Here is a 72,089-nt window from a genome sequence, read left to right as displayed (position 1 = left end):
ATTGGAATTGGGTATGTTGTGAGAAATTTACTGATTGTTAATGATCATCTTTCCAAATCCCTGCCACAAGTGAGCAGAAATATACTAACTTACCACTCCTGTAAGAATTTTTCCGTATTCTTGTTTGATGATTGAGTATGGCCCTTGACTCATATTGTTTTCAGTCATTAAGGAAGGTATAATTTGGTTATTGAAGAATAAAATCCATTCTATTTTTCAAATTTATTACCCCTCTTAAATTCATTTGGAGACCACAAGGCTGTTTTGATTTGACCTTGACAGCTGATGTGATTGACCTATTCTAGATTATCTTACAGAGAAAGAATAAGGGTCTTGAGATTTTAGATCCTTGACCTAGAGTCTGATATTTCAACCTCAGATATCTTACTAATGTAAAGTTTCTAACAACTACCTAACATATACAGAAAGAAGCCTTGGAAATCTCATCTTCTGCTGAGCAATACTGCATTTGTAAAGATACTATTAATGCAAAATTTTAATGCTCTGTGGATCATTATCTGGCAGTAGACCAACAGTAGGGCATAAAACATTAACAACAAAAAGCAGGTCAGAGTCCTTGGAGTTTCTAATTGTTGTTCATTACAAAATGCCACCAAAATCATCCTGAGCCCATTCATGGAGAATTAAATAGATTTGGTTTAATAAAATCTTCAGGTCTCTGAATAAATTATGAATGCATCTTGACTGTTAGAAGGATACATTGACATTAGGAAATGGGAATGAACAGATATTCAAGAGAAGGGGAAAAAACCTTTCTGCTGATTGTCCCATTTGAAACCAATTAAAAGCTGATGAAAGTTTTTTCATGGATAGATATGCGACAAGTCATGAGTTGTGGACTTTAATAATATATTTTCTTCACAAGCAATAACACAGCAATTAGGATATGCTCATTGAGGTAGAAATAATGGTAACTGCTGTGCAGATTAGGTTTGCTGAAGGGAGCTCTCAGACTACACTAAAACAACATATTCCAGTTTCTTGTTGGTGTGTAATTTCTACTTTATTTACTTATCATCCCAGCTAAAGAGGACTCTCGGCAGTAATGAGGCTACACAGAATAGTTTAAGATGCTACAAATTATATAAAAGATAAATCTAATGATTACCTATTCTAATGACAGTGCAATCTTGTCATTCCTCGTGGGGGAATTGGATGGTTGTGAGAAGCTGGGGAGGATGCCATGGTACAAATGTATTCATTATTTTTCTGTCTGCTTTGCTTCTGCATGGCTGTTCATGAAAGCTGGGTAATTCATTCGAGCAGGAACCACTTACCAAATGGTTCACAAACCTTTCACTGATGCCGCAGTGCCTGTAAGCAACCTGGCAAATATATTAAAATAATATGCTGGAAAACAGAATAGAAAATTTTTCAGCCAGGGGAGAATGACCTACAGAGGTGTTACCAAAATAAGGGGAAGGAGGGTCGGGAGAAAATAGCGTATTGCCACCTCATTTCTATTGACTATAATTGCCTTAAAAGTAAATACTCATGAAAGACACATAATGAAAGCTCAGAGCAGACTGTATTTCTGTGGATGTCTGTATTCACTGGCGGGAGAAAGCTGGAGTAAACAGCAGACTTGAGCAGAGTTTTGAGATGGGCAGTTTGTTTGAGTAATAAATCCAAGTTTCAGAAAGCATAAAGATCATTTGTTTTTCTTTTTCTTAATTGTATCTTGTTCCAGGTCAAATGGATTTCTTTCCCCATGAGAATCTCCCTTCCCATATTTTCCCAACTAAATGCAGAAAAGCTGAAGAACGTAAATAATAATAGTAATGAGGTAGTAGTAATAACAAGCCCTCCCACTTTTGAGGGAAGATGGTTGAGAAAAATCTCTATGTGACAAATAAGTGGCTTGGGTGAGCTGTGTGTCTTGAAATGTACTTTGTTATTTTCCATTAAAGAAAAATGTAGCCGAACTTCTGGTATGAAGCCTAGTATGTATTATGTGGCAAAATTCAGTTTGTGTGGTCTTACATTTTTTATTTTATTTTTTAATCCCTCGAGTTAAAGCCTCCCCCCTGCTTCTTCCCCCCTCCCCTCCGTGCCAAATCATTTGAAATTCGTGTTTAGGATATGCTTCCACTTGTGTTAATTAGTAGCAGCATCTCTGACTGCGTGGCTCAGATTAAAAGCTGTTTCTTTCATATCCTTAAGGTAGAAAATGCTTTCTCATCACTCAGGTGTCTCTCAGAGGTGTGGATGGCAAAACCCACTCCACACTGCTGAGCCCGTGATAGTAGTTGCTAATTGGCACGCCACTGCTTCCTTTGGAGCCTGGAGGTGGCCTCAGAAGCTTTGTCAGCCCAGCACTTCGGTCAGCCACTGACCACTGTCAGAATAGGCACGTGACATGAAACCCACTTGCTACTCCTACTCTAAGTGGGAGCCAGTGTGATGGCCTGAGCTCTGAACTCTGCTCTTAGTTCATTATTTCTTTTTATCTCTGGCCACTTTGTCCAGTTCAGGAAGGGGAGCAGCTATAGATACTGAGTAAAAACACCCATGTTCAGCTATTGTGTTAGAATGAATAAATTTCTGTTAAAACCCCCAAACCCTAGTGGTATTAAATAAAAATTATAGGAGGCCATTGTTTTGGATTAAGTTCCTGCATTAGGCCCCAAAAGACCAGAGTTAAAAATCAAAATGGAGTCACCTCTGCTAAGTTCCATGTCACCAAACCTAAACTATGTTGTGGTCTGACCTTTTGAGAAATAAGGAGAGAAGAGAGACAGCAAATTTCCCAAACAGGACAGTTTAAATCTTTAATCAGCATGATAGTGAAATTTCCTCTGCTTTAATCCTTGCACAAAAAGAATAGCCTGAAATAACCTGATGCTAAATAATCAGTTATTTTTCTATTGTTCCATCTCCCTGTCCTCACCCTACAAGGAAAACAACTTTGAAATGACCAATTACCTTTTTGTTCATTTCTGCTTTCTTCAGCCTTTTCTGTCTATAAAACCAAACTCTTCTGCTTGGCTCATTGGAACACTTATTCTATTTTATGGAATGATGGGTTGCCCAATTCTAGAATTGCAATAAAGCCAATTGAGATCTTTAACTAAATTTGTTGTAATTTTGTCTTTTGACAGTTCCTTGATACAATTAAGGTTTATTTTTCATCCTAGACAAGTGCTGTCTTGCTGCGGGGCTCTGCTCTAAGCCACTCTACAGTCTGCCATCTAGAGGCTCTGATTTTTCCTAAGGCCTTGGAATCCTCCACTGGGTTCCCTACATTCAGCCCCAGAGGAGGGAAAAAAGAGTTCCTGGTCTGTAAGAGAGGTTTTAGAGAAATGTAGTTTAGTTGTATGTCTAGGACAAGGATCAGAAAACTTTTTCTGTAAAGGGCCAGGTAGTAAATATTTTAGGCTTTTCAGGCCATAGAGTCTCTGTTTCAATTACTCAACTCTGCCGTTATAGTATGAAAGCAGTCCTGACAATATGTAAATGAATGGGTATGGCTGTGTTCCAACAAAACTTTATTTACAACAAAGGTGGCAGGCTGGATTCAGTTTGTGAGCCATAATTTGTCAACTTTTGGTCTAGGCGGAAAAGGAAATTGGTTGGGTGAGCACATAGCAGGGTCTCTTCCATGATGATCCTACTAGCTGTGTGATATTAGGCAAGTGACTTATCTTTTCTGAGCTTTAATTTTCTCATCACTTTTTTAAAAAAAGGATATATCATCTGTCTTTATATATTTCAGTGTTGTGAAAATCGAGTGGAATAATGGATCATTAGTACTTTGCAAACTATAAAATTGCATTCACATGCATTTGTGAGTGTACAGAAGCTCCCCTAAAGACAGCTGTGCCCCTCTGCTTCTTATATACACAAGACCCCACATAGATTGCAACAAAACAAAAGAAAAAACACCGTTGTTGTTTTAAGACACTTTGGTATTAGTTAAAATTATTTCTGAAAATCCAATGAGCTTATCTAATCCAATTCTTGGCTTATTCTTTGCATGAAAACCCCAGCTTGGATCTAATTTGAGGATTCAGTAAAGTCAGAAAAATAAATCAATGGTTAGTTACATGAGTCAACTTGGAAAAAACTTGCATTTAGAGGACTTGTTACAGATGTAACTGGAATATCTTTGGAAGGGATCTTTGTTATAATAATAATAATAATCAAATTTATCACTATATGCAAAGCATAAGTTTGCCATGGCTACTGTAACAAAGTACCACAGATTTAAACAGCTGAAATGGATTTTCTCAGAGTTCAGAATCCAACATAAAAGGTGTCAGCACTGTTGGTTTCTTCTAAGGATTTCTCCCTGTAGCTTGTTGATTGCTATTTTCTTCAGCTGTTTCTACATGGTCTTTTCTCTGCCTATGTCCCGATCTCCTGTTCTTATATGAACATCAGTCATATTGAATTAGGTGCCACCTATATGACCAATTTTCACCTTAATTACTTCTTTAAAGACCCTATTTCCAAACATAATCACATTTTGAGCTGCTGTGGTTAGGGCTTCAACATATGAATTGGAGTGTGGAGAGAGACATAATTCAGTCCATAACAAAAAGTTTCCACTTTCACTGTAAAGAGACAAGGATATCTCCTTAGGACCCTGAACCAGTTTAATTATTTTTCTCTTATAGATGTCTTTAAAGGTGCTTCTTACCCCTTACCTAATTAATTATTTTTTTGGCCACAAAACATGTCTTAATACATTTAAAAAGACCAAGATCGTAGAAAATATGTTTTCTGACCATAATAACAGAAGGAAAGTTAGAAAATTCACAAACATGGATACTCTTCTAAATAAACAATGGGTAAAAAGAAAAATCACAGGGAAATTAGGGGATACTTTGAGATAAAAATGAAAGCATAACATATTAAAATGTATAGGATGCAGGGCTCATGTAGTGCTTAGAGGAAAATTTATACTTGTAAACACCTATGTTAAAAATAAGAAAAATTTGAAATCACTAATGTAAACTTCTACTTTAAGAAAATAGAAAAAAGAAGAGAAAATTAAAGGAAAAGCAAATATAAGTAGGAAATAAAGATTACAACAGAAATATATGAAATAGATAATTAAAAAACAACAGAGAAAATCAAAAAAACCAAAAGTTGATTCTTTAAAATATCAAAAAATTTCAAACCTATATCTAGACTGCAACAAAAAAAAGAGGGAAGACAAATTTCTAAAAACAGAAATTGCCACCTTTGCCGCAACCAGGTAAGCAACAGAGCATGCCCAGGATGCTGAGGCAGGAGCCACACCCACTGCCCACAACAAGGCAAGGAGCAGAGCACACTGAAAACAACACTTCCACATGGGTGGGCCACCACAGCCACCACCATAGCATGGCTGCCACAAAAGTGGCTTAACACCACACCAGTAGCCACAGCCACCATGCAGGTGACCTGCCAGACAATTGACTGCATTGACACAAGGAGAGTCACCAGTGGAGACCAGAAAAAGAAGAGGACACTCTAATTTCTCAGGGATTTTTCTTTTTACACATTGTTTATTTAGGAGAGTGTTGTTTAATTTCCACATATTTGTGAATTTTCTAAATTTCCTTCTGTTATTGTGATTAGGGAACATATTTTCTATGATCTTAGTCTTTTTAAATGTATTAACACTTGCTTTATGGCTAATAATAATAATAATAATAATAATAATAATAAAGCAGGGGCATTATTACATTGCCATTTAGGTTTTTTGTGGTGGTAAGATTTAGTTTTATTCTCTTTCTTGTTTGCATTTTTGTTCTACCAGTGGGTTTTGTTCTTTCTTGTGTGTTTGTGGTTGTGATTATTGTTTTTTGGATTCCAGATGCAGGACTTCCTTGAGGATTTCTAGTAGGGCTGGTCATGTTGTGGTGAACTCCTGCAGTTTTTGTTTTTCTGTAAAATATACTATTTTTCCCTCATTTCTGAAGGATAGTTTTGCTGGGTATAGTATTCTTGGCTGGCAGTTATTTTTTCTTTTAGTATTTTGAATACGTCATCCTATTTTCTTCTGGCCTGTAGAATTTCTGTTGAGAAGTCTGCTGTTAGTCTGATAAGGTCTCCCTTATAGGTGACTTGATGCTTTTTTCTTGCTTCTTTTAAGATTCTGTCTTTGCCTTAGAGCTTTGCCAGTTTGACTATAATGTGTCTTGGAGAGGAACTTTTTGGGTTGAATCTGTTTGGGGACCTTTGAGCCTCCTGGATCTGAAGGCCCATATCTCTCCCTATACCTACAAAGTTTTACATTATTATTTCATTGAATAGGTTTTCCATGCCTTTTCCTTTCTACTCCCCTTCCAGAGCCCCTATGATTTGAATGCTTGTACGCTTAAGTTTGTCTGCTAGCTCTCTTAGATTTTTTTCATTATTTAAAATTCTTTTTTTTTTTGTCCATCTGGGTTATTTAGAAAAGCCTGTCTTCAAGATCAGAAATTCTTTCTTCTTGTTGTTCTAGCCTGCTGCTTAAGCCATTGGTTGTGTTTCTTATCTCATTGAGTATCCAGAATATATAAAGAACTCTTACAACTCAACAACAAAGAGACAAATAGCCCAGTTAAATAGGTAAAAGACTTGAATAGATGTTTATACAAAGAAGACATACAAATGGCCAATAAACATATGAAAAGATCTGAACATCATTAGTCATAAGGGAAATGCAAATCAAAACCACAATGGGATAGCACTTCACATCCACCAGGATGGCTGTAATAAAAAAAAAAAAAAAGGAAAATAAATGTTGAGTATATGGAAAAATTGGAACCTCATATATTATTGGTGAGAATGTAAAATGGTGCAACAGCTGTGGAAAATAGGTTAGTGGTCCCTGAAAAAGTTAAACACAGAATTGCCATATTACCCAGAAATTCCACTTCTAGGTATATACCCCAAAGAATTAAAAACAGATACTCAAATACCTGAACATAAATGTTCATATAAGGACTATTTACAATATCTAAGAGACGAAAACAACCCAAATGCCTATTAACTGATGAATGGATAAACAAAATGTGGTACATATATTCATATATTGGAATAGTATTCAGCCATAAAATATGATAAATGAAAGTAGTCAGGCAGAAAAGATCACATATTAAATTTCATTTATGTGAAATGTCTAGAATAGGTAAACCCATACAGATAGAAAGCAGATTGGTAGTCGCTAGGGGCTGCTTTCTTCTAAGGGTCTTCCTGTTCACTTGTTGATATCCTCTAGATGCCTTAAGCATCTTCAGTACAACGGCCATCTCTGTTTCGCTCAGCATTGGACCAGCTCCATAGTTATACAGCTTAAGGTATTTTATAGAAGTGTCTCCCTTCAGGAAAACTTTGAGAAAGTTTTACTGCATTTATTTACAATTGGGTTGTGTATCATTCTTTGGACATTAAATTCTAATCTGATTTCTAAACATTTTCCTAAATGGTCTTGGTAAAGCTGAGCTGGGGGATGGGAGGGGGGAGCCAAGAGTAATAGAGTACAGAGATGTGGTATTACACAAGGTCACTTACCTTAATTTCATTTTCAAGTCTATAAATATCCATATTCTGAGAACCTTCCAGGGTCTGAATCTTTGCATGAATACTTTTTTTTGTTTCCTTAAGTTGAGAATTGTATCTAATTTATGGATTATCCTCTATCTCTGGTGGCCACCATCCTTCTTAATAAGAATCTGCCTCCCCCCATAGCCTTGGTTGGCAGAATCCTATTGCTAGGTCATCCTGTCAATGTCTACAACTGATCATTGCCTCTATACCTAAAAAAATCTTCTTTTGAAAAATGGCATTTTTTATTGTCCCTATTAATAACTCATATAATTGTATCACCAGCATCTGCATCTCTACTCCAAGACTGATGTATGGAAAAAAGAAAGAAACTGCTTTCATGACAAGCCAAGAAACTATTTGAGACATTTGTGGTAACATTATTCTAGAGTAGTATTCAGTATATGTTGGGTCAATTTTGAGAAGAGTTACCCCTTCTGATTATTATTATATCAGAAGGATCTTTGTAATCAGGCGATTCCTCCTATAAGATGGTCTCCTGACTCTTCCCAGGACAATACCACACTCAATTTCTGAGAGGCTAAAGAGAAATCTGACTGCCTGCTAGTTTTTTATATGATTGGTCCCTTACCATAGAACTGTTGACTTCCTGTTGTGCACGATTTCAGTCTGCCGGAACTCAGGAAGTGAACTATTCAGGAAAGAAACATCAACATTCTTTTAGCTTCTTGCTGACTACAAATGATGGAAAGTAGCTTACAGTGGAGAGAAGGCTGTTGGTGTAGTATGAGTCATTCCTGCACAGATCTCCTGTGACTCATTTTCCTTCATTAAACTGAGCAGAGTCAATAGCCCTTTAGTTTTCTGAACAGTAGATATAACTGCACTAATGGCTGGTTGTTGAACAAGTTTAGCTATGTTCTAATTTATTTATTAAGCAACAGTAAAACAAGTATAAAGTACCCATCAATGGATAATGGGAGGACATTAGTGTTTCTGCTCATGTACTAGACCTAAAACACAGCTTCTTTTAGTTGAAAATGAATAAGGCTGGGCTAGCCTCTGTCAACATAGTAAAAAATTTAGTTTTCAAGGCTTTCTTTCCTCCGTTTTTAGACCTTGTTCCAAACTGGCAGTCACCTGAGAAGTCCCACTGCCTTGGGCCTCCTTTCCTTGGCCAATGTCCATGTGAATTCCATTCCACCCCACTATTTTGCTGCCTTGGTTCCACCTCTGCATATCTCCTTCTTTATGTGCCACTTTTATATCTCCATCTGAATACTTTGTCTATTGGTCCCCTTGCCCCTCATCCAGCATTCCACTAAAACGTACTGCTTTAGATCTTAAAAACTCAAGGCTCCAATGTGCTAGCCTTCAATCTGATTGACTTATTTCCAATAACATTTAAAAAAAATTTTAGAAATAATTTTTTTTGTAGTGACCCTGCATTTTATCATCTGCGACAAATGGTAATCTAATATTGGACTTTAGAGGATAATTTAAGAGCAGAGCTTTAGAGTTAGATCTTGTTTTGAATCCATTCCTTGCTAGATGAGTAACTTTGAGTAAGTTATTTAACTTTTTGAGGCCTCAAGTCTCCTTATTTGCCAAGTAGAGGTAATAATAATGACTTAGAGATTAATGAGGAAACGTATGTATAAGAATATTTTATTGAGATGAGTGATAAAAATTTTCTATCATAATTATGTGAAGTCTAAGTGTATTTGTTTTCTCATTGTCTAAAAGTATCTGGGGAGTTTCTTAACCACTACATAATCTTTGGTGGCTTTGAAATAAATGTACATCCATGTTGCTTAATTTTTTGCACAAAAGCCAGAAACCAGTTGGAATAAAAATTGAACTGGTTGCTATGAATGTGATTCATTTATATTCAATAATGGGTAAAGTGATGGGGCACTTATGTTACATATAACTTGCTTCCTTTAGATCTTGGAACTTAGTGCATTCTCAATTAATGGTTATAGTAACTATTATAAGGATAGCAGGTGGGAAGAAGCCTTTTTGGGGTAATTGAGTTTTAATTTCCTTTTCAAACCATGATTCTTTCAAGGGATATTTATTAGTATTATTAGTAAGTAATGTCTAGGGCTAGCCGGTTAGCTCAGTTGGTTAGAGCACAGTGTTGTAACACCAAGGCCAAAGGTTCAGATCCTTGTACCAGCCAGCAGCCAAGGGGGTGGGGGGTGGGGAGGAAGTAATGCCTTATTTTTGTTGTATAGTGTTTTATTATCTACACATGTGTTATTTTATGTAGTATTGAAAACAACCTGTTATATTCCTGTTTAATATTATTTCTTGTTTATAAGGAGCTAAAACTCAGAGATAAAGTGAACCATATAATTTCTTGTCCAAGCCAGGGTACCTTGAGAGTGAAAGGGGCACTAAGTTGGGATTATCCCAGGCAAACTGAGATGTTTGTTTACCTCATTGAGAGAGATTATGACTGCTCCAAAAGCCACCTATCTTGAAAAGTGACCAATTTGAGAGTAGAAGTCATGTTTTCTGATGACTCTATGTAAGACTCTGCTAGAATTTTTAGGTGATGGTAGGATGTAGCAAATTAGACCCTAGAGGTCTGTGTGGTTATTACCATGAAGAAGTACAGATAAAGCTGTCACATCGAATAGGTGCTAATCTGTTCTGCTAATGAGCTGGTCTGACCACAAGGACAAAGAATTGCAATTGTACAGTGAGATTCCCCACTCTTATTAATTGATTGATTCATTTATTCATTCATTTGGCAAACCTATATTGAACATTCACAGAATCATTTATCTATTGCTGCAATAACAAACCACCTCCAAAATCAATGGCTTAAAATAACAATAATTTTATCTACTAATGGTTCTGTGGGTCTGCAGTTTTGAGTGGGCTTAGCTGGGTGTTTCATCCGCTGGTCTCACCTGGGGTCATCAAGTGGCTGCAATCAGACATGGCAGCTCGGTGGTGTCTGGGTGGCCTCAGATAGCCTCACTCACATGTCTGGCAATTGGTTCTCACTGTCAAGTGGTTGAAAAGGATACTTAACTGGAATAGCTCTGCTCCATGTGGCCTCTCACCCCTAAAGAGGCCAGCCCAGGCTAATTCACAAGGTGGCAGCATCACTTCAAGAGAGTGAAAACAGACTCTTCATGGTCACTGGAGGCCTTAGGTGGGAACTGGCACACCATAATTCTGACTCATTCTATTGGTCAGGACAAGTTTTAAGGTCAGCCTTGATTCAAGGGTTAGGAAAAGAAACTCCACCTCCCAGTAGCAGGAGCAGCAAAGTACCCTTGCAAAGAGGAGGGTGGTACACTTGTCAACAGGAGGAATCTCTTGTTAGTTTTTGCAATTTGTCATAATCATTATACATCTGTTTCCGTCCCAGGCACTGAGGACATAAAAATTGATAATAAATACTCATGTGCTTGGGAGAGATAGACAAGAAGACAGCGATTGCAAAAAGTGCTTTGACAGAAGGGCACACATGGTGTTGTAGGAACAGAGGAGTAGAATTAGGAGCTAGCTTAAACTGGCAGCTTGCTACCAGAAAAGTGGTCCTCTGGGCCTGAGAGTGTTTATTTTCATCATGCTTATCATTTTGTCCAAGGCTCAGGGGTCCGATATGAAGGCCTGGAATGGTTTCTTTTACCTGGTCATTTCTTCCATCCACCACTTAGAGGTTTGGGGGTGAATTGGTAAGAAAATGACAAGAACACAAAGGATACCAGTGGCGGGGGAAGGAGTATTTTTAGATGTTCTTCACTCACTTTCAAATGGCTACATGGAATTGAAGGCATTAAATACGAATAAGGGGAGGGTCTTTTTTGCTGCCCTTGCTCTCAAATCTAACCTCTGCTTTGAAGGCTTGGGAATTCTGAATGCAGTTTATGTATATGACACTAGAATATTCAAAATATTCAAGAGTCTTTTCAAGAAAACCATATCTGGAAACAGCCAATCTTCTGGCAGTTCAGCTCTTGACCTGTATACCCTCAATTCAACATCAAAAAAGTGAGGTTGAATTAGGGATATTAGGTGAGTGGCTTTGGCTCTAGCTAGGAAGCATTAGATTGAAGGGGAAAAAAATAATCTTGCTAGGTAATAAAGCCAGTTCGATTTATTGTATATATGACAGGAGGGAATTCCTTTAATCACATATTCTCAAGTGCCTTTGGGAACTTGGACGATAATAAAGTGTACGCTGAGAGGAATCAGTGACAGTATTCTCCCAAAGGAGAAAAAAATGATACTGAAGCTCATCATCCCAGTGTCTCTTCAGGGGCTCAGAAGAGCAAATCTCACAGCTGCCTGCAATCTGGATATGTGAAGAGTTGGACTGGAAACGCCTTAGCAAAAGTGTTACGATACTGGTCTAGTCTGTTTTAGAGAAGTCAGTTTATTTAACCATGGAAGGCAGCACAAGGGACTTAGAGGAGAAAGTGGAATTGGATCTCTCCTCCTGAGTCAAGCATATCATTGCAAGCCACATCTTCACATCTATGGGTGACCTTGTGGTTTGTGTCTCCCGTCCTAGCTAATGGGAACCAGACTGATTTCAGAGAGTCCCAGATGGTTGGGTGCAAACTACACTACTAGCGGCTCAGATGGCTCTAGTAATCAAATTAAATGCTGGCTGGCAATCAGTGACCATATATTTAGCACCTATTATGTGCTGGGCATTGTGAGGATACATAGGATATGTAAGACCCAGTTTCTTCTCTCCTTCGAGTTTCGAATCTGCAGTCTAATTATGAGATATAAAAGCCTAAGAGGACAGAAAACAAACATCGATTTCTATATCCATTTCTGTGAAGATATGTAAAATCAAATGTGGGGAAAATGATGCATATGTTTATAAAAGTATTCCTTCAAAATCTTTCCTTTACATGTAGTACGTCAGAGAAGATGATCAAATGATTTCCACTGGTGAGCAGATGTAGTAGTGAGATCTGCAACATGAGCAGAAAAAAATTATTGCCACGAGGTCTTAGAATCTCAGTTGTTAGCCATGCTTCATTAATAATAGCCAACCATAATAAGCAACCTAAGTATATAAGCAGTATATACTGTGAACTCTTCTAAGTACTTTATATTCATTATCTCTTTTAATCTTGTTTCAACTCTCTGAGGCAGTTGCTATCACTGTTCTCAGGATCTAAGAACAAGCAGCATGCCCAAAGTCATAGAGTCAGGAAGTATCACAGGACCCCAGACTTGGACAATCAAGAGTTTGGATGACAATATCATAGACATTTGGCTCTGTTCTTGTACTAATCAGAGTTCTTGATTACAAAGAAAGGAAACTAACTCTACTTAACTGAAGCAGAAAAGGAATGTATTGGATGGATACTAGGGATTTCACAGAATGGCCAGGAAGTCTTAAGAACCAGGCTCAAAAAATCAGCAGAAGCCAAAGGATACTTGGCAGCAAATTCTACAGAAAAATGCAACAGAAATAGTTGACTTGGGAAACTACAACTGAAGCTACTGCCAGTGGCCACTCACCCCTGGGTCTCTGGTCTTTCTACCCACAACCACTGCTAGTAGTCACTGTTGGCACTTTTAGCTCCATGGCAAGCCGGGTCTCATGCCTGCAACCTAGTCTCTGGGAGGAGAGGAAGGGAATTATGTGTCTCCCGTTGGCCCTTATTTCCACCTCTTTTGGGATTACTCCAAAGAGAGAAAGTGTTTGCATGCTAAATGTCCATTTCAGGTCTCTCCAAGACATTACTGTATGATACTGGAATACATGGGCCAATTCTTTCCACAGTCCCTGATGCTGAAATTTCCTACTCCTCAGTGACTGTTGCTGTTTTCTGTCTTGGCATCACTCCTCACATAGCCATGCCTATGTCCTCGGCCTAACCCCCGGCCCCAGTAAGTTCCCCTGCTCCTGCTGTTGTTGCTGCAGCCATTTACAGACAAAAGAAAGCTTTCCTTCCTGGGAATTACGTATTCGTTCAATCAGCTTTAAATGGTTAGGCTTCCCGACTCCTTTGACCAAGGAACTGGAAGGACATTTGAGTGATAACTCGAATTCAAAAGTATTTCAAAAGTTTAAGAAATTCAGTTAAGTTCAGCAAATAATTATTGAGTACTTACTATGTGCCAGCACTATGTTAGTAACTTGGTATGTAGTTCCTGATGTCAGAGATTTCACAGTTGAGTTATGAGATATACACTTATAACATAGCCGTCTCTACTTAGCATTCTTATTGCCTCTCTAATCCCTCTTGGTTAAAAGGATCTTACCATAAAGCAAATATATTCTGGATAAAAACAATATTACATATTAATGAGTATTTACTATATGTCAGACAATTTTCTAAATGTTTTGCATTTATTAACTCATTAAAACAACAGCAATAATTAATTTTTTTTATTATGATCCCTGTCTCCCTGTGATGCTTGGCAGAGTGCTGGATATAGAATAGATGCTCAATAAAAGCTTTTTGAGCACTGATTACATATGCAGGAATATGCAGCTAATAAATCCTAGGAAGCCAGGTCTCTCCTCTGAACCTTTGGGGTTGGAACTTATGAGAGTTTCTAGGAAAGATGAAGTGAAGGAAGTGGCTTGAATGTGACATTTAGCAGCTGGATGACCCTCTTTTCCTGCTGGGTGTCTCATATTGGAAAAATAAAGACCACCCACAGGGGGTCTCTGGGCAAACACCCAAATTCCCAGTGGGATAGATTGACTTTGGAGGGAATTAATCTTATGTAAGCAGGACTACACTCATTAATCATTCACAATAAGCTCTTATTTATTAACTAATTTCAAATAGACATATTGAATCCATTTTCCTAAGCAAAAATGGAGTTGGGTAAATCATAAACAGCTAAATTATAGTTTTGGCACATACACATGGTTTTGTTTCATATTTAGAATTATTTGCCTCCTAGAGTAACCTAATACAATGGGAACACTCTGCAAAACACTATAGAAAGTGAGTGTTTATAGAGACTTACATCTGATTTACATTTAAGGAGCATAAAACTAATTGCAGAGAGACTGGGCTACTAAAACATTAAACTGAAGGGACAGCTATGTACAAATGCTTATAAGAATGCTGATATGACTGCTTGAAATTGAGACCTTCAAAATTAATTTCCACAACTAAAATAAGGTATCTTAAAATGTCCTCAGTGGATACAGACATATTATAAATGATTCCTGGACAAAGCAGCTGTTACATAAGAACATCTTTCTAATACAAGATTAAAATCTCAATTTCAAGTAGTAATAAATATATCCATCTATATTAGTGTGTAAAAGTGACAGTTGTAAGAGTCACAAACAGTTAGAAAGCTAATGGTCAGTTCCTGTGATTAATTGCCCTGTTGTTGTTGCAATCGCTTTTATTCTCACTGAATAGCCCAATTTTTATTTTTCCTATAACCATGTAGGTATATAAGGAAAAAATTCCCCTTGAAAGATATTATTTTTAAACAATTTAAAATAAAGTATCTAAAAAATACCCTTCCAAACTTCTGTTGTTAAAGTTAGCACATCTGGAAGTCTTTTCTGATGCAAAATTCTCTAACTTAGAAATTATATATTGCTTTAATATTTTCATTTTCAAACATTTTGGGGCCTTCTTTTAGTAGTAGTTTCATGTAGGAAAAGATACTCCAAAAAGTAATAAAAGTAATATTTTTATGCATTGAGAATGTTATATTATTCATTGACTCCTGTATATTGTACATAATCCTTTAAAATCATTTGCATCCATGTGTGTCTGCCTGTGTGTGTACAAACATACATAATGACCTATTTTCTCCGAACACTGTAGGTTTGCTATTTTGTTATGTCTTTGCTGTGGTGTTGTCTGTGAAGGTTTAAATGAAGTTTATAGCATGCATCATGTATTGTAAGTCTGTCTGTCATATAATAATCAACATGCAAAAAAAGCTACAAATTTGGACTGTATAAATCTAGTAAGTAATCATATACAAAACAATGCAAAAATGTGAACATTGTATGGCAATTAATAACATCTCTGCCAGTGTAAATACGTTTTTTTCCCCATAAATCATTTCCAGCTTGTCAAAATGGATCTGTGCTGGCAAAAAAACAAGGGTAATGTTTCAATTTTCTCCATCTGGCAAGAAATTTTCTGTTAGCTTTTCTCCTTCCCTTTTTCAGTTTCAGAATTTATATGAGCAACTACATAGAGTATGATTAAGAAAGGGTGCAGTGTGATAGGATAAAGAACAATGCTGAATATTAAGGACTTGACTCTGAATAACTGCCCCAAATTGTACATTCATGTCACACATGCATATAACAGAAAATATTTGGTTGTTGAAGCATAAAAATGATTCTCTTTGTAGCAAAACATTGCTCTCATTAAATAAAGCACAACTTTCTTTTAAAACATTTTCTTGTAAGGACTTGAATATATTTTAACTTGTTTGCAATAATTTCTTTTACTGATTGAGGATGCATTTAAATTTAAAAAAATTTATCCTGTCATTGTAGAAATTCCAGTAGCATGTAACAACACATAAATTTCCAGTATGGATCTAGGAAAGAATTTACCCTTTCATGACCCAATATTTAAAACAAAACTCAATAGAGCAAGCATGTTATATACACAGAATGTTTATAGATGTCTGGCGATAGCAAAGTGTTGGTGTTTTTAACTGCAAAAAATATCTATAATTTACCCTGATCATGGAGATATGAATCCATGCACAAGCACCAAAATCCACTTATTTTCATGTACACTGATGAATACTTTCCAATTTTTTTTTTTGTTTATATTAAAATGTTCTCAGAGCTCATACAATATGTTATCCTGCCTAGTTACTTGGCTGTCTACAATATGCAAGGGAGAAGGTATGATAAACGTGATGTATATTTGAGTACTTGTGTGTGTTTGTATGTGTCTTGTGGGAAACTAAGCACAGTGAAACCATGCAGAAAGCTACCTTTGTAGCATCCCTTTTCAGGTATTTTTGTACTTGGAAGGGCACAGATAATCCAGAAGTATAAAAAACTCATTTGTATCCAGTTTTGGACTACATTGTAAGATGCCTTGGGAAGTTTATTTTTCTCTCCAACTTTTTAAAAAAATGGTAGTTAACATGGATTAGTTCAGTAATTGCGCCCTAACAAGGGGGTGGTGGTGGTGCTGAATTCGGGTTTGGAAAATTCATAGGCAGATAATCAATGATTGTAGGCACAAGTCTCCAGATAATCTTGTGCAATGGGTGAACTGTGAGCATTTCCCCTCAGGAGGGTGGAGATCAGTGCAGCCCCTTTGGGTCACACAACTAAACCAGCTCGTGTGTTTTTTTGTGTGTGACTTTATTCATCATGTAGGTCATTGAAGAGATGTCTCCAGTGTATTGACATTAATCACTTAGAGCCAGGGTGTTTCACTTGTCACTTACCCTTGTTGCGGATAGTTTTAGATGCACATATGGAATGTTATTTGTCATGCACTCTTCTGAGACCCCTAGAATGTCAGGACACAACAGATGATTAAAGGATTGAGAGGCAACCTTCACTCTGAATATCTTTGTCTTAAATTGTCAGATCAGAGCTTCGATGCAATTTTTTGGATTAGTTTTCTTTCACTTAAGTTTTATGGGCATACACCAAAAATAATTTGTCCAAAACTTTACCCAAAGAAGTGGCTAAGAACAAAGGACTTGGAATTAAAATATAATCAAGTTTCTCCTTTTCCCGTCATTAACTTCCTCCCTCTTTTCATTTTCTTTTTTCCCCATCCATTGGAGAAACTATATTCAATCTAAGGCTCTTATCCACTTTTCTTTGGGATTAACTCATCACATTGAGGGAATTAGCCTCACTTCTCACTGATCTTGTTTAAATATAATTCCCTTCCTCTCTTGCTCCATTGCTCTATTATATTCAAAACACTCTATGTATGGAGTTGTGCAGGATTCTTCCACCTATGCAACAAATGAATTCCTAGAGCTATCTCTAAATCAATTCCTCTGAATCAAAATATAGTTTCCTATATTTAGTTAATTTGGGGGAACTGTATTTTATAGATATTCCTATACATCTTAAATATTTCTACAATAACATTTTAGTTCCCCCAAATTAATTAAATCATAATGAAAAATGGACCCAATATTTTAATATTGTAAATTTTAAAAAGAAAAAAAAAAGGAATAATATTGATACTGTATTTAAGCTAAATTGCAGAAATGTCTGAACTGAACCTGCAGGGAGTCTGTGGTGGCTGTGGTGAGAGGTGATGACCACATTGGGGAATGGAAGTTTGGCCCCAGGGTCATCGCTCTCACCCTGGGAAGAATCATTTTGCTGTTTCAGGCTGTTACCCAGAGAGGAGCAGGGGAGGGAGAAGGGACGCTTGGTCTGCCTTTGAGCATCTCAGTAAAGTTTTCTCTCTTTCTTTCCTTTCCCCATATTTGGACAATAACCCTGCAACATTTTCTATTCTTAAAAGATCAGATTCCCTCCCTTGCTTTGAGAGGTTTTGACACTCATTTACCAGAAGGCAGTCGTTTGGGCCCAATAGGTTCTCATGGTTCCTTTCTGCTCATAAGTACTGTTGCTTTTTAATCTTCCTTATCTGTCTTTATTTTCTGTAAACAGGAAATTATGATTTGTATGGGACTGTAAAGTCTTTGTCTTTTTCGTGACCGGCACTCAGCCAGTGAGTGCACCGGCCATTCCTATATAGGATCCGAACCCGCGGCGGCTGCGGGAGTGTCGCCGCGCTCCCAGCGCCGCACTCTCTTGAGTGCGCCGGGACTGTAAAGTCTTAATGAAAGATTCTTCCTCCATTCGGGTTAACTCTGTTAATCTTTTCTTACTCTTAGGTCCTTGCTTACGCTTGTTGGGAGTCAGGCCTGGATCCAGGATAAGATGAACCAACAGCTGATTTTCTTCCTGGTTTGGGGTTACTAACAAAAATTTATATGTAGTGGAACTCTGGGATTTATAATTACTTTGTTACAACGTTGTCGTCCCATCTGAATCATCAAGAGGTTATCATAGACAATGGGCTAGTTGTTGCAAGCTCATAAATTCAAGGGAATTAAGATGCATTTTCCCTTAAGAAAAGTAAGATCAAGTGAAAGGTCATGCCATGAACAAGTAGAGCATTTAATGAACTTGAACTTGGAAATCAAGGCTTGCTATGTCATTTTCATACATAGCTCTAGTATTTATTAGAACAGACTTGTCTAGGACTATTTATAGAAGATGGGGATCTGTTTTGTATTTTTATAAATTATAGGTTAACATTCACCAGGAGCAATTGAAAAGATAGAAGCTAGGAAATAACATGATTTAGTAAGATTTTAGCAATATGACTCTCTCCTCTAATGACATAATTATATTTTTTGCCACATTTCATCATAGCCTAAAGATATAACTTCTGGTCTTCCCAATCACCTAAGAGGTTAAAATCTTATAAGGTGGCCCTGTGAGATAAATCAATCTGTCTATTTTCACTTTTACTAGTAGGAAAACTGAGGCATGGAGTGATTATATGATTTGTCTGAAGTCAGTGTTTGAGACAGTCCTAGAATATAGCACTTAATAGGCAATAAAGCAAAATGTTTACAAGTCCAGGCTTCGAAGTCAAACAGACCCAGGTTCTGACTTTAGCACTTAGTTAACACCGTAAGTCTTAGTTCCCTCAACTACAACCTGGACAAATAACACTTGTCTTATAGGATATTTGTGTGCAGAAACAAAATACATATGCAGCTCTTAGCATAACAGTTGGTATATAACCACTAAATATAACTATATATGGTATACAGCTATATTTATTAATATAGTTTTTCCACTTAATGTCATTTCATTTAATCTGTGCTGCCTAATTTACTAGACTTGATTGATCTATTGATAGTATCTTTTCATTCTTAATAGTATTAATTAGAGTAGTAGAAGAAAAAAGAATGAAACTTAATTTCCCTTAGGTTCCTCAGGGATTTGTGTGGGTCAATTTATTAATGAAATGTGAAGAGCATTTGGCAAACCCACCAAATGAGACAAAGCTTTGTAAAGAGCCTTTAGAAAGAATTGGTATCTAATGTTAATGTCTGTGGAATGGAACTGTCATGGGATAATGGCCTTTTGATGGTACAGAAAATGCCAAGGCAGAGATAAGACATTTATTCTGAAAGCACTAGACAATCACCTTTGGATAGTGTCCTTCCACCAGGTCTTTATTTCTAATAGACCAATAATTGATATGGATGTAATTATTTTTCTTGATGGATTTGATATATTAGGCAATGGCCTTGCTCACTCTGTATAATCACTGAGTTGCTGCATCTTCACTGGTCACCAGGAAAAAGCTTTTATCCTATGTTCTCTCCAGTCATAATTCTGAGTATCTCTGGTTTTGTTTTTTATCTCTAAATACCAAGTGCAGTAGTTGCATGAATGAGGAGATTTTGGCAAGCTGAAACTCTGAGCCTAGTGGTCACCTTAGTGAAACAACCACCAGATTAGGTATCTTTAAATATCCGGGAAGCAAAAATCTACTTTTTTTGTGTGTATGAGAAGCAGTAAATATTTTCAGTGTGGGGAGTCAGATATGCTGATGACTGATCTTTTCTGTAAACTTAAAGTACAAAAACTCAAACTCTGTGAAACTTCTATGAAACTATTTTTGTTGCAGAAAATATTTGTTACAGGGTAATAATATCAATTATGGAGTCAATTCTGTAAACCTTATGATATTAAAGTCCATATTATCCAGAGAAAACCATCATTTATGCATGTGTATGTATGTGTGTGCGTATGTGTGTATGTAGTAGAGCAAATGACAGTCAGGTGTCAGGCACCATAACTGAGCAGCTGGTTATCACTGCTCTTTTCAAAGAGTTGTGAAAGGCTAGTAGAATGTCTTTGATTTGTTATTATTAATCTTGTTCCAGGGAAACATGAGACAAAGTGGATGGTTTGGATTGACTTTTTATTTGCTCTGAGCATGGTGATTTCACCCACACACGATCTTGAATGTACACATTTTACCTTAATGGATTTCTCAAGAGTCAAGTTACGGCTTTGCGACAATGAGTTTACCCCATAGTGCTGCAGGATAGTAATATAAAAAGAAGTCCTTTGACCTTCCTTTCCAGGCCTACCCATAAACTCTGACAGAGCTCGAATGGCAAGAGAAGGATTTCATCTTTTGTCTCCTGTCCTGAACTTCTCTGATACACGTCTTGAATTTTTATTCAAATTACTTTGGGTTTTAATTTATTCAGTCAAATGTCAACCAAGTGTTGTTTATCCTGTGGATTACATTCATGCTCACTGCAGAATTCTCTAACATTTTGATTTCTAATTATTTTCTTGTTTATCCATGTGGTAGGATGTTTTGAATATTACCTTCTGACCACTGACCAGTTGGAATTATAATTTTCTCTTTCCCAAGCATCTGGTAGTAAAATTTAGCAAGTGTGTAGTCTTAGCAAGTCTAACAACTGCTTTGCCACAGCTTGTGTTCCACATAGCACTGTCTTCTTTAGTTATTTATTGTACTTAAACAAGCCAATGTATTTTGGTTGTTGGAACTGAGCCTGGCACACAATGTGCAACTGCAGCCTTTCTAAGATGACTGAGCACAGGCCATGTACAAAGGTGTTGAGGTGCATCTCCAAGGAATTCCAAACTAACAGAAAAACAGAGTTAATTCAAGGGGCTGTGAAGCTAGTTCTATAACAGAGATTAACTGCTCTATTCCACAGTTTCCCACTGAATTTTTAAACCTGTTTCTTTTTTTTCCTACCCTACTCTGGACCCATTCCTCCTTCTCCCTCCCTGTACATTATTTTTGGAATTATAGACTAATACTGGACCTTTCCTCTGTCCCTGACAACCAGGCTGATTTAAATTTGGGATGAGAATAGAAGTGTGGTATTGGACAATGGCTGTGTAGCCATTCGGAAAAGGTGTGACATCGAAGCACAGGGAATGTAGGTTACACAGAGTGAAGGGATCATTCAGCAGTCAGTGGCATGAAAGATCACAGTCTATAAAAAATAATAAAGGAGTTTGGTATGGTTAAAAGTTACAGTATAGAGAAGCAGAGTAGAGAGGTAAAGCAAGTTTGGGTCCAGATTATGCAGACCTTGAGTGCCATCTAAGGAATTCAACATTAGCATCTGGTGGGGTAGAGCCAATGGAGGTTTCCAACTAGATGTGTGACACAATTAGATTTATATTTTAAGAAGGGGTCTTTGGAAGCAGTGTGGAGAAAGGACTGGAGAAAGGAGAGGCTGAAACCAGGGATACCCACTTAGGAGAAAGTTGTCATATCAAAGGTGAGAGATGATAAGGGCCTGAAATAAAGGGAGAGAGGAAACCAGAATGGAGAGATGTTTTTAATGTTAGAATGAACAGGATATGGTGACTCAAAGATTGGAAGGAAAAAACAGGGAGGGATCCAAGATAGTTCTGGGTTAGTGGTCATATTAGTTTGCTAGGACTACCTTAACAAAATAGCACAGATTGAGTGGCTTAAACAACAGAAATTTATTTTCTCACAGTCTGGAGGTTAGAAGTTTGAGCTCAAGATGTTGGTCATGCTCTCTCTGAAGGCCCTAGAGAAGGATCTGTTTCAGATCTCTCTCTTAGCTTTGGATAATTCCTTGGCTTGTGGCAGCATAATTCCAGTCTTCACATGGTTTTCTCCCTCTGTGCCTATCTCTCTTTACATGGCATTCTTTTTATAAAGGTACCAGTATTTGGAATAGGGTCTCATCCTATTTCAGGGTGATCTCATCTTAACAAATTACATCTGTATTAACTCTATTTACTGTGGTGGGGTGTGAGGTAGGCAAGATTCAATATCAAATAGCACGGCAGGATTACCTTCATTGAAAAGTATAGTTTGAGCAAAGACGTGAAGAAAGTGAAGGGATTAATCAGGTAGATATCAGAGGGAAGAGCATCCTCAGAGGAGTGAAGGCACTGAGGCAGGACTGTGCCCGGCATGTTCTAAGGCCACTAATGATGCCCACCGTGTCTGAAGCAGAGTGAGGAGGAGGGAGAATAGTCAGAGATGAGGACGGATCGCTAGAGAAAGACCAGATGGGATTGGGCCTTATATGCATTGAAATGACTTTGACTTTTTGTTGTGGATGTCCCCCCAAAGTTCACTGAGACTTAATCCCCACTGTGACAGTGCTGAGAGGGTGGGAAATCCTATTATGGCAATTGAAAGGTGGGGCCTCGAAGAGATGATTAGATTGCAAGGACCATGCCCTAGTGAGTGGATTAATCCATTGGTGGTTTAATGGTGGTCATGGGCATGGTTCTGACGTCTTTAACAGGAGAGCACATGAGAAACTTGCTCTCTCTGCTCGGCCATTCTCACCAAGTGACACCCTGTGCTTCTGTGAAGAGTCACTACCCAGAAACAATAAGGCCCTCACCAGATGTGCTCTCTGGACTTTGGACTTCCCAGCCTCCAAAACTGTAAGCAATACATTTTGTTTCTTTGTAAATTACCCAGTTTCCAGTATTTCTGTTATCAGCAACAGAAACAGACTAATATACTTTTACTCTGACTGAAATGGGAAATGAGAAACCATTGTAGGGTTTTGAACAGAAGAGAGATAGTATCTGATTTATACTTTTAAAAGGATCACTCTGGCCACTGTGTTGAGAAAGCCTAGAGGGTCAAGAATAGAGTCCAGGAAACTTGTTGGAGACCATGTTGGTAATATAGAGAAGAAATGATGGTGACCAGGAGCAGATGTAGCAGTAGAGAAGGCAGCAAGTCATAGGATTCTGGGTATAGTTTGAAGACAGAGCAACAGGAATGTAAGACAGAGAAGGGTGACTGCAAGAATTTTGCCTGAGCAACTGGAAGAAAAGAGTTATCAACTGACACAGATAAGGATGCAAGTGGAGCAGATTTTGGAGGAATCTAATGAGTTCAGCTTTGGACATGTTGGGTTTAAAATGTCTGTTAGACATCTGAGTAAAGATGTTGAATAGGCAGGTAGATGTATAAGTCTGGAGTCTGGAGAGGGAGGTCTAAATGGTGATGTAAAATTGGGAGGCTTTCAACATAAAGATGCTTCTTAAAGCCATGATTCTGGGTTATATTACCAACAGACAACTCTAGATAGAGTGGAGAGGAGACACCAGGACTGATCTCTAGAATCACTGTCTCTGCTCACCCCCCCACACACCCTCCACAGTCCCCTGACATTAAGAAGTTATGAGAAGCAGAGAAACCAGCAATAGAGACCTAGAAGGAATGACCAGTGAAGTTGGAGGAGGATCAAGGGTGTGGGGTGCCTTGACGCTGGCATGGAAGTGAAATGAAAACTTTGCACATGTTTTCACTTTCCCACACACTGGTTGAATGCAAAGGATTCCGAGGACCTAAAGGAGAGCAGTCATGAGGTATAAGGAGCCAAGTCACTGGATGGCTGCATGGAGTTGAAGTCCTCCTCCCCGCACCAACCAACCTGCACTGTGATGAGGCTAAAAGCAACATTTTCTGTATTAGGTCTCTAAGATTTGGGAATTTTTTTTAACAGCTGTTAGCCTACCTTGGCTAACACAAGAACTAGTGCTAGTTTGATGGTGCCAACATCTCATTTTGAGAGCTTTAGCACATTTTAATGGTTGGTATGTATATGAATGTTGTTCATTATTAATGAGTCATTTAAGACTTTTTTAAAAAAAATTAGGAATGCTTTATTAGGAGTTAGGATGTATACACTCAAAAGCAATAAAATACCATTTTTGAAAATTGATTTATCATCAGATTTATGCTTTATTGAACTAGGACTGAAAAATTATTCCCAGTTAAGCTGCTGAGGCTACCCTAGGCTCTCAATATGAGTTGACCTGGCACAGGCTAAGTTTCAGCAAAGCCTTGTCCCATATTGTACTTCTGTGAACTGGGATGGTTAAAAGCTTGTTCCTGATTCTCACCTTTAATTGGATAACTGACAATAACTATTATTGATAGGAAGCTGTCATTTGTTTTTAAGGTCCATCATTAGGGTTGATATATCTTTGATTGATTGCTACGGTTAAAGAAAAATGTCTACCTTTCCCCAAGTGCAGAGTCTGGAATTGCATTTGGAGAATTGCTTGAAAAATTGTTGTTAGCCTGAGGTTGAATGAGCCCTGTTCAAATGGAACCTTATGCTATTCATTCTCAGGTTTGCAAATTCTATCTAAAAAAGGGCAAGTCTAAGTATGTATTACAACTAACATACTTAGCATAAAATCCAAGCATATTACTATGCCTTCCTGCTGGCTCCTGCTGCTCCTGGAGCATGCATCACACACCCCTGCACTGGTCCTCTGCACGGCTTTTCCTGCAGTTCATGCTGATACTCACATGGCTTCTTCTTTCATTCCATTCTGTTTGGTTACCCTTTCCACTCTTCCTAAAATTATAGTTTGCATCACTGTCTGACCCCTTGCCCTGCTTTATTTTTCTTCATAGCATTTATGACTAACAGACGTTAAGTTAGATAGCTATTTGTTTCTCTGTTTATTATCTGTTTTTCCCACTGGAAGATAAGCTCCCTGAGGGTGACAGCTTTGTTCTGTTTGGTGCTAAATCCCCAACACTTTGAGCTGTGCCTGGGAAATAGTAGATGCTTGACAAATATTTGTTGAATAAATAAGTGGATAGATAAATAAATGCTTATGGTCATCTGAACTCTCAAAACAACCTTATTTAATCTTAGGAGAGACTAATTGTTCTTTTCTCAGAGTACAAAATAGCATGATCAAAGCCAACTCAGATGGGTGTTTAACATAGGAAATTTCAGATTATCTGGAAAAAAATGCTTTTGGCCCCAATTCCCTTCATACCTTTCTATTTAGACCTGACTACTTCTTTCATATTTCATTTATTTATTCAACACACATTCAATAAATGTATGTTGCACATCAATTTTTCCCTTATCTAATAATAAGAAAAACCCCACTTCTATCGTGATAACTGCATTTAGTTGAAATAATATCATGAATTAGACAGGCTTCCTTCAAAGGAGCAAAAACACATTGGCTGTTGCTGTTTACAACTTTTCAGGGCTCCAAAGTTAAAAAAAAAAAAAAAAAGCCTTGTCTGCATTAGTTACTATCCAATTTATAGCCATGGAATCTATTGGTTTTTGCATTTCTATGTTTTTGAGGCACATTAACAACAACAAGAAAAAATATTAAATGTGAAAATAGTTGGATATGTGTCAATAGAAAGTCCACTTACGAAATGCTTCCTGCCACACTGATTCACAGAGTGCTGACTTACATGAATCCATAAACTCAGTTACCTACTCGCAAAGTTATCTAGTGCTTAAAATGTAATAAGAGTTAGAGGCTTTTTTTCTTTGTTTTTGCTGTGAAAAACTGTGTTTCCTTTAGAGGAGCTCACAATTTATATACTGAAAATATATAAAAGAATTATGTGTCAACAAAATGGTGTTTAAGGTTTTAAATCATCCTAACAGTCAGCCCTGAGACTTTCTCACTAGACATCTCAGAGACTTTATGAAAGTTTTATTCTACAATTCCCTGCTTGCCTTTACTCTTAGCTGCTTCTTCCAGCTATTCACATAGTTTGAAAAATAGAGTTTATATGCTTTAAGTTGCAAGGCATTTAGAATATTCATAATCTCTTTATTGTGGCTGAAGCAGTCCAAAAAATGAAGTCTACTGTTGGTAATATTTCACTGTGCCTTTACTAGATTAACTGGGGCAAGAAGCTAGAATTTGTGGCATGTTTTTAATACTCCATTTTTTAGGAAGCTTTTATTATCAGTGAGGTACAGTATAATTAAAATAGTTTCAAAATACTTGGTGAAGATCAGGGAGCAGGGTGATAGTGAAGCTTTATAAAAAATGGATGCAGAAATAAGGTTGTTGAGAATGAGAACTTTATTTTTTTAAATTTTGTATCTTTCATTGCATGTAGCAATGTGCTAAGCACCTAGTAGTAGTCTTTGTTCAATTAATCTATAAGTGTAATAGAGAATTGTACGTAGCTTCAAATTTCAGGTCCTATTTTTTACAAGATAGAGAGTAGAGTGGAAAAATTTTCCTGGCATAATTATCAGTTACGAATGAGGTATCTTTAAGTAACTGATGAAACAAATATACTTTCTTAAAGTTATGTATAAATTCCCTTAACATAAGCTTACTGGCAGCAGATTCCCATCACCTGCCCCCAACAGCCTTCCTTATATTTGTTTCCTCATTCATGGATTTCAATATCTATTCTACTCAGTGTTTACTATGTTCCAGATTCTACCTCTGTCCTTTACCCTTAGGAAGTTTCTAGTCTAGTGATAAAGGCCAATGAAGAAAGCGGGAAATTTAATTCTGTTTTGATTAGACTCTTTTATTTACTAGAACAAAGACTCAGTTCATATTTTCTCATGTGTTAGAGAGATTATTATAGAGATTATTATGAGAGTATAGGACAACAAAAACCCAGGGAAATCTGAGCCTCTTGACTTCAGGAAGAACAGAACTGAAGGGTGGTTCTGGATCCAGGTGGCCCTGGGGATTCAGCAGTTGCAGAGTGGGAGTTCGTGAGTCTTCACTAAGCTCTCTTTACTTCTCTATATCATACCTTCTGCTTATTTGTGGTTCTACTCTCTTAAAACTTATCCTTGTGAAGGACCAGTCATAACTTTTCTCTCCATAATGAGCTTTCAGAATTTACCCCTGCTTCTAACTTTGCCTCTGCATTCCTTCTTTCAAAATACTTAGAAAGATTATTGAATTGATCCAGTCCATGTTTTTTCAAAGCAACCATGGCTACCCTTAGACACTGTGTGACTACCCCTAATTCAATCAACTATGAAGAAAGGGCAAGGTCACATGGCAAAAACAGGTCTAAGAGCTGTCTGTTCGTTAGAGGTTACAGAAGGAGGCATAGCACAGGCACTGTGTTGATATGCTGAGTTCAAATTGAGTCTTGTAAATGCTAGGATATGATGGTGCATAGAACTCTCTAAAGGCACATAGTTGGACAACTTGGCTGACTCTGGGGGTAGTCAGAGCAGACCCCTTGGGATACGACACCTGAGATAGAGTGCGAGTTAGCTAGGTAAAGAAGCGGGGAGCTGTATTACATAGAGAATAAGGAATACGAGGAGGAAGAAATATGTTTCAGGGACTGAACCAGGTATGGCTTAATAAATATTCCTGAAACTTAATTGTTAAGTTCAGAGTGGTAGGAGATAAGAATAGAGCAAGGCGGGATTATAGAGCTAGGGCTGGGTCTGGATCTCACAGACCCCTCAAGCCCATTGTCCAGACTGGGTCATAAACCCTTCACACGCAGGTCTACGAGCTAGGTAACCAGAAAAAAAGGTCCTTGGAGCCGTAGGTTGAAGAAAGAGTAGTCTTCACTCAGCACACACACATCTAAGAGCAAAGCAGTCCAAGGAGAAACTCAAAAACTTAACAGCTACTGGCAAAGTCCAAAGTAAAACTGAGCATAGCTGCCAGCAGAGTAAACATGATTTATTTTTAGATGCGAGCTCTGCCATGCTTCAGAGCTGCTGCTGCTTCACAAACTGCAGAACACACAATAGCAACAAACTAAAAAGATACATGGTTGTGCATGTGCACTAACTCCACCCACATACAACTTGTTTACAAGGAATGTGCTACACCACCCTCAGCCAGATCCCAGGCGAGGGGTCCTGACCAAACTATTCTATTTTCCCCACAGGGATCCATGTTAGAATGCATAGTGAAAGTAATGGGAAACTGTTACCTTATACAGAGGAGTGACAAGGTTACACCTACATTTTAGATCATAATCCTGGAGGCAGATGGCAGATGTATGTATATGATCATGGCCAGACTGGAGGCAGGGACACAAGGTAGGAGGGTAGTTCAGGAAAGACACTGAAAGGATCCTGATAGAGTTTGGACATGTTCCCCCAAAACTCATGTGGAAGTCTGATCCCCACTGTGGCAGTGTTGGGAGCTGTTTGAGTCATGGGGCTGGATATCTCATGATGGATTAATGCTCTCCCTGGGGGCAGGGAAGTGAGTGAGCTCTTGCCAGAGCTGGTTGTTTAAATGATCCTGTCACCTCCCCTCCCCTTCCTTCTTCTTGCCATGTGATTTGCTTGTACCCACCAGCTGCCAGCTGCTTTCTGCCATGAGTAGAAGCAGCCCGAGGCCCATGCCAGATGCAGCTGTCCCAGACCTGTAAGCCAAATAAACCTCTGTTCTTTATAAATTACCTAGTCTCAGGTATTCTGTTATAGCAACACAAATGGACTAATACAGATCCCAATTCGAAAATACAAGTAGATGAGGTAAAATGTTGAAGCAGTTTTTCTTGAGTAGAATCGACTATACTTGGTAACTCATTACGATGTGGAAGGTGAATGAGAGGGAAAAGTCTGGGTTTCAGTTTAATAAAGTTGGTGGATGGTGGTATCATTAATTGATACTGGAAATAAACGAAGAAGAGTAAGTCTGGGGCAGGGGTACTGGGAGAGAGGGTGAGGCAGACAGAGATGTTACATTGGGGGTTCCTGGGAAGTAGGTATGGAAGAAGAAAGTGACTCAGATGAAGAGAAAGAGAAATGGCATTTTAATCAGTGAAGTGGTCCATCTAGCTCTTCTTCATGTTACTGAGAAAAAGTACAGCTGGAATTTGAATAGGTGGGGCAAGTGTGAAAGGGAAAACCCCATCTGGTGTTCTAGTAGCCATGTGCTCCTAACCTAAGACTTTCTGGACTGCCAGCAAAAGTCATTCCCTTTGACCCTGATGATGTAATAGGAGGGTATCAATTAAACAAACAGGGAAAGCACTTCACTCATTCTTTGAACAAATACCTACTGTGTGGTACACTCTGTTAAGTAACTTAGCAAAATTTACTTACTGCCTGCAAATGACTTTGATAAATTGGAGAATTACTTAGGAAAACAGGGTAAGTGGGGGAAGCATTCAGGTTAGTAAACAAAAGAAGGGAAAAAGACAAACTATCAATAGAATAGAATAAATGATTGATTTGTTTTAACTGAGAATGGCAGAAAGAGATGGGTCATAGTGGATACAGGTTGAACAAGATTCAACAGTGTAAATAAAAGCAAGTGTGATGTTGAAATATCTAAATAGTAGTACAGCATATAAGAACAAGCAGTGATTCATTCTCCTAGGAAGTCAGATTCTTAACTGAATACTATAACTGTTAAAGTTTTTTGGTTCTTATCAATAGAAATAGACTCTAGATATTATTTAGGATGATTTCACTTATAAATGATAGAAAAGCCAAACCAAAATAGCTTAAACAATAAAGGGAATCTATTGTCTCATATAACTAAACAATATTTCCAAGGATATGGTTTCTTCTTATTATCATCAAAACCAATCAATTATTAAGTCACTAACTATTCAGTCACTTCTAAACCAGAGCTATCAGTTAGAGCAACTTGCTCCAACCAAAGGTCTTTGAGTAGAAAGGTGGTGGCCAGTGAAGGCAATGTTTGGTGCTCCTTTTCTGAGGACTAAACATAAGATAAAATAACATAACTACTTATTTGCTTAGAATGACTTCTATACAGTTATGCCCCAATACAGAAGAGGTTGAGAGGTATTTGATCAGGGCAGGTTCTTTGACTTCTAAAGGTGCCATCTGCTCCTGAGATTCTGCAGCTTCAGGCTCTTTACTGTATTTTAGTTCGATAAATTCCTTTTTGTGTGTGCTCTTTATAATGTTTGCTACTACTGTAGTACATTTAAACATCAGCAGATGGGGCCCTTGGTTCCTTTGAAGAATGTTAGGACTTGAATTTTGTTAGTGTCTGGTTCACATGAATTTTTCTTGTTCCTTTTACAGCATATTAAATTTGCACTCTTTATAGTTCACAAACCTTTATTTAATCAAGAAAAAGAAAACTCACTAATGACAAATTCTTTTTTTTCCTTTCCGCTGTTCTATAGAGATGTTAGGTCTGTTTACAAATGGAAAAATGAGTATAACATAATACTCAAACAGCAGAATCTTTGAAGGAGCAAGAGAAGTCAATGTCAAGATTAATCAGTTGTCCTTAACTCGGGAAGCTGTGGGGGAGGCTTTTGCTGCATGGGACCACAGGTGACAGTTTGGTTGCAACCAAGGATACCCTGATTCTGCATTATTTTCTTTCCTCTCTCCTGAATTTCATTTTATGAAGGCATTGTGTGAATTGGCTGTTTTTTAGCACTCACCAATGATTATTATTTTTTTAAGTGATGTTTGTCGATAGTCCATAAAGGGAACAACTGATCATCTGGCCCTTGCACCTGTTCAAGTGGGTAAGTTTCAGCTTCTTAAAGGTGAGATCCTTTCCCACCAGAAATGTAACAGCCCTTTGAGGAAGGAATGTAGTTTACCGGGCAGAAGAGATGACAGCATTCGGTCCTCGTGGAGTCCTCTTGATTTTCTGCCTGCCTTGTTAACGTGACCTTGCTCTTGAGAATTAAGCACTCTTTCTCTTGTGCCCCCAAAATAGGATGACTCAGAATTTTATTTTTTGTAAAGTACCATGAGATAACCAGAGCAAAAATGTTTCCTATGTGTGAAGCTTGATTATGTAAATATTCATTTCAACGTGCTCACTGCATCTCCGATTAGTATGATTTAATTGATAGAAAGCATCTTCCTTAGTTTAATTAATATTTGTGTTGTAAATAAACTCTTATGCTTGGACAGACCTTAATAGCAAATTTAAAGCACAGTAAGAAAACTAAGGGTATATCACTGAAGGGAGAGATAAAATTAGGACTTTTTTGTCATTATTTTGAGTTTAAACAAGTAGGTCTGTTATCCAGCATTATTGCCACCTCTTAAAAACTGATGTTTTAGCTTGATAGATCTCCTATATTATTTAAGGATATTACAGATCCCACTTATTTACAAATTCAAGTCTTAAGTAGCTCCTATATCTGTAAGAATGAAGCGTTTTCATTGATTACATTCTCTATATTTTTATAAATTTGCAACCTAATATGGCAAATTGGAATGCAGTTTGCAGATTTAGGATTTACAGAGTTTATGTTGATGAAACTAGTGTATTACCTCTGGGTAGAGATAATGTTTGCCTGTGGTAAGCCTGAAGCAAATTTTAGGAAGAAATTGTTCCTTTCTCCCTCCTTTTGTGCTGACATGCAAAGTGACATATATGGAAATAGTGTGCACTACTTGTGCTTTAGTCTGAAGAACTGCTTGTGGGCAAATTTCATTAGTACTTGATTAGTGCTTGTGCTAATTAAGCCAGGCACAATTTTGCCTCTGGTCGTAGTATGATGAGTTAAGGCTGGACTGAAAATGTGGCCCTAAATGCATATGTTGGAAGCCTGTAAAGCCCATATAATCCCATAGAGAATTCTTACTTGACTCCCCCATTAAAGGTCTTAAAAAAGTGGAACAGAGCACTCGGTTTCCAGTGCAATTTGAGTTCACTCAGATATGTGATATGCTAATGTTTAGATTAAGCAGATGGCAAGGAAGGCAGTCGTTAGTTGAGGATTGTTTTTCTCTTTCTGCGTATTATTTTCAAACAAACAGTTTAAGAGGTAAGTTACTCTACCTTCTCCCATTGCTTCTCCCTGAATTAAAAAAAAAAAAAAAAGTTAGAAATCCATGGTTGTATTATCCCTATCCTACCTGCCCAAGGGCACCCATCTTATTTGGGCTGTGGTATAAAAGTGGTTCCACTGTTTGATGAGAAACCTTTGCTATTTTTATTATCTCAAAGGAAAGGAGATAGGTCCTGGCTGATGCAAAGGAGGAAGAGGAGATGAATTTGGAAACCAAACCTTCTTATAATAGAGGAACAGATGCTATGCCTCCTTCTACATCTCGAGTTTCTCCTCAGGGCTTGGCAATACTGGCCCTGATTCTCCTACTTTTCTGTGGTTCTCTTCCTCCTCTTGCCTTCTCCAAAATTTCTTTTTCCCCACTCTGCTTCTCTTGCAATTTCAGAGTTTCTCCCCTTTGTTTTTTACATACAATATGATGTGGCATCTTTGTAACTTTATATTAAAAAAACCAAACCAAACCAAACCAAAACCTTGGTAACCTTCAGAAGTCTTCCAAGCTTGCCCAGACTCTCACAAATGAGAAGGTGAAGTTTTAAATATCAGGTTCTATCATTCATAGAATCATAAAATTTTAGAGATAGCACTAGACATCATTTCATCTCATTCCATTTTTTTTTTTAAGAAATTTTCTTTGGATTTTGGAGTGGCAAGAAAAGATAGATATGGGAGCAGAAAAAGAGAGAGAGAGAGAGAAAGAGAGACAGAGAGAAACAGAGGGAGAGAGGAAGAGGGACAAAGAGAGAAAGGCAGAGAGAAAAATGTTCAGGGAAATTTTGTTTTTATTGTGTGTATTTAATGCACCTCCCTTTGAGGATTTCTCTAGAGATTTCAAAAAACAATTTGATTGCTTTTCACTAAGTTTGGATATTAAACTGACATTGCTCTGAATACAACTCCTAGCTAAGGTAGGCTCCAGGGCTGCTGCTTCACTCCACTGGGTCAAGTGCACAAACCTGCAAACCTCCCCTCGCTTGCTCCCATCTTCTCTTAACCTGGGGAAATCTCCCTTCCAGATGAGTGCAGTACTTTCATGGGTCCCTGGGTCTTACTCCCTTCCTGAATCCTCAAGAATATCAGTTGCCAACCTCATCTGCCCTTTGTTGCCTTGTCAATTTTTCCTTCTCCACTAGATTATTCCTCCTGGCCTACAAATGTGCAGTGTACAAGATGCCTAGACAGTGCGGTACTCATTTTGGTGTCACCCCATTTTTTTCCTCCCCTTTCTAGCAATGATTCTTAAAGGTGTTGTCTATGCAGGTCATCTACATCTTCATATTCTTACCTCCCATTTATTCTTTAACCCATTCCAATCTGGCTTCTGATCCCTCCAATTCACTGAAACTACTCTTGATAAGACAATAAAGTTTCTTGGCAATGACAGATCCAGCTCGTATTTTTCTGTCTTTATCTTCTCTGTATTCTCTGCAGCACTTGACACAGTAGAATCATGACCCTGCTCCTTTTCAGAAACTTTCTCCTTTCTAAGTCTCCCTGATGACATACTCTCCTTCTCTCTTGCTGCTTTATCTTATTCTCCCTTTTGGTCAAAAATCAATGTCTATTTTGTTCACTATTTTCTGTATAATAGACAATGCCTAGGACTGAATCTTGTATATAGTAAGGTCCCCCAAATATTGGTTGAGTGAGTGGATTAAATAGCTTCAGTTCAATAAGCATCATGTGTTTCCCTCTAAAGATGTGCTGTGCAATCTGGTAGTCACTAGTCATATGTAGTTATTGAAATTTAAATTAATTAAAATTTAATAAAATTATAAATTTAGTTCCTCAATTAAACTAGCCACATTTCATGTACTCAATAGCCACATGTGACTAGTGGCTACCATATTGAATAGTGCAGCTTTTTAGAGCATTTCCATCATTGCAGAAAGTTCTATTGGCTAGTGCTGTTCCAGATAGTTTAAATTCAAGTGCAATTGCTGGAGCCTGGGCCATAAAGTCATAAAGTCATGCAGAAATTTTGGCAAATGATCGGATGATTCTCTCTACTGTCCTATAAAAACATATAGAACTGATGTTCAACTAGGACAGAGAGATATTTTAATCATTATAATTCAGGGGAATGTAGTGCCCTAGTTAAATGCATAGGATTGGTGATGGACAGACTTGAGTACTAGTCCTACTACATCATCTGACAACTGTTTGTCAAGACAAGGGTTCTGTCCATTTTGCCTCTTTGCATCTCACCTTCCTTAACTGTAAAATGGGGTTGCTTTTCTCATGGTGCTGTTGCAGAAATTAAAGACGTTGATGCATGTAAAGTACTTAGTATTGTTCTTGGCACAAAGTGAGAGCTCAATAAATGACAGCTATTGTTATTGTTGTTAAACATACCTTCAGGACAGAGGCACATACCTACGACCTCTTTTCTTCCTTTCCATCAGTCCTCTATAACATTGGTGTATTTTTTCCAGATAATATACCAACAGTGAGTAAAGGGTCACACATTCTAGGCAGATATATCAGGAGAACAGGATTGGAGTCCTGAAGATGAGGACTTGCATGGAAAAGTTTGCTGCAGAATAGATGGGATCATCTAGGACCAGGCATTTTCAACTTGGATCTCTGCATCTACCATAACCGGAACTCAGGCAAGTTGGCTTGAGCAACTTCCACCAGAGTTCGCATGCTTTCCCCAGATACTACAGTGTCAAATATTTGTAAGGAGATGCTGTTGTTTTTTCCGAGCTAGGAGAGTGTCTAACTGAAAGATAGACATCATGGATTTGCTAGTGCTCCTCTAGCAAATTCTGTAAGTTACTTTATAAATTTATTGTACAATCAGTTCTCTGAAACGTTAAGTATAATGACCCACAATTTTCAGTTGCACCCTAAGAAAGTTAACTAACCTGTCTTTGCAAGGAACTGATGGAGTCTCTAAAAAAGCATTTCTACAAGTATTTGTCACTTGCATTTTGACATTTCTGACTTACTGTGCCCCATAAGCATGAATTTGGAAGTTCCTTTAAGAAGAATTTACATGTCACAAAGTTTTAGAATAGGTCTGATTATCATTTGTAGTCTCAGATTCAGATTTTCTTTCTTATTAGAGACTTATTCAGTCCAGGTCAGCAGCAGGTTTTGATGAAAGGAATTGGTTTGCAAGGTTTTAAGATAAAAAGTGACTCTGACACACATGTTTAGGGACTTACTAATTTCACGAGTATAGTAATTTGAGCAAATCACATGTGAAACACTTTTTTAAAAAAATGTCCATTAGTAGCAAGAGCCCTGATTACCTCTATTGCTACACTCCATAGCACCAGACCCAGCTACTATTAGTAGATTCTATAATGAACTGCTTTATTTTCAAAAGTACTTATGGTCAGCTTTCTAAAAATCAGAGAGTTTTAATTCAATTGGACATCTACTGGAAACAGAAGATTGGTTCAATTTCTCATGGTCTTTTGTTTTGTTCAGATGTGATTACAAATGACTGAATTCCATATTTCTCACCTTCCTGATCTCTGTGCCTGCCTGGTTCATTGGGTTAGGACTTGAAACCAGTGTGGGGTCCTCCATCCATGGTCCCATAAAGCCCCTTGAAACTTGCCTTATGGCACTGTCACAAAGGGGCCACCTGGACACCTGTATAGATCATGTCAAACCTGTTCTGTAAAACAGCTCCAGAGGATGGCGACCTCAAGATGGTAGAGTGCACCATCTTCCTTTGCAAATAACAGCACATTCGTTAAGCTTTAACTACACAAAATTGGGTTTACAATTGAATTTTCACGGAGAATTTTTAACTGGGCACCACAAAAGATGGTTTTCTAAGTCAGTGGGGGAAAAAAAGATTAATTCATAAACACTTGGCACTTTCTTGCAGTAATATTTCCATCAACACTCACCTTAAAAAAAAAAAAGCAAGTAATTTTATGATTTGAAGCATATGGAATGTTCTTTATATAGATCTAAAAGATTAAAAAGATGAAATGTTTCCTCTCTATTGCTGAAATAGCCAAAGAAAGAGGAGAAAAACTGATAGACAGCAGCCTGCTCCCCATAGGGAATATACTAAATACCCTTGATAATTAGAATGTTAGTTCCGGGACAAAGAGTTAGTTCATTTAGATGATTATTACTTTGTCTCACTTGCATTTTTTTTTTTTTTTTTTTTTGCTTCCACAGTTATTTATTTATTTATTTTTTTGTATTTTTCTTTGAACCACTGTTTCCGTCCTTACCAAGTATTTACAATTTCTTTCAAGTGAGATCAAATGGGATTGCACTTCCTGTTTCATGGGGGTTGGCTCCGCCATTGAAAATTATGGGTGCCAAGCTGAAAGAATAGGGTAACTAAAGGGAGATTTCTCCCTTTAGAAGGAAAAGCTGCATTTTAGTTGAAAAGGAAAGACAATGCAGCTGTTTTGAGTAGCTTACATCTTTAGAAATGCTAATGACTGTGATTGAATTTCACTGAAAGTGGGGCTGAACAGTGCAAGTCAAAAAGAAAAAGGAGTTTTGAGGAACTGGTCTCATTTACAGACAAAGAACTTATTTACAGTAACTTTATCCTGCGATCTCCATTTGCAGTGCTCCTAATTTAAAAATATAGGGCCAAAGCAAGAATGTTCACCTAAGCTTTCGGCTCCTCTCAGATCTCTCTAAATGTCTTTTTTGGGAGAAGCATTGTTCTCAAATAATAATCAGTTTTGGAAATTTGGTGTCAGATTTTGCTAGCCCATCCTTGTTTAATTGAATAGGGTGTGTGAAATTAAGAAACATTGCAGGCAGGCAGAAGGAGACTCTTGCTAGAGTGAAGGTAGAGAGCAGTGGAGCTGTCATTACCGAGGATTACAGTTGTTATTCTTCATTACGCATGGATTTTTAAGAATAACAATTGCTCTATCCATCTAGACCACCAGCTCTCAATTTTTCAGGGATTTGTAGGGAAGTCTTAGCTATCTGCAAATGGTAAATGTGGCCTGTTCTGGATTCTTGGGCTTCTTGCAGAGAAGCTGCTCATGGCTGGGTAGTAATGAATCATCCAAAATAAAAGACGGCAAGGAAGACAGTAAGTAGGAAGTTCTTGTAGGGGAAAAGAAAATATCTTTTCTCACCCATTGCTAGGCTCATGGCTGTGGCCCCTATGATGAAAGCTTAACAAGAGAAAAACATACCTATTTATTTGACACATTTTACCTGATACCACAGCCTTCAGAAATGAGGAGCAAAAGAAGCAGGGAAATCTGTTTATTTTTATGCTTAGGCTTAATGAGAATGTGGATTGTCGTGGAGAGGTGTGATTGGACAAGGTGGGTATGATCTAGTGGTAATAGACTGGAGGGAACTTAGCAGGGCCTGTTTGAGTCTTCTTTGCATCCCTGTGTCTCCAGACATAAGAATGTCCCTTTTCTCCAGGTGTAGGAGGCATACCTCTGGAATGAGTCTTATGACTTGCTTGGGAGAAGAAGGGAGGGAGAAAGTCAGAGTGACCTTCCCAGCTTTCATGACTGGGCGAAGGGCCAGGGGAAGGTGAGAGTGGTCTTCCTGCTTCTGATATTTTCTCATATGTCAAAGTGCCATGTATTGGGTTGGCATGTTCTGAACTCTGTCACACTGAAGAAACCTGTGATCTTTACATAACTCAGGCTCATCTTCCTGGCTTTCTGTCCCATGTTTCCCTTTCAGTCATCCTTTCTTTGTCCTTTTCTCCACTTTTCCATTATCTGAATCAGTTCAGTTAGTAAAATAAAATGTAGAAATAAAAAAGTTGGAGGGATTGCTTGCATCTATCTGCCCCCATAATGGTAGGGATTTTTGTCTGTTTTTATGTTTTTTGACACTGATGGAACTCTGACTCTTAGAAAAGTGCCTGGGCCTCAACATATATCTGTGAAGGAATGCAAAAGAAATTATGCTGGTAACTTGCTATTTCACCTTTATCCTGCCATGAGTCTGGCTGGAGTGCTGTAGCTAGGAACATCTGCTTTGAGCAGGACGACATGGCCTCCTTGTGCCTGCACATGATAAGAGCTCAGTGAATATTGAAGGAAGAGGGAAGGAAGAAAGAAAGGAAGTTGGGTTACATTTAACTTCCTTCAAAATGACACAAATCTATCTGTTTAGGTGATATCCTCTGAAAAATAACGGAGATACCAAGGATGAACATGTTATTTCATCTCAACATTAAGGATGTGAAATGCTCTGCACATTTTGGACAAGTGCATTTCTTAGAAATAAGTACAGTTTTGCTTTATCTGCTTTGAATGTTAGGGCTGTAATTATTTCTTTGAATATACAAGCATTTCGACCTTTGATAGCATTATGGGGTTGGGTATAGCTGAATTAAAAGATGAGAATTTCAAAGAAAGCCTTTAGAAGAATTTCTTAGGTAGACAGAGAAATTTAAATAGGAATATTTGTTCATGTTATGCCAAAACTTACTCTGAGTAAATTTAAACTTAAATCTACAGGCAAATGAGGTTTGGGAATGTAGACCCCTGCCTATGCATGGTTGCTTTCATTGGACTGATCATTCATTCATTCATTTGTTCATTCATTCACTTACTGAACAAGTAAGAGAGAGTCCACTATAAAACATTTTGGTACACTGAAGGAGAGAAAGAATGTGTACAAAATGCTTTTCACTGTTTTTCAAAATATAGGGTTTTATACTCTATCTTAAATCCCTGCAGTCCATTAGATTCTTTGTTGTGATCAGGCCTAGTTCTCTTCCTCAATGACTTTGATGATAAAATTAAGAACATGTGTTCTACAGAGGCATGTGTGGCCTGGTTGAGTGAGCTTGCACACCATTTAGAGAAAAGACTTAGAAGTCTCCATGACCTTGACGAGATGAAGACATGAGGGAAGTGAAGTGACCAAAAGCAGTGGGAAAAATGAGGCTCCTGGGGAACCAATAGGCCTACGACCTGGTTGCTTGTGTCTTGTGTGAATCAGCAAGAAGATCTACCAGGCAAAGGCTAATGAGGGCTGGCCGGTTAACCTGATTGATTAGAGTGCAGTGTTACAACACCATGGTCAGGGGTTTGGATCCCCCTACAGGCCAGTGGCCAAAATAAATAGATAAATAAAGTACATAACTTAAACAACAACAACAAAATAAAAAGGTGCATGAGTAACCAGCAGGTGGGCAACTCAGCGAGCAAGTCCAGGGTGCAGAGTGAGAACAGAGGAAACTCAGAACAACCTTCCTTAACAGACAGTGGCAGGGAATCTATGAAGAGGAAAGCATGGGTTAGGGTCCAGGATGGGCCTTCTCTTTTCAAGGGCAAACTTATAGAATAAATTGTGGAGAATACAGAGCGGCAGTTCTCATCCAGTGCTGGAAAGCAAAACATAACGCAAACAAAAACTCCTAATCCATTGGAAAAATCTTATTGGTGTATTAAATCATTTTAGGTTTTCATTGTTGCACATGGTAATTTGTTCATATATACTGTTTGGTCAGATTGACTAAGTGGAAAGGTGAAGAGAAGATTGAAGAGGGCAGGAATGTTACATGTATTAAAAGAGTTTTGGATGAAAGGAGCCTGGCTCCAGAAATAGGTGTTATTTAAACAGAAGAAGAAGCATGTTGAATTTAGGCATGAAAAGTAGCCAAGTTGTCTTTGCCTCTCATGATGATAGAAGGTGTCTTTGCTTTGTATGAAGGCAAAAAATTCAGTAGAGTTAGGACTGTTGGGTTAGGAGTCCCTAAGGGATTATGGCATCCCACCTCTGGCCATCTTAAGAACACAACTCTTGCCTTAGGTATTGTTTTGCTTGTGAGACAGAAGCACCCAGGTGATGTTATGCCATGTTAGGTTGGCAGTCTTTACAACCCTGTGCACTTGGCTTGTTGGGAAAGGACCTCAGAAACCAGAGATAATTGAGCTTGAGAAGCAACATGGATTTAAAGCAAGGTCAAGGGTCAGGACAACAGAACCTGACAAAAGAGTCTAAGGGTATAACTAATGCACCTACTATGGCACTACTGACTGCAGGCACACTCACCTGCAGGAGGTTCTGGTGCCATCACCACCCGATTGTGCCAAAAACAAACAAGAGTGTGTTTATGTAACAACTACATCTGGATTTGATCTTTATGCCCAGGACATAAGTCAAGGAAAATGCACCAGCATTTGTTTCCATCATTGAATATAGGTAAGTCCTGTTTAACTTCTGTAAGCCAAACCTAAGAGGTCACCCTGGCTTTGTTGTATTCAGCAGCCTTTGGAAAGCTACCTCAGTGTGTGGAGCTGCTGCCAACTTTTTTCAATATAAATTAAAAATCACAAGGCTTTGCCACTTCTCCCCATGTGTTAAAGAGTTGCAAAACGCCACTCTGAGTTCGCTTTCCTTAAAGAGTCCTTTTTTATTCTTCACATGGAAGCTGTCAATTCAAAAAAGTCTTGTTATAAATGGATTAATTTATGGCAAGATTGTTGATTGACAGGAAAAAGTTTATTATGTATAGATTTGACATCACAACCATGCATAGCCAATTTTCCCACTAACAGCTTCTTTATGGAAGAATTCTTCAAGCCACATTGCATAAACAGCTGTTGGAAACACCTTTGCATCGATCATTTGTAATAGTTTATTAAAGTGGTACCTGGCAACATGTCTATATAGTTAAAGGCTTGCTCATTACCAAACCCTGTTTTTCAGAAGTTTATTGCTCAGGCTTTTCAAATCATGTCACACTCAAACCTCACACGTGAGCACTCACTCTAGGCATTGTTTCTTTTGTTAGTGAGAGTTCCGAAGCGGGGGCTTCATTTCCTAGTGACATGGACCGTGATTGATTCTCCATCAGATTTTGAAAAAAAGTTTCTCTTTTCTATAATAATTTTTCTCTGTGAAAATGAGTTTTTGAGTATTTGTAGTTTTTCTTCCTCAGAAATAAATATTTATAAGAAGAGAGTGTCCTAATTATCATAGAGTGCCCTTATGATTTTTAAATTTATACTTTTATGGGTTCTTTCCTGTTTCCCTTCCTTGTTTAACAAAGTCCTCGTCGACTTGCTTTCCTCTTTGTCTTTGAATTGAATGGTCACTTTCCTTCCTAAAGTCTGTACTGTAAAGCGGGTAAGAAGATGGACTTACTGAGACTGGAATTGGAATGCTGCTCTTTTACATGTTATATGACTTTAGGCAAGGTATTTTGCCTACCTAAGCCCCTGTTTCTCTTTCTTTACCTAAAAACTTAGGGACAGTAATAGTATCAATTCCTTAGGTTTGTTTTATCATCTAAATAAGCTTGGTACAGTGCTTAGCATATAGCAAGAACTTAATTAAATAGTTGCTGCTGCCCTACTAATGTCAGGCAAGACAGAATCAGTAGATGACATTAATTCTCCTGCATGCTTGGATTTGCTACTAGCCTTCTTCTGGGGTCAGGGCACATTTTCTTACAAATATTGATATCCCTTAGCTCCTCCATGGGATACTGGCAGGTCTTTTTGGCCACTTCTGTGGCAATGATGCCTCCTGCCCCAAACCTGGTATTCACTGGAGCTTCCTCACAGGGGGTAGAAAAGGAAGGTGCATAATGAACTGTGATACTCCATTAGCCTGGATAAGCCCCAGAGCATATGAAGAGCTAAAGGAGCCAGCTGGCTCCCCAGTAAGCCCTGACTCTGCCAAGACCCACTGATTGCTGACGAGGAAGCAAAAAGGAAAGGATTGTGCTGGGAGGAGTGAGTAGGACATTTCCCCCCAAGATTAGAAAGTTGTTGGCTCAGGCAGTTGTGAAGATTGAATGAGCTAATGAATACTTTGAAATCCACTGAGAAAGATTCTATTAAAATCCATTGTATTAGTGTGTCATTGTCAGTCTCTGGGATGTTGGGCCCTTGTATGGGATGGGAGCAAACTTTGCTGTTGATGATTTGCAGAGACCCTGAACTGACTTCCAGATCATACCCACACACTGCATGCAAAGCACTGTGCTAGGCTTCCTCCTCCAGAATGATCAGACTTCCACAGCTGGATTCTGTTTAAAAAAAAAAAAAAAAGCTGATTCTACAAATGTCGCTGGTGGAAAAAAAATGTAAAGTTTATTTCTTCTCTTTTCTGTTTTTTTGAAGTTTATTAAGAATGAAAAGTCCTCCACAATTTGGCTTTCCTTGTTATTTTCCCACAGATTTAAGACAAGATAGTCATAGACAAAGTAAGTAACATTTTCCAGCAAAAATGGAATATTTTTCCTTCTGTCCTTGCAAAATGTTGCTATGTGTCTCAATTATAGATGGTATATCAGCCTCCTTTCTTCAGAAAATGTTCCTTTTCCTGCTGGTAAAAATAAAAATTCTCCTCCTACTATGCATGCAAATTCTCATGGAAATATGGTTTTGCTCTTGTAAAATATCAGAAAGTAGAAATTGAAAATGTCGTGAAGTTTTCAAAACTACTGAAAATGCTCATGTGAAGCAGCAGTCAGTTTTTGGAATTACCATGAAAACCATATGCAGTATGCAATGTCCAAAATTATGACTTTGGACACTATTGCTTTTGTACATGCACCTCAGGATGTTTCTTTCTTATTTTATTTTCATGAGAATCAAACTTCAAACAAATAGAACTAATCAAACCAGACAGTTCTCATCAAATGCTTCAGTACAGGTAGTAATAACAGCTGAGGGATCTTATTTAAAAGTACTGGTAATTCATAAGCTCTGCTATCTCGATACTCTTTGGTGATCTGTTCTCTTGTGATGTCATTCCCCATAGTGATAAAAGGCAAAAAAAATCAATGTGCTTTGACATTATTCCAAAAAGCACTCAGGAAATAGTAAATTTTTGAGATGAGGTAGTTAGAGAAGGTGGGCAAAAGACAGAATTGTATCCTTATGATTCTGGCAACACCACCATCTTAGAATCCCGTTTGGATTCTCAGAGGTCTGGAGGAAAATCATGGCTAATCAGAAGAGCCATCAATTTCATCCTGTTTAGATTGGGGGATGGTCCAATATTTAAGCAATTGCTGATGGAATCCCCCAGTAAGAGGTCTTCTTAAAGTCTTCTACTCATTGCATTTGTGATTTGGGGGTACATTCCATTTTCATGACTATTTGAGGATATCCGAAATGGCAGCACTGGGAAGTAGTTGGACCAAGAATGATTGACAGTGTCTGTAAGTACTTATTATGTCAAGGCTTCAGCTCGTCGATTGATGGGAAATGATGTATAATAAATTAGAATGATCACACATCATTTCCCATCGATTGAAATGCCAAATCCTTGACGGAGTAATGAGTTATGGCCAATACCACTCACTGTCTTAGGGAGAGATTGATTGCATATCCTTTCATCGATGTGATCAAACAACTAAGAAATCCTAAGTACACATCTAACTCTTAAATTTTTCCATCATTCTAGTGCAGAGCATAAAGTCAGTGTTGCCTTGGTGAGTATTGCACAATGCCATGTGGATATTGGAGCAAGGATATTCTTCGTCATCTGACACAGTGAGAGCCTCACTCCCTGCAAAACTACACATGCATCCTAAGTACAGAGAGACTCAATGAAGCACCATTAGCAACCCGAGCTACAACAGATTTCATTTCCTTCACAGAACAAAAAAGGAAGACTCCTAGGTCTCTTCACAAAAGCAAAGGGAAAAAGTTGACAGTAAGCTCAATGGAATGAATGTTTAGTATGCTCATGTAGCCAGTGGGTGGATGTTTTTTCCTATTTCTCTTGTGTAACTTATTCTCAGTATCATATGCTTTCTAAATCATCTTAGTGGGTGAGACCAATTCATGTTCTTCTCTGGTAAGAAAAGCAGTTCCTTCTCATCTCATAATTAAATACCAAAAATCACCAGCTGTGAAAAATTTTTATTTATTTAGGTATCCAACCTGTCTGTTTTTCCCAGTGGAGGCGGGAGAGCTGGCATGATGCATGAAATTCACATTCTTTACTCCTCAGTCAACATTCAATGACTATTTCTAAGGCCTTTCTGGGCTTATGTCTTCATAGGCATTTTAGTGCTAAAATAAATAAAGCCTCCTTTAAAATTTCATTTATTCAATAAATGGTTTTTGAGCAGCCAGTACACGCAAGACATTGTGTAACCTTAAAAATATGTTTTGGGAAGCTATCCAACATGAAAATTCTATCTCAGTTTAAAAAATTTTATTGTATGCTTAGAAAATGAAACATGCTATCTAACTTTCTGCATAATCAGAAGCATTTGATTTCTTCATAAATTGAAGGCCACTAGACTGAAAGTCCTATAAGGGTAAGGAATATTGTCTGTAATGAAAATTGCTGTATACCCAAAGCCTAGAAACGTGCCAGGCACATGTCAGGCATTTAATGAATATTCTTGATGAATAAATGAATGAATGAGGTATTTGTAATTATAAGCCCTTTCAAATGCAGGTAAAGTAATCGTGTTTTTAGAAATCACCACTTTTATATTCACGTTTTCCCCAGAATCCTAGTGGCCATTAGGATTATCTCCAATGTGTTTACATCAAAATTAGTTACTGAAGGAGGACAGGAATGGAGATGGAAAGCAGGCAAAGGAACTAACATTTAGTGATTTCCACCTCTAGAGACTTTTTTCACATGTTGTCTTACTTACAACAACTCTGCCAGATAGGTATTCATCCCCATTTTACAGAAGTGAGACCTGATGTTTGAAGAGATTAACTTTCTCCAGTTTTCATAGATAGTGAGTAGAATTGCTGAGAGTCCAGCCAAACTCAAGTCTGCTGCTGACCTTTTCTTGGGGAATTAGGCTTCCATATGACTTTAAGGTAAGCACCCCAAACACCAGAGTAGAAATCTGGCTTGAATATACCAGTGAGAAACTCATGATATTGCTGTTCCAAATAAGGTAAGAGGATATGGATAATGTAGGGTTATCCATACATTATAACCCTACAAAAGATACAGTAACCACAAACATTTCTCAAATGATCCACTGAATGAAAGAATAGATTGGATTAATAAATACCCTATGAGATTTCTTCATAAACTGCCAGAAAGCTAAAACATCACAAGTACCATACTAGACCCTGAATACCACTTAGTCATGTAGTCACAAAACAATTATTGAACATTTATTTGATTCACACTTTATTCTATAGTTACTAAGATGAATAATATATTCCCTGTCCTCAGTGAACAGTGTAATGTAAGTGATAGTGGCAGTAAATGCAAAATGATATGAGAGAGCAGGAAGTGGAGCGAATGAGCTGTCTGTGCTGGTAGAGGAGTGAAAGGTATAAAGTCAGGGATACAATGTTGGTTCAACATGCGCAAATCAATAAATGTGATACACCACATAAATAAAATCAAAGACAAAGACGATATGATCATCTCTATAGATGCTGAAACAGTATTGACAAAGTTCAGCACTCATTCATGATAAAGACTGTCTATAAGTTAGGTATAGATGGAAAGTATCCCAACACAATTAAAGCCATATGTAATAAGTCCACTGCCAATATCATCCTTTCAGCTTTTCCTTTAAGAACAGGAACTAGACATGGATGCCCACTCTCACCACTCCTATTCAACGTAGTGTTGGAAGTACTAGCCAGAACAATCAGAGAGGAGAAGGAAATAAACGGCATCCAGATTGGGAAAGATGAAGTCAAACTGTCCCTGTTTGCAGATGATATGATCCTATATATCGAATAGCCTAAAGCATCTACAAAAAAACTCTTAGAGTTGATAAATGATTTCAGCAAAGTCGCAGGATACAAAATCAACAAACAATAATCAGTAGCATTTCTGTACTCCAACAGTGAACATGCAGAAAAAGAAATCAAGAAAGCTAGCCCATTTACAATAGCCACCAAAAAATAAAATACTTAGGAATAAAGTTAACCAAGGATGTGAAAAATCTCTATGATGAGAGCTACAAACCACTGTTGAGAGAAATTAAAGAGGACACAAGAAGATGGAAAGATATCCCATGCTCTTGGATTGGAAGAATTAACATCGTGAAAATGTCCATACTACCCAAAGTGACCTACAGATTCAATGCAATCCCCATCAAAATTCCAATGACATTTTTCTCAGAAATGGAAAAAATAATCCTGACATTTACATGGAATAACAAAAGACCACAAATAGCCAAAGCAATACTGAGCAAAATAATAATAATAATAATAATAAATAAAGCTGGAGGCATAGCACTACCTGACTTTAAACTATACTACAAAGCTATAATAACCATAGCAGCATGATACTGGCATAAAAACAGACACATGGATCAAGGGTATAGAATAGAGAATCCAGAAATCAACCCATACACCTATAGCCATTTGATCTTTGACAAAGGCACCAAGTTTGCACACTGGGGAAGAAACTGCCTCTTCAGCAAATGGTGCTGAGAAAATTGGATATTCATATGCATGAGAATGAAATTAGACCCATACCTCTCACCGTATACCCAAATCAACTCATAATGGATTAAAGAATTAAATATACATGCTGAAACAATAAAAGTCCATGAAGAAAACATAGGGGAAACACTCCAGGAAGTAGGATTTGGTACAGACTTCATGAATACAACCCCAAAAGCACAGGCAACCAAAGGAAAAATAAACAAATGGAATTATATCAGACTAAAAAGCTTCTGCACAGCAAAAGAAACAATTAACAAGGTGAAAAGACATCCAACAGAGTGGGAGAAAACATTTGCAAAATGTACAGCTGCCAAAGGATTAATATCCAGAATATGCAAGGAACTCAAACAACTTTTCAGCAAGAAAGCAAGTAACCCAATTTAAAAATGGGCAAAGGAGCTGAATAGGCATTTCTGAAAGGAAGATATCTGAATGGCAAACAGGCACATGAAAAAATGCTCAACATCACTAAGTATTTGGCAAATGCAAACCAAAACCACTTTGAGATTCCATCTCTCTCCAGTTAGGATGGCTAATATCCAAGAGACTGAGAATTGTAAATGCTGGCAAGGTTGTGGAGAAAAAGAAACCCTCCTTCCACTGCTGGTAATATGCCCAGAAGAATGGAAATCATCATGTTGAAGGGATACCTGTACTCCCATGTTAATTGCAGCACTATTTACAATAGCCAAGAGTTGGAAGCAGCCCAAATGTCCATCATCAGATGAGTGGATAAGGAAAATGTGGTATATGTACACAATGGAATACTACTCTGCTATAAAAATGAATGAAAGAAAAAAAATGAAAAAAAAAAATGAATGAAATACTACCATTTGTAGCAGCATGGATAGACTTAGAGAAAATTATACTAAATGAAATAAGCCAGGCACAGAAAGAGAAATATCACATGTTCTCACTTATTTGTGGGAACTAAAAATAAATAAATAATTAAATATACAAACAAATAAATGGGGATGTGGGGATAAGAAGACACAGCAATCACAATTCCTTGAACTTGTTAAGACAAGTGAACAGATATGATGTTGATGGTGGTAAGGGGGAAGGGGGAAGAGGAATTGATAAAGGGACATGAAAATCAACTACATTGTGTACTGATAAAATTAAAAAACAACAACAATAAAAACTAAAACAAAAACAAAACCCAATTATTGAACATTTATTTAATTCACACTTTATTCTATAGTTACTATAGATGAATAATATATTCCCTGCCCTCAGTGAACAGGGTAACGTAAATAATATTGGTTGTAAATGCAAAATGATATGGGAGAGCAGGAAGTGGAGCAAATGAGCTGTATTTGTGCTGGTAGAGGAGTGAAGGGTATAAAAACACCGTGTAGACTAGCTTCTGTTTGAACATACTCTGAGAAGAAGGAAAGTCTCTCTGAGATGAAAGGAGGGAAGAATTCCTGGCGGAGAGAACAGAATGTGCAAAGGTACCAGGGCATATTCGGTGAACTCTATGGCATATTTAGGAAACTGCAAAATACATATTAAAATTTATTTTAGTCTTTATGATTTTTTTTTCTAGAAAAGGAGAATTAGGCTGGTTCTATAGGGATAAAAGAAGTAGACTCTAATATGATACAATAATATTGGTACTCATAAGAATTACTGCACATCTCCACATGACAGATTCAGACACAGCTATTAATTGGCACAGATAGACACAGCTGAGATAACCAATTGCCTGGACCATAATCTTTAATTTCTTTGCAGCTTTTAAAAGTAAGTTCTTTTGTAATGCTTATATTAGGTTAGAAAGAGAACTAAGTTTTAATAGTGGCATCATCAGCAAGGAAGAAGGAAAAGGTCAATTTCATTGGCCTCCTGTTCTTATTCAAACAAGTAGAATATTGTATCAAAACACTATCTCTTAAGATAAGCACTGTAAATAAAGATTATTTATTTTCACTGAAGCAGACTGGAACCATTTCCAGTAAACCAGGATTCTCCATGAGGCATCCCGGGCAGCAGTTCATCATTAAAAATTCACTAGCAGGCAATTCCCTGATTCCATCCTCAGGAAGTCTAGTCCTGCAATATATTTTATATTTAATTAATTATATAAGCAATTCCTAACTTTGAGCAGAGTCGAATTCTAAATGTTTATTTAAACTTATTCAAAACATTTTTCTATATAAAGAATATGGTGTGATGGTTGGGTTGAGAAGCTGTCTGTAAAAGCCTGTTTGAACCAATGTGCACACATTTGGAGACCGGAAGTACTAACAGCTCAGACAAATAGTATTTCAACTACACTTATTACATCAAACATTGTTTCAACAAGAATATGTATCTGAGCTCCATTTCTGAGTGCTGGGAACCACTTTTCTCAGCAGTGATATCTGTCCTGAGTCCCTTCATATTGTGCACCCATAGTTTATAAACTCTTCCCTTCTACGTCTGTATAAAAATAGAAGTTCATGAGATCATCTGCTTGCTAGACATTTTGTATTAAGATGAAAAAGGATGGTAACCTTCTTGGGTAGTAGAAACTGTTTTGTCCTCCACAGTTTATGTAAAAGGGTTGTTTACAAGCCAGGGAAAAAATGTGTTGTTATGATGTTAATACACAGGATTACAACAATATATGTTCTACCACTTCTAACCCTGGATTAATTTGCTCAGTGTATCCATTCAATTTATTTCTACAGGCAGAAATTGTAATATTATTGACACTTGTTTAATGATTTGCAATTTACAAAGTTTTTTCACAGCATTGTTCCATTCAATGCCAACGATATAGCCCTTTGAGTTAGGTGTTTTATACCTTGAAGGTAACTGAGATTGTGATGTGAAGTGGTGATCAGGGACTCACCACTATTCAGTGGTAGAGCTGTGATTCTAAGCCAGATTTTCGATCTCCAAGTCCAGTGCTCAGTCTGTGACATCAAACCGGCATTGCAAAATTTACATTACCAAAGACTAAAGGTTGAGCACTCAAATCATGTTAGAGCATTTGTACCAGTCTTTCTTTTAGAAAATGGAGAATCCTTCTCAGCATCAACTTGGTGTTTCTTTAAGTCCACCATTAATGAAACAATTGGATTTACTGCCAAGAAACATTAAGGCTGATTTGACAAGAATGACGAGGCACTTTAAGAGTTGATTGACTGCTAGTACCAGGCTTTTAAAGCATGCTAAAATTGCATCAACCATAAGCGAAAGAAATGGGAGTATCTATGCAGCTTCAAAGGAAAGCCTGCAACATAAAGAATACGTGGCAGGATTGCCACATATACAAGGGTACATTAAGAAGTTTATGAAAAAATTGAATTAAAAGATAATATGAATCCATGAATTTTTTGAAGATCCCTCATACGTATGAGTACATTTATCCAACAATTCCCTGATTCCTATAATATGTAGGTTCTTTTGGTTCTTCTGTAACTTTCTGTGGTCCTTGCACTTAGGGACCCACTGAGGTCTAAATTGATTAATGAGAAAAAATCATTTTGTATTTTTTGAAGGACTTTCAGACGTCCTCAGAAGCTGAGACTTTTGTTGAGTTATGTATACACAACAATATCTTGGAACTTCCAATCTGAGATAAATTTGCCCTCCTGTCCCCATATCAATAGGGTCTTGCAAACACCAGAAGCCAGTGTAGAACAAGATCTTTGAGGTTGACAGGATCCCTGCTGAAATTGTCAGGATAAGTGGTAAAAACTTTCATTATGAATCTGTTTCTTGAGGATCCATGGTGATAAGAATTATTTTAAAATTGTTGTAGTTTTAAAGAAAAAAATGAGCCAGATTTTTCTTTCCATCTCTTTTTCAAAAAACTTATTCAACTAGACTGTGAGTTCATATAACTAACAGAAGAATTTTTTTTTTTTTTGCTGCTCTCCAGTTAAAGAAAGGAAAACAACCAAGTGAGCAAATATAATCTTTTACATATGGCTTTTTAAAAATCTTATAAAACTCTGGCTTTTAAAATAATTTTTAAAAGAAGGCTCTTAACTGTGGATTTTTCCTAATCTTTGCACTTAATTAATGATTCCTTATATACGGATCTTCTCTGCCCCTTAGGAATGAAATTCCAACACGAATATGTTATCTAATTCTCATATTACTGCAATAATATATTTGGATATCAACAAGCTTAGTGTTAGGAAAAATAACCAAGAAATAACCAAGCTTAGGGTTAGGGAAAAATAATCAAGTAAACAGTCAACTATTTAAATAGATAAATTGACATTGATTTCTAAGTTGTGTCACCTTTGTGATGCTATGACATTTGGTGGTGTGAAAACAGATTTTTTAACTGACCTTACTGAGATAATAGAAAATAAGGCTGGTGCTTAAGGTGTAGAAGACTAATTTTACATGAATAAGGCCACATTAGATTAAGCAGTTGTAACAGTTCATGTAAGTGGTGATGTTCTAGACTTTTCTAAATGTTCTCCAATTTTTAGAAGATGAATTTTACCAACCATCACCTCAGCAAGTCTGGAATCCAACTATAATAAATGTCTAAATTTCAATAGCCTAAAAAATGTTTAAAGTTCTATCTGTCAGTACTTTGAAATTTCTCTCATGATATGGTGCAATCAGAGCAAGGTTTCTCGAAGATGTACTATTGACATCATGGACCAGATAGTTCTTGGTTGTGGGGCTGTTTTATGCATTGTAGGATGTTTAGCAGCATCCTTGATTTCTGCACTACATGTCAGAAGCTCCTTCCCTTCCAGTTGTGACAGACATTGCCAACGTTCCCAAGGTTGGGAGGATGTGTACATGTGCACAGTCACCCTGGTTGAGAGCCACTGCGGTATTAGCATAGACATCTAGCATTCCACTTTAAAAAAAATCTTTTGTAGATATTAAATTTGAAGGTGAGTGGGCTTAATGACTCATCTCAGATCACACAATTGATTAGGAGCCGAGGCGGGACCCAAACCCAGATCTTGTTATTCCTGTAAGTGTTCTTCCCATTGCAGTATATTATCTTTGAACATTGCTGTGGATGGAATATTCAGATGACCCACAGACACTGACATTATTACTCAGGAACATCCTGGGAGCATTGAGATCATGGCCATCAGAATAGAGTCAGAAAGAACATATTATTTATGTAAATGAAATGGAAATACTCAAAAAGCTGTATTTGCTGTTATAGTTCAATCTGGGAGGTATTTTGGGTGATGATAAACAAATAACATGCAACACCTAACAAAGATTCTCTTGTTGACCAAACTCTACTTAGGCTCCCCTGAACTCTTTTTTAACTAGGCCTGACTTTTGGGCTTCTGTGTTCATGTCTTCATTGTCCAGTTTTAGTGAGAATCTTGCAAAGTCAGTTTAACCAGAACCCCCCACCCTCGATGTCTGAATACCCTCAATATATAAATGGGTTCCTCATCCTCCACTATCCCCAGGTGATGTCTGATCACCCTGGCCTGCCTTCAGCAAGAATCCTGTTAGCTTACTTTAAACAGAATCCTCCCTACCCCCTAATCTTTCCACTTAATAATTTTCCATTCATTGACTTCCGCCCTGCTCCTTGGCTATAAATTCTCACTTTCCTTTGCTGTATTCAGAGTGGAGCCCAATCTCTCTCTCATTGCAAAATCCCATTTCTGTGGTCCCTATACCTATCACTATCGTCCCCTCCTCCTCCTTGAATAAGGTCTGCCTTACTATCTTTAACAAGTAGTATGAATTTAACATTATTCATAGAGTGCATATGAAGTTGTAACTGCACCGAGATCAATCTGTGCAACTTTCTTGCTTACTATCACCTCATTTGAGACACAGATTTGTAGCAAGTGTCCTGACACATCAACATTTTAAAACTAAGGATTAAAAAAAAATGTCCCTGGCAAGAATATTAAGCTAAAGACAGAATTAACACCCAGGACCACTCATTATGCCAGGAAATATGTGCTTAAATTGTGGCAGAGGCTGCCATCTTGAATTGGCCCCTTAGCCAGCTCCGGTCCATCAACAAGACAGTAATGGGAGCCATCCACCTCCTCTAATGAAGATATCGCCAAAAAGTATGCTACTGTGCAGCCAGCTGTTTGAGGAACTGAGGAGGATGAAAAGGGGGTGAAAACGGATGGAATGAATTTTGCATTTTCTACTTAGATATGAATATGTACATGTGATATATTAGGGCATCTCTCTCACACATGTCCCTCTCTCCCTCACACATTATGCTAACCATTCATCACTTTAGTATATCAACTTTATCCAAAAGTTTTGTATGTTCTTTTTTCTTAAATTTATCTTTACACCATTTTTACTGAGCTATTTGGTTAAAAACTTGTTAATTATCAATAAGACACTTTATAACTTATGCTGTATAGAAGGTGCTTTGTGTGAAGGGCACATTTGTTTGAAACAAAGTTTATAGTGTAGTTTGCTAACAATTCTACTAGGCTTCAATTTAGGGAGCATTATAGATAGTTCAAGGTATGCATGGGGGCAAGTGTTTTTAAATAATTTTAAAAATCTGAAAATTAGAGTATATACAGGTATAGTTCAAAAAGTTTATGGAAACAATTAAATGATAATATTGATCTTTCCACAAACTTTTTGAAGTCCGCTTGTATATTCATTTTTGTCATGTTAGAAATTATAAAAAATATAAAAAAGACAATAATTTGACATAGTCTTATCACCTGTAAATTATACTGTTAATGTTCTATCTGATATATATATGTATATGTATGTGTGTGTATATAAATATATGTATACTTGTGTATATATTTGCGATTATATAATAAATACTGTTTTTGCTACTTTTTTTATATTATTATGATTAATTTTTCATGTCTTTGATTATTCAAAAATGTATTCTAATTGTATGGAAATACCCTAATTTATTTAGCTATTTTTATTTTCTTATTATTAACAAATTTTTGTTTCCAATTTTACTTGGATATTACGGTGTAATAAAATGAAATACTATCTAACACAATAATAAATTAATGGTACAATTAATTTTATACTATTATTTTTCCTGGTATATTATTTCCTAGGAGTCAAATTCTGGATCAAAGACCATAAACATTTATAGAACTCTTGAAAAATATTGCCAGCTTGCCCTCTGTCAAATAAATTTGTTTATTTAGATTTCCACCAGAAATGTATGAGAGGATTTTAATTTAAATAACAAAATGTTAAGAACTCAAGAATATCTTTATATGGATCCTACCTCGCCTCTTTGTACTATAGACATTTTCTTTAAAGTTAACAGCTTTTAATAAGTAGGCATGAATCAAAAGAATTTGCCACGGGCTACCAAAAATAGCTTTCATTTTAAAAATAACAAAATCATTAAAGATATATAAAATATTAAATATGAAAGGATATTAGATATCATCAACCTCAACTTTCCCCTTTATTCAAAATTTAGTCATTTATTGAGCAACTATTATATGACATTTCTGTAATCTTAGGTCTAGATGGGAAAATAAGAAAAGTGCATAATTAAGTATAATACGATGTTATAAGTACAAAAACAAAATGGGCAAAATGCAAACAAAACATTATGGTGGTAGGTGCATGTTTACCTTCTCTTTGGAGGATAAAGCTAGAAAAATCTTTGCAAATGAGGTAATTTTTAAAGGATGATTAATAATTTTTCAGGAAAGGGAGAAAAGAGTTTCTGAAATCGAGTGGCATTAAAGAACATAAAATTATACAGCATGTTCAGACAGCAGTGGTGATGAGGTATAGCTGTCACATAGAAAGTTGCAGTTTTAGTATCAAATTTTCAATGCCATGTTAAAACCTTTTGACTTATTCTGTAGTCAAAGAGGAGCCATTAAAGCATTTGGAGCTGGGGAAGTGATTCTTTCAGTATTTGAATTCAAGTTGGAAGATACTGGAGACAAGATGACTGGCAATTAGTGTTGCCCAAGGGAGATGATAAAAGCTTGAACCATATCAGTGTTGGGAAGACTAAACATGAAGGGCAGAGTAAAATGTATATCCAATCAACTAATCAATCAACACATATTGATTGAGTGCAAGTGAGTTATCAGTACTCTTTGTGCTGGAAATGAAGAGGACACGATAGAGCTCCCACATGGAGCTTCCATTTCTTTAAGAGAATGGCAAATGAACAGTAAATAAATATGAAAAACATAACTGATAATAATGCACACTACAGAGAAAATGATCAGGGCACATGAAAGAGAGTAAGGGGAAGGGGGTCTCTTCAGTTAGGATGACATCCAAGCTGCCCATGAAGGATGAGAGAAGCAGCCAGCCCTGCGAAGAGCAGAGCCCAAGTGAGAAGGCCTGCAGTGAGGAACTTTCTGAGGTAAAACAGATAACTAATCAGAAAGGCTGTTTAGCAGAGAGAGTAATCATATCACCTTTAGTGTCAGACAGCCTTGAATACAAATCCAGGCCCTGCTGCTTACTCTGCTAAGCCTCCCCTTCCTCTGTAAAGTGAGAATAATAATGCACACATTACAAGATAACTGTAAAGATGATATAAAATAATGTATGTAAAATTACACACACTGACTCCAGGTAGCAAAACCTCAATGGAAACTACTTGTCATCGTTGTTATCATCATTATCATCATGAAGACTAGGGAGAAATGGAGCACTTCAAGTTTCTGTCTTAGGCAGTGGGAAGTGAGACAGGCAGTCCAGAAGAGGGGCAAGTTGGGATGTTCAGATCGTGAATCCATTTTGAGGGGCTTGTTGGAAAGCCAGCTGGAATTTGCATCAAGAGGTCAGGAGAGAGGTCAGTGTATAAGTCATATGGGGTCACTGACCTTGCTCAAAGAAGGTATACAAAGATTAAGATGAGAAAACCAGGAACTCAGCACTTCATGAGGGTAATTATCTCTTTTTTAGAAAGTTCTGATTGTTTAATAATTTTTTTCCTTTGGTGATTGAAATTTACCTACAATTTACATTCACTGGCCATGGTCAAGATTTCTGGAAATACACAGAATAAGAACAATCACTATTCCAAATTAGAGCCTTGCAAATATTTCAAAAAATTTGTTTGACTCCCCAGTCTTCATCTGGGAAGAATGGTTGCAAACATTTCGGTCTTTCCTCATATATGGGGGTCTTTATGTCCTCTCACCATTCTGAAATAAACCCAAATGTGATTTGATCACCTTGTTATTTTCAGCCTGTTCTTTTCATGTGTTAGGCCCTTAATAATCTTAATTTTATCATCTAGCATACTAATGATTCCTACCAACTTTGTGTCACATACCAATTTGATTAGTGTGATTTCTAAATCTTTATCAGAATCATTGATAAAGATTTTTAAAGACTAACCTAACGTAAACTGAACTATCCCTGCTATGGACTAGTAGGCAGCCATGAAAGCTTGGATTCATTTGAGAAGGGCAAGTTGTGCTTGAAAGTTTAGGATTGAATGGGTTCAGTGAGAGTGAGTATAAATAAGCAAAAAACAAACAAACAACTAAAACCAAAACAAAACTGAGAAAAGGAGATGGGATAAAAATTACTTAACATAGAGGGTGGGAGCTGTCAAATCTTGGGATGTCTTTGGTGAGAGTTATTTGGGGCCACCACAGGGAGAGGTGGGAAAGAAATTGCAGAGATAGACTCTGGAAGTACTGCAGCACTGCTAGGTGTATTAGTCCATTTCTGTTGCTTATAACAAAATACATGGAACTGGGTATTTTATAAAGAAAATAAAATTTATTGCTTACAATTTCAGAGGCTGGGAAGTCCAAAGTCCAGGGAACACATCTGATGAGGGTTTGTCTTGGTGTGACTTGAGCAATTCAGGGTATCACATTTCGAAATGGTGGAGCAGAGAGAGCAGACACTAGCCTCGTCATTCACTCTCTTTTTAGAGCCCTCTAAACCATACACATGACCACCATTTTTAATCCATTCACTATGGCATGGGCTTACAATCTAATCACCTATTCAAGGCCCCACCTTTCAGTTACCATAATAGGATTTCCTACCCTTGACAGTTACAGTGGGGATTAAGATTTGGGGGAACATTCATCCCAAGGCACTTGGCAAATGACCAAAAGGGCTCAGTCACAGTAATTCTAGAAAAGACTAGTAATAAGAGGTCCATATCTTGCAGACAAAGCAATGGAAATGCCGCATCTGGAGGCAGATGGTCATTAGTTAGGAATCTGTGCACTGGACTCAGCTGACGGGTCTAAGTATGAAACAAAACTCCAGTCCTGGGGGGGAGGATCAGAACAACCAAGAGAGTAGCAAGAGCTCCCTCTACCTCTCTCATCATAATTGTGCTAGGATTGCTGTAGGGTTCCTGTCAGAAAGGGCAAGCGATGATGACTAGGCAGTGGACGTGAATGTAGAAGTTGAGTCATAAGTACTAAGCTAATAGAGGAACCAAAGCAGAACAGCTGCAGCTTCAAGGTGAACTATGAATGTTTATATAGAGTCATTATTCTTGAAGGCACTAAGTCCTGGGTGGGAAAGGCCATGCAGAGGCCTGGGCCATCGTGGGGGAGCCAAGAAGTCAAGAATGGGATAATACATTGCTGGATGGATGACCTATTCTATACCCCTAAAAATTGAGAGGCTGAGGTGGCTAGTGTAAGTTCTGTCTTCATCTGTGTTAGTTAAGGAACTAGATCAGGCCAGAATCTAAAAAGGAGAGTGGGAGTGGGCATTAGTGGCTCAGCTTGGGGAAGGCAAACAAGATGAGGCAGCCTTAATCACAGTATTTGTGTGTGTGTGTTTTTCATCTTTATAGTAAAAGATTTGTTAGGCCAGAGATCACATGAACAATCATGAGCCATAGCTATTTTTTAAACAAGTTTTCTTGTTTACAATGAATACTTAATAAAATAAATATTTGCTTTATAAACATAAAGGATTTATCTTGAGATCCTTAAGAGTATTTCTAATTTTTGCCTCTATAATTTCTTCTTGATGATGATGGTGACAGAGATAATAATATTAATAGTTCACGGAGCACTTACCTCATGTCAGAGACTCTGATAAGTGCTGAAATTCATTTAGCTCTCACAGAAACCTTTTGAAGAAGCATTCTTGTTATTGTCACCCCTTTTTTTCAGATGAGGAAATGGAGCATTAGAGTAACTAAGTAAAATACCCAGAGACACAAATAGAAAATGAAAGAATCTGGGATTTGAATCCAGACAGTATAATTCCAATATAATACAGTGCATTATATTGCTTCTTTATATGACTAATAATGATTCATTTTTAGTCTATGTCACTTTCAACACCAGATACATTTCTTTTAAGGCATACTGTATTTTTCACAAAGAAACAAAGATTTATTACTGGATACAAAAAATGTGATAGGAAAACAAAACTAAATTAGGATGAGGATTCTGAGCAACCAGCCAGGCTCACTCACTAGCTAAGTCATTCTTCCCACATACAGTAGTCCCCCCTTATCCATGGGGGTTACATTTCAAAGCTCCTAATAGATGCCAGAAACTGCAGATAGTACTAAACCCTAGGTAATACCGTGTTTTCTTCTATACATACATTCATACCTATGATAAAGTGTAATGTATAAACTAGGCACAGTAAGAGATTAGCAACAATAAATAATAATAAAGTAGAACAATTATAACAATATTCTATAATAAAAGTGCCATGAATGTGGTGTCTTTCTCTCTCAGAATACCATAATATATGTGACCACAGTTGACTGTGGGTAACTGACACTGCAAAGCAAAACCTCAGATAACGGGGGACTGCACCAATTTCAGAATGAACATGGGCAAAACCTTTAAAATAACCACATCATGATCCTTCAGAATCAGTCTTAAATAGCCAAAAACCAATCTGTAAATACCAAGGAATTAATGTCTCCGTGTTGCGGTAAAGGGGAGACATTTAATTTACAAATACTTTTGCCTTAAAATGTTTCTTAATCCTTATGTTTATATCAAGGTTTGGACTGCCGAGGCCAACTCACCAGTGCCAACCATGGCCAGCAAGCTGCACAGGGGATATAACCAACTAACAAATATTCTATTTGATTATATTAATAGAGTCCAAGAAACCTTTAATATGTACTCGCAGATTTAGTGTTCAAATGGATCTATTGACCTGTTTAAATGAGTTAACCCACAAAAGAATTGAAGCAATTTTTGTAAAGATAAGTCAGAAACCAGAGACTTCTATAAATATAGGTAATTCCATTTTGCTACATAAATAATTAAATGTATACATACCTCATAAATGTCAGTACTTAAATTAGAATTTTCCAAGATCTTTTCAGATGGATATCATATTTAGATGAACAAAAAAAGCAGCATGTGATGATCCAGTGCTTTTTTCCAAAACTCTGGTGAACTGAAGAGAACATGGCATTCAAAATGCACATCTGAAAGTTTCTCAGTGGAATTTAAATAACTTCATTTTTTTACCTTTTTCTTCAAACCACCCCAAAATTCTGACTATACGTGGACCAATTACTTGACCAATTTTCAGTATAATTAAAATCTTGTGACTTCAAAACTGTTTGTAGGAGGAATGCTTCTGAGACTTTTAGTCTTATCTTTTTATACTAGTATAACTTAAAAATGACCAGGCATACATTTTTTTCTTTTCTTTAAATTGCTTTGCCAAGTTTCAGCTTTGGGCACATTTTTATGACTGATTTATTAAATCTGGAAACTAGAAGTTTATAATAGAAATTGTCATAAAGCATCAACTCTAGCACTGCTAGAAGGTACTCTGAAGAATGGAACACAGACCGGCCCTCAGCTGCAGAATTTCTAGAATACAACCTGAGGATTTGGTCATGTGTTAATTTATTTATTGTAGGTGAATGATCTCAACAATTCTAGCAGAAATTCTTGTTCTGGTGACAAAAAGAAAGCATGCAGTAGTTTGGCTATGAATCATACTTTCTGTTATCATGATTAATTTTAAGGACTCATTCAGAGAAGTTTCTCCCATAACATTGCACTCGGGGAAAAGAAAAAAAAATGTGCTTATCATTTGAGCTGATGAGATTTATTGCCAATTGAATGATTCCAAATTGAGTAGAGAAATTTATTGGAAATGAAATTATGAGAAATCTCTGTTCCTTTTTAAGATATTTAGAAATTATACCTAAGTGGAACATTTTTGCTTTAGTTTCAGAAATACAAACTTCTGGCATTGTTCATCATTAGAATTTTTCCCTGCAGGCTTTGGCTTTATTAGCAGCTTAAGAGTATATTTAGTACTGTCATATGTGAAATCTCTTCACTCTGTTAAACTAATATGGGATAAAATGTCTTTTTTTTTACAGTGTTACTCATTCATTATATAAAAATGAAAGCAACTACTTCAGTGTGTATCCAGAGCTACTAACTATTTTTATGACAAAAGAGAGGTGACAATACATATCCTGTAGGCACATGAGGGTATTATATAAGAGTCATTAGTATAATTGATATCCATAGAAAGAGTGTTTTATCCAACATGATTAAAATGTGCAATACATTATGTAGGTTCCAGTGTTCCAGTTGCTGTGGTGTAATCTTTCCTTTGATAGATATCTAGTAAAAAATAAAATTATCCTCTTTAAAAGGATAATCTTCTACTATTTAAGGCTGTGAGAATGAGAGACAGTTGCATGCCATGTGCTTCAACAATTCACATGTAATTTTTTTTCTGTGTGTTGTGTTCTGTTGTGAGTTCCTTACCCAAAGAAAGACAAATAGAAAAGGGCACCTTATCATAAGACTTCTTTCCTGGATTATAATTCTGTGCCTGTGTCTTAAATTCTGCTTGTTGGGTTCAGCTTTAAAAGACTACAGTAGGGGGGCCAATCAGGAAAAAAGCTATATAGCCTAAAATTTTAAATTGGCTTCAAATTGAGAATAATTTCTTAAAGGCAAATGATTCAAACAATTATTTTTAAAAAGTGTTTCTGTATACAATACATGCATTTACTCATTGATTGATTTATTTTACAAGTTATGTACTGATTACCTACCTACAGTGATTATGCACTAAGCGTTTAGGTACTAGGGATCCAGAGGACCGTATGTCGAAGGATTTCATTTTTAAATAGTGAACCAGGTAAAGAAAAACAGGAAGGTAGGGAGCGAATCTAATTTTCCCTGTTCAATCCTCAGAGTACGCATTATTGAACCATGTAGGTAGAACAACAGATAACATGTTGTCTACATACTGTTCATCTCAAGGAAGTGAAAGCAGGGTATGTATACTACTATCACAGCATCTATAATAGTATCTTTTCGTTACTGTCATTTTTTTCCTTTTGCGTATATGTGTGATAATAGCAATGCTAAAAGCTGAGAAAAAGGTCATATGCAGGGGATAAAGCAACATGTCCAAGAAAGTAAAGTCAGTGACAAAAGAAGCAGTAAGTCCAATTCTTAATTAAGGGCCATTATCTGCTAGGGCACAGAGGTCTGTTGGAAGCTTCCTGGGTAAGCAGGAGTTCCATTTTCTTCTTTTCAACTGACCTATAGTATTGTTGAGAGGATCAAATCAAATAATATATGTGAAATGACTTGGTAAACAAACCATAAAGTGCTTCATAAGTTTCTGACATTTTTATTTTTGTTGACTACCTGCTGTAAGTTGTGGGCCTTACCTATAAATAGAGGATAGTACTTTTGCTGCCCATTTAAGTTACAAATGCACCTTAAGTAGGATGATATATCAATTGCTTTTAAAGATCTTGGATACCGAGAAACATTAAAATGATTAATATTAAAAAATATATAAGTAGATGAATTGCTCAGCCATTCCATAGTCTTGTCTGTCTTTGATAGCATAGGATAGATGGTAAGGCACCAGTGTTTGAGAAGGTGAATTATCCATTAAGACAGTAGAAACAAGAGGCAGTATTAGATTAACCTCATATCTAGGCAAAAACTTCATGGGATGAGATAATGATGGACCAAAATGTGTACTAGGGAGACTGATTTATCCTTACCAGCTCCTCATTTGTATGTAACTAACTGCTTTCATTTTGTGAATAATCATCTAATGTCATGGTATAGTTTTTTCTTGCTTCCCAAGATGGTCAGTTTCTATTGGGTTGTTAGCATTTTTACCTCCATGTCTCCCTCCTCCCCCAACATTATTATTTTCACAAAGATAGAATAGTTTGCTGGTTCATCACCCAGCCCCACTCCAGCATTATTTCTCCTTAACTTTTCTTTTTAATACCTACTATGTTATTTGCTGTCCCAGAATAGAATAACTCATCTTCCTTACCAGTATTCTAAAAAGTAGCTTTATTCCATGTATTATTTCTTCATCTTTGTCCACAGTAATTTTATGTTATTGCAGTGGTGTGCTGATACACATGGTATCTTCTTGCACCTTGAGATGGTGAGATTTTCTGGCAGAAGATATAGAACTTTCTGTATGGCCTCCTGATTACAAAGATTCGGATATGCCTGTGGTCTTACAAAAGTTACAGTAATGGGAATGTAATTCTAATACTACATAAATATTGTTATTATTAGCTTGAGTAATAATAATAGATGAGGATGATAATACAAACTTAGCATGGTCTTTTCCTCAGAGTTTTCAGTGTTTCTTCTGGCACAATTGGTGATATCATTTAGTATACTAAGAAGATATGTGATTGTTTGGGAGCCATTATCAGCCTCTGTTAGAGCCTTTTCAAATCCAGTGCTTATTGTGTATGTTATGAATAAGGGAGCACAAAAATTATGCATGCAGGGCTAAATTCTCATCTTGCTCTGGACCCCCATGGACCTCTCTTTGAAGTCAATAGGAGCTCAGCAGGGGATGGAACACAATGAGAATTTGGAAAAGGAACGTAAAGCAAAAGGGATAATTTCCCCTACTGTACCATCATTTGGTGTGTGTTAAATGCTCACACAGTGTCTAATCCCAATTCCTTTTTACTTCAGTCTCAATAAAATCACATGACAGACTTTGTGGTTCTGTTTGTTTTATTGTGTGTGTGTTTGTGTGTGTCTGTGTATATACTGTAGGTCATTTTTAATGGGAAGAGAACTGGATAACTTCAATTACTCTCCTGTAAGCTATTATTATTGAACTGAGCCTGAAGTGCTTTATTTTCAAGAAAGAAATATTCATATGATAGAACTTTCATGCAAATTCAGGTGCTATAGGTTTTGAAAGATTTTCCAGAAAGGACATTTTTCACTGGCCCCAATAATTAACCACTTGTCTTTGTGCCCTTGTTTCATTCAACTAATTTTTGAAATTATTTTGTCCACTGTGGAATGGCTACACAAATGTTTGCCCTCCCAGGAAAACACTGTTTCAAATCAACAATGCAGTTTTTGTGTCTGCTTTCTAATATACACCCCCTCTTAGGATTTGAATTGTTTTGTACACATAATGGTAAATGAATGTCCAGAGGGGAACTTTGAAAAACAACCTGCCTGTGAGTTGGAGGCAACACCTTCCACGTTCAAAGAGATGCCCACCCTTTGTCAAGTTGGCACCTGCCTTCTGAATAGGGCCTGCCCTTAAAAACTTGGCTTTCAGGATAAAGCTTATTTAGATTGCACCATTTTCTTTCATGAAGAAGCCAAACTCCATCAGAATTTCACACCTGGATGTGTGTTGATGAAATATCTTGTAACTTAAGACCATTAATATTCATGGGACATCTAACGTAATTCATGATGGTCTATGATATATGATACTAAACAGTATCATTTACGCTGAACCTTAAATATATTGACAAAGACAAGTTCCTAAACACTGATGAAACCTTGTATTCTGTGTTATGATTTCTTGGTTTTATACTTAGTGCAGTTTTTCAATTAACTGCTCTGTATTCAAAGCAATTATTCATTTATTATAGTCAGCTTAGATACGGTAAAGATTAGAGGAGTAAAACAAATCATTTTAGTGACACTGGCTAGTGATACATTGTTATTATTCTGATTTTTATTTATTTATTTATTTGGCTCTTGCATGGCAGGATTTATAGCACCTACTTTTGAATGCTAAGTCTTATTCCTTCCTGGTCTCTATTTTTATGGTTTTAAATAAGCAAAAACAGCCATAAGATTTGAACTGGAGTTACCTAGATGATTTATCAAAAGATAGACACATGTGTAAAAATATTAATTTATACATACACAAAACATTTTTTAAGTTATTTTTTTGGTCAGTGACAAGATTTTCTTGGTTATATGAAATAAGTATCTGGTATTTTAAAGTGTGAAGATTTCCAGAAGTGTTGAAGACAGAGCTGAATTTATGAAGTACATAAAATAGGCATCAATATATGAAGAATCTCATAAGAAATAGCATGCAATTTTGAATGCAAGTAAACCAAGGTAACTACACATATTAGATATTTGAAAGTTAATGACATGGAGCACAATGCTTTCCGTCAACCTTGCAGTGTGGTTTTCCCAGTGTACTGCAACTACAGACCCTGTAATGTGTCATTTTGTTTCTAAAGGGGTTTTACATGCTTTTAAAAGTGCCTCAGATTTTGGCAAAGTTTATTTTATGCATTATGCATAAAAGTTGTCATCAGGATTTAACAAAGCATTTTGCACAGAAAGATTAGAAATAAAATCTCTGCACACCAAAATGATTTGGATGGTTTTGCTAGATGGTGTGAACCAAAAAAAAAAAAAAAAAAAAAAAGAAAGAAAGAAAGAAAAGAAAAATTAGCATGTATCTTACTCCTTTCCCAAATTTAAAAAAAATGAAAAAGCTCCATAGCAAAGAGAATTACAATGTACTGGAGCGGAAGCTCCTCTTTATTGGTTGTAACATTAACAATTTGGAATCCAACTAAGCTACAATATTTAGGCAAGGCATTGTCAGGTTCAATAATATATGTGCAGTATTTGTTATTTGAGAAGAATGGGTATTAAAAAAGGCAACCTATTCCATATATTTGGAATTTTAAATGTAGGACCCTCAGCAAAGTAAAACAGAAATTGTAGGCAGAGAGAAAAAATTGGTGGGGAGTAAACTGACAGAAAGGAGAAACTTTTGGATGTTAAGCTTAAAATGACCATGTTACAACGTTTTCTAATTTTTAACACTTTTTAAGCTAGACACATGCTAGTTCCTTCCATGTTTTAAAGAAAGAATGAAGTTCCATAGGAGTAAGCAGGACTCCACAGGAGTAATCATTGGCCATTGTGTAACTATGCTTTTATAAGAACAATCTTGAAGGATCCTATATTTAAAGGCATATGGAGGAGTAACATTTTTCAACAATTAGGAATGGATTACTTGTCTTGAAGCTTGAGCCTTGAACATGTCTCTTCTGCAGTTAACCTAAAGATCCTAACTTGCAATCTATCTCCCTACACCCCAGGGTAGTGTTCAGTTGTGGGGTTTCCCTTTATGCATGTGTCTTTATAAGAATAGTTATTTCACCAATGGCACTACTGAGCTTATTTATGGTAGCTGCTGCTCATATCTCAGCCTTAATAATTGATTGATAGCTGCACACGATGAGTCTCTGCTTTGTACTGCTATTTTTGAAAGTGTCATTATTGGTGAATTTAGAGTGTAGCTCTTGGAAATCTACTTTTTTTTTTTTTTTTTGGTAACTGCACAGCAATTGGAGTATCCTTGGAGTATCCCTGCAAATAGCAATTGGATGAGTAAACTGTACCCACAGAAACTCAGAGATCTTGCTCTTTCCCAGTCACTGGTGTGTCTTAAGAGTGTTGTTTCAGGTAGCAACTAGCATTTGGTTAGCAATGTCATTGCACAGTTTTTTTTTTAACTCTACAAGCTTCAGTGGCTTTTTCAGCACTAAGAAGGTTTTAAAAAATACACATATAACTTGCTCATTTATTTTGGGTTACTCACTTCCTGAAAAGTTAATTGGAACTGATTGGTTTTATTTGCTGTCTTACTAAGTACCACAAAGCTGGAGACAAATGGGAGAGCATTAGCTTTCCACTGTCTGCATCACTTTCTCAGTTCTCTTCCTCTCAGCTTGTCTTTTATCTACAACCTTTTTTTTAAAAAAAGAGCACCAGCATCTGGATAAGAGAAGAAAATTGAATTGAAGGATTGTAATCATAATAATAATGCTTTACACTTGCATAGATCTTTAAAATTTTTTCAAGTATATTCATTTCTACTGTAATTGGATTTCCATAACAGCTCTTTAAAATAGGAAGGAAGGAAAAGAACATTTATTGAATATATTCTGAACAAAGTGCTTTACCCACATTATCTCATTTAATCCTTGCTATATAGCACCGCTGAGGTGAGAATTATTTTCCCGAATTTCAGGAGAAAATATGGGCTGAGACATAGCATAATTTGTCCAGACTTCTGCAGTCAGCAAGTGGAAGATTTAAGGTTTGAACCCTGCTCTCTGTGGCTCCCAAACTCAGTTCTGCCCTCTTTGCAGATGGGCGTGGGGGCATCAGATTCTTCTCTTCGTTTTTTGGCTGTCAGAATTCCAGATGCAGATATGGTTGTAATTACTCAGCTAATGCCACTGACCAAACTTGGACATATGTACATATATTTGTTTCTGTTTGCTTCCTAGACCTGCATACTTTCTGTTACTTCTATCTTTCTCTGATGATCCAGAAATTGATGATGCTTACCTCAGTTCCTCAACATGTAGAAACCCGCCCCCCCACAAACCCCCCACCTGAGGGCCCTATAACAGACCACTACAGAGACAATGAAAGACACAGAATCAGTGGGAAAGGAAGAGAGAACCAACCCAGAATATGTTTGCCTTTGCCTCTGTGGGTTTACGGATTGCATTATTGCAGGGTGGGTTTTATGTTCAATACCAATTTGAGTCAATGTTGCACTGCAGCATAGCATAGCTAATATTTTCTGTGAGTGCTGACTCTAAAAATCAGATCAATACAATTAAACTTTAAGCTGGTGATTTTAATGTGAATGTCTTAATACTTGGTGCCAGAGTTGATATTTTAAATCTGATATATTGGAAAGAATAAACATCTTAGGGGAGCACTAATGGGAAAAGAGTTGAAATCAGGTAAACCTGATTTGGGTAATAATCAGCTGGTCAATTAGTCCATACCATGGAGACTGGTACAGGACTATACTCTAATGTGTCTGTCTCATGTGCCTCAGAAACATCACTGGCCATTGTGTTACAGTAGTAACACCTCCAGTATTCAAAGCACTGTCACAGGCATTATTTCATGCTTGAAGTGCAAGAATGGCAGATCATCTGACTTTTGATATACTCTTCTTTTTAGCACTCCTGTATGTGGATGGGACTGAGTTCTGCTACCAACTTTCAAAGATTCCTTACTTTGTGTTTCTGGGCAAATAAATAGTACTCCATTTTTCTGTATCTTTCCTTTGCCACATTTCTACCATCTAAGTATCCCCCACTGTGCATGGAGGGCTTCATGTTTCCTCAGTCACACTCCCTGTCTTTCTTTCACTCTTTACTCCTATGCTTTAGTTCAGGACTTCACCACTTCTTTTTTTTTTTTTTTTTTTAAATAATTGATTAATTTATTTTTTATTGCAAATAGTTGATTGTAAATATCTATTGGGTACAGAGTTGAATATCAATACCTGTGTGTAATATGTAATGCTCCAATCGATATAATTAGTATACTCAGCATTATACAATGTAACCATTTTTTGTGGCCCTTTACCAATTCCTTCCTTACCTGCCTCCTCCTCCCCCTTTCCCATCTCTGGTGACCTCAGTTCCATTCTCTCTTTTTGAAAGTTCAATGTATAATTGTGATTGTTTTGCCTTTTCTTTCTTTTTTTGAAATTTTTAATTTATTTATTTACTTTTTAGCTCCCTCTTATGAGTGAGGACATGCAGTATTTCTCTTTCTGTGCCTGGCTTATTTCACTTAACATGATTTTCTCTAAGTTCCTTCATGTTGCTGTGAATGGCAGTATTTCACTCTTTTTTATGGCAGAGTAATATTCTATTGAGTAAAACATCACATTTCCCTTATTCAGTCATCTGACAATCAACATTTAGGTTGGTTCCAACTTTTGGCTGTTGTAAGTAGAGCTGTGATAAACATGGAGGTACAGGTACTCCACTGATAAGGTGATTTCCATTCCTTTGGGTATATACCCAGCAGTGGAATTGCTGGATTGAATGGCAATTCTATCTGTAGTGGTTTGAAGAACCTCCATATTGTTTTCCATAATGGGTGCACCAATTTACAGTCTCACAAACAGTGTAGGAGGGTACCCTTTTCTCCACATCCTTGCCAACATTTGTTATTTTCTGTCTTTTTGATAATAGTCACTCTAACTGGGGTGAGATGATATTTCAGTGAGATTTTGATTTGTATTTCCCTGATGCCAAGTGATGCTGGGAATGTTTTCATGTGTCTGCTAGCCATTTATATAACTTCCATTGAGAAATACCTGTTCAGCTCCTTTGCCCATTTTTAAATTGGATTATTATTATTTATTTTTTTACAGTTAAGTTGTTTGAGTTCCTTGTGTATTCTGGATATTAATCCTTTGTCAGATGCATAGTTTGCAAATACTTTCTCCCACTCTGTAGGTTGTCTTTTCACTCTGCTGATTGTTTATTTTGCTGTGCAGAAGCTTTTTAGTTTGATGTAATCCCATTTGTTTATTTTTCCTTTTGTTGCCTGTACTTTGGAGGACATACTCATAAAATTTTTGCCCAGTTCTACTTCCTGAAGTGTTTCCCCGATATTTTCTTTTAGCAGTTTTATAGTTTAAGGTCTTATATTTAACTCTTTAATCCATTTTGAGTTGATTTTGGTATATGACAAGAGGTACAGGTCTAGTTCCATTCTTCTACATATTGGATGTCCACTTGTCCTAGCAACATTTATTGAAAGCACAGTCTTTTCCCCAATATTTGTTCTTGATGTCTTTATTGAAGATAAGTTGGCTGTAAGTTTGTGGGTTGATTTCTGGGTTCGCTATTCTATTCCATTGGTCTGAGTGTCTGTTTTGACACCAGTACTGTGTTGTTTTGGTTACTATAGCTTTGTAGTATAATTTGAAGTCAGGTAGTGTTATGCCTCTGGCTTTATTATTATTATTTTTTTTCTGCTCAGGATTGTTTTGGCTCTTTGGGGTTTTTTGTGGTTCCATATGAATGTTAGGATTGTTCTTTCTATTTCTGTGAAGAATGTCATTGGTATTTATACGGGGATTGCATTGAATCTGTAGATCACTTTGGATAGTATGAACATTTTCACAATATTAATTCTTCCAATCCAGGATCATGGAATGTCTTTCCATCTTTTCATGTCCTCTTTACTTTTGTCAGTGATTTGCAGATATCATTGTAGAGATATTTCACCTCCTCAGTTAAAATTACTTGCATTTTATTTTTTTGGTGACTATTGTAAATGGACTAGCTTTCTTGATTTCTTTTTCTGCTAGTTCACTTGTGTGTCGATTTTGTATCCTGCAACTTCACTCAAACAACCAACATTTTGTTTCTTGTTTTATTGATCTTTCAAAATCATTTTTGGATTTCTATTTCATTTAATTCTACCCTGATCTTAACTATTTCTTTCTGTCTACTAACTTTGAGATTGGATTACTCTTGTTTGTCTAGTTCTTTGAGATGCGGCATTAGGTTGTTTATTTGATATTTCTACTCTTTTGATGTAAGTGTTTATTGCAATAAACTACCCGCTTACTACTGTTTTTGCAGCATCTAAAATCTTGTTATGATGTGTCTTTATTTTCATTAGTTTTGAGAAATTTTTTGATTTCTTGTTTAATTCCTTCTTGGATCCATATGTCGTTCGGGGGCATGTTGTTTAATTTCCATGTGTTCCTATAGTTTCCAAAGTTTTGCTTGTTATTGATTTCTAGTTTTAATCTGTTGTGGTCTGAGAAGGTACTTGAAATGATTTTATCAAAATACTGATGACATTCTTCACAGTAATAGAAAAAGACAATCCTAACATTCGTATGAAACAACAGAAGACCCAGAACAGCCAAAACAATGCTGAAATGATTTCAATTTTTAAAAATTTGTTTAGGTTTGGTTTGTGACCTAATATGTGGTTTATCCTGTGGAATATTCCATGTGCTGATGAGAAGAATGTATATTCTATAGTTGTTCAATGAAATATTCTGTAGATATCTGCCAAGTCCAATTGGTCTAAAGTGAGGTTTAAATCCTGTGTTTCTCTGTTGCTTTATTATGTAGATGATCTTTCCACTGTTGAGAGAGAGTGTTCAGGTCCCCAGCTATTATCATATTTTGGTCTCTCTCTTTCCTTGGTTTTAATAGTGTTTGCTTCATATATCTGGGTGCTCTGGTGTTGGGTGCATATACTTATGATTGCTATATTTTCTTTATGGATAGATTTCTTTATCATTATATAGTGGCCTTCTTTGTCTCTTTTTATAGTTTATAGCTAAAATCTATTTTATCTGATATAAGAGTAGCTTCTCCTGATCATTTTTGATTTCTATTTGCATGGTATATCATTTTCTAGCCCTTCAATCTTAGTCTATTGCTGTCTTTACAGGTGAGGTGAGTCTCAATGAACCAGTCTGTGTATTTTGAGAGGGGAATTTAATCCATTTACATTTAGGGTTGTTACTAAAAGGTATTTTCTTACTTCTGGCATTTTATCAATTTTTATTTTGATGTTTTAAATATCTTTTGTTTCTTTCTTTTCATTTTATTGTTTTTCTATAGTATATGTTGGTTTTTGGAGGTAGTAAGATTCAGTTTCTTTCTCTTTCCTGCTTGCATTTTTTTCCTACCAGTGGATTTTGTTCTTTCTTGTGTATTCATCATAGTGATTATCATTTTTTGCATTCCAGATGCAGGACTCCCTTGAGGATTTCTTGTAGGGCTTCTTGTTTGATGGTAAACTCTCATAATTTTTATCTGGGAAATACACAATTTGTCCTTCATTTCTGAAGCATAGCCTTGCTGGGTATATTATTAGTGAATTGCAGGTTTTTTTTTTTAGTATTTTGAATATATCATCCCATCCTTTTTTTGGCCTGTATAGTTTCTTTTCAGAAGTCTGCTGTTAGTCTGATGGGGACTGCCTTATAGGTGACTTGACACTTTCCTCTTGCTGTTTTTAGGATTCTCTCTTTGTCTTTGAGTTTTGCCAGTTTGATGTGCCTTTGAGAGGACCTTTTGGATGAATCTGTTTGGGGATTTTTGACCCTCCTAAATCTGAAGGTGCATGTCTCTCCCTATACCTGGGAAGTTTTCTGCTATTATTTCATTGAATATGTTATTTATGCCTTTTCCTTTCTCTGCCCCCTCAGAAATCCCCATGATTTGGGTGTTTGCTTACTTAAGGTTGTCTGCTATCTCCTTAGATTTTTTTTAATTTTAAAAATTCTTTTCTCTTTTTCTTTTTTTTTTTTGTTCAGCTGAGTTAATTTGAAAAGACCATCTTCAAGATCAGAAATTCTTTCTTCTGCTTGCTCTAGCCTGCTGCTTAAGCTCTCAGTTGTGGTTCTTATTTCATTGAATCACTCCTTCTATTCTATGAGTTCTACAACATTCTTTTTCAAAAGATTAATCTCTTTGTAGATTTCCTCCTTCATATGCTAGACAGTTTTTCTCAGTTTATTGTGTTCTCTAAATGCATCTTCTTGTATCCCATTGAGTTTCCTTATGATTTTAAATTGGAAATCCTTTTCAGTCATTTCAAGGGTTTCCATCTCTACAGGGTCTAGCACTTGAGAGTTACTGTATTCCTTTGGTGGACTCATATATATATATACTTTTTCTTTGTGTTTCTAGTATCTCTATGTTGATATCTAGTCATCTGGTAGAGTAGTTGGTTCTTCTATTACTTACCTTCTCTGGACTACACTGGAGACCCTCCTTGTGTCAATACAGTTGGGTGGTCAGTCAATAGACCACCTGCACAGTAGCAGTGGATGCTGCACCTGCTGCTGTAGTAGCAAGCTGTTCTTGTGGCAGCAGTGGTTGTGGAGGTAGTGTTGGTGAGCTACCATATGGTAATTGTGGCTCCAGTGGTTACAGACTGCTTGAAGGACAATGGTGGCTGCCTGGCAGTGCTGGTGGTGGTGGTGACTGCAGCAGTGGTGGTTGCAGCAGCCACCCACTTGGCTGTGTTGTTTACAGTGATGGCCTGCACAGCAACAGTGTTTGCAATGGCAACAGGTTACTTCACCTTCACCACTGCTTGCTTGGACCAGGCCAATTGCCCCCTGACTGGTGCTTCTCACCCAATCTTTCATGTGAGTGACACACATTTACCTTTCTGAAGATTAGATAGAAATTGCTTTTTTCCAAAAATCAGCAATGCATTCTAGTTGCCTAGGGAATGAAGAAGAGATTTCTTGGTGTGCATTCAAAGACTCCGTGATCAGTGACATCATTGGAGAGTAGTATAGGGAAGTATTATTAAGGGTGCAGCATCAACTGGCTGAAGAGCCCTATGACTTAATAGATGTGTGACATTAAGCATGTTACTTAACCTTTCTAAGCCTCAGATTTCTCACTGTGGTGGAAATAAAATGAGATGGTGTATGTAAAGCACAAAGCATAGTGCCTGGCTTTCTCAGTTAATGTTATTTACCTTTACTGTAGTTGAATCTATCTACTTACCATCCAACATATGAGAATATGTCAAAAAGTTCACGAAAACCATGTATTATCTTTCAGTTCTATTTTCCATGAACATTTTGAAGTTCTGTTGTATTTCGTATATTAAATATGTGCTAGGTATTGTGCCAAATCCTTTAGATGTTCTATCTCACTTAAACT

This window comes from Cynocephalus volans, chromosome 8 (genome assembly GCF_027409185.1).
Source record: "Cynocephalus volans isolate mCynVol1 chromosome 8, mCynVol1.pri, whole genome shotgun sequence".
Taxonomy (NCBI): domain Eukaryota; kingdom Metazoa; phylum Chordata; class Mammalia; order Dermoptera; family Cynocephalidae; genus Cynocephalus; species Cynocephalus volans.
Note: the sequence above shows the minus strand (reverse complement) of the source record.